The sequence below is a fragment of the Perissodus microlepis genome, chromosome 3 (assembly GCF_051167445.1).
Source record: "Perissodus microlepis isolate ML-2025 ecotype Zambia chromosome 3, ASM5116744v1, whole genome shotgun sequence".
NCBI lineage: Eukaryota > Metazoa > Chordata > Actinopteri > Cichliformes > Cichlidae > Perissodus > Perissodus microlepis.
Window position 1 is genome coordinate 22778466 of NC_140463.1, and position 71605 is coordinate 22850070.

Genomic DNA, 71605 nt, shown 5'->3' on the forward strand with positions numbered 1-71605 from the left:
GTTGGACCATGAAGGATACGCCGACCCATCCTTAGAATTCAGGGAAATGAAGGAGGCATTTGAGGGCCGCATTTCAAGCACTCTTTGAATTGGGACAGCCTTTGTTGCGTCGCTGTGACGTAATCGGCCTTAAAATGCGACCTTTAAGGCTGCAGACCCTGAACTGGGATGCAGCCATTGTATAATGAAGGGCAAGTGTGCTTAAAACACCATGTAGTAGATGCGATGAATAGGGAATGTGAAGTTTTGCAGTGTGTGAACTGTTCAGTTTTTTTCTACAATAATTGACAATAAACAACAGATGTTGGTCTTATTTGGGACACAGCACTCAATCAAGTTTTCCAGCATGTACTTAAACCACCTCTTAAAACTGGAAAACAGTCAAAGCCAACCAAACTTCTTTTGCCACAAAATAACTGTGAGTATGCCGTTTAACATGTTTGCGCATCAAACTGTTGACACACAAAAATGTTTGGACTGGACACTGAAAGTGAATGCTAAACGTTTCCAATAACTTTTACTGAAAACTGAAATCACTCAATCTTTTCGTCTCTGAATTTTTCGTGAAGTCTAACTGATGCTGAGCTGTGATGCTGAGTGATCTCAGTGAACAGTGAGTAGAGTGTTCTTGTGACTGGCTTTGTGGTGGGAGTGGAGCATTTAGTTGACATTACATCATAGGAGCTTAGACTGCAGTATTTCTAAAGGTAATGAAAGGCTGATTCCTTCCAAGTTGTGTGCCAAGAGAGAAGAGGGCAGGAAGAGGTTGAGGAGACAGGAAAAAAAGGAGGCTTTTCAGTAAGACCAGTCTGTCTGTGTATGTGAAGCCGAGTGGCTGGCTGATGTTACTCTTGGCCAGTCTGAGTGTTAGTAATTGCACAGTGAGGGTGCTACAGGGTTTTCCTGTGTAAACAACAGCTGAAAGGTGTGACCTTTGGTATTCAAGCTAACTGTGATGTCACAGTCACTGATTTAATTTATTAACATTATGATTCTCTGCAGTATTACTCAATAAAAATCCAAAAACCTCTAACAAAACATAGTACATGCAAACACATTGCATGTAATGTCAAAGGTCAGTCAAAGGTCAAATTCCATAAAATAATAAATTTAAAAAAATCTATAATAAGCCATAAAAAATGTAACCTTTAACTTGAGTTTATTGGCCCACATTTCTATTGGGTTGTTAAAAAAGTCTTTTTATATTTTGAAATACTAACTGGGTTTAATTAATACAGTATTTTATATGATTTAATATTCAATCAGCCGTTATTTTACATATACAGCAAGCTGTATAATTTAAATATATTGTAAAACCAAAGTAACAGTTATTCTTCTTATTTTAATCCAACTCCTGGAAGTGCAGATTTCCTGCTGTATATAAATGAAAGAGCAGCTACAAAGTTGGGTTTCCACAGGTTGCTGACTCTACGTTAAACTGTGAAAGTGTCACGACCGCTGCTGCTGTTGTGTTATCAGTGTGTGTGGGCTTAATGTTGTCAAAAGAAAGTGACAAGCCACAATTTCTTTCAATATACATTTAATGGATTTTGGAAGCAAAAAAAGAGTAAATAAATTCTATTATTAGTGTTTGATGCATATTCATTTCATATTAATTAAATAAAACATAAGATTGAAAGAAATCATCAGTTGGTTTTGTTTAATTAATTCAAATCAATTTTATCTATGAAGTGCTAAATCACAGCAACAGTCACTTCAAGGTACTTTTTATAAGGTATTATAAGAAAGAGACCATACAATATTGCAGAGAAAATCTTCCCAAACCAAACAACGTCCTTTGAACAAGCACTTGGTGACAGTGGGAAGGAAAGTCTTTAAGCCTAATCTTAAAAATTATAGACGGTGTCGGCCTTCAGAGTCCAAACTGGAAGCTGGTACCACAGAATAGGGGCCTAAAAACTAAAGGCTCTACCTCCCACTATACGTGTAAATACTCTAGGAACCACAATAAGCCACATCCTGAGATTGAAATGTTCTAATGAGGTGGTATGGTGCTAGAAAGTCATTAAGATCAGATGGGGTCTGATTATGCAAGACCTTGTGTGTGAGGAGAAGGATTTTAAATTAGATTCTAGATGTAACAGGGAGCCAATGAAAAAAAGTCAATATGGGAGAAATATGCTCTCTATTTCTACTCCCTGTAAGTAATCTTGCTGCAGCATTTTGGATCAACTGAAGTTTTTTTCTATGAGCTTTAAGAGCAGCTTGATAATAATGAATCAAAAAGTCCACTCTAGATTTAATGATGGTAGATTTTCAGTATTACTCCGAGATCGAATGTTTCTAATGTTAGCGATATTAAGCAAATAGAAGAGATTGGAGGACATATTCTGGTCAAAAACAACTTGAAGTTTCCTCAGTGTTACTGGAGGTCAAGATAATGCCATCCAGAGTCAGTATAATATTCCAGGACAAATCTAGCTGTTGTTGTATTGGTATAACAATTGGTTGGAGGCAAGGACCATCTGGTGAGTGACCTGTGTAATAGGAACACATGGGATAGGGGGATTTGGTTGTTGGTCTGAGGTTGGAGGTGGAGGTGAAGAGAAAGTAGACTGCAAATGAGAAACTCAGCTGAAGTGGAGTTTAAGTGATGAGCATTTGTTGTTGGATAAGAAGCATTTATGGTTTGAAAAGCAAGAGAAACAGATCTGCTGGAAGATGCAGACGCAGTATGATGCACTTACATCTTCACTTCCTAGTAATTCACTTCCATCTTCACTTCCTAATGATCCACTTCCATCTCCACTTCCTGGTAATTCATTGCCCTCTTCACTTCCTAATGATGCACTTCCATCTTCACTTCCTAATGATGCACTTCCATCTTCACTTCCTAATGATGCACTTCCATCTTCACTTCCTAATGATGCACTTCCATCTTCACTTCCTAATGATGCACTTCCATCTTCACCTTTGAAAGAGGCACTTCCATTTTCACTTCCTAATAATGTACATCCATCTTTGCTTCTTAGTAATTCACTTCCATATCCACTTTCTAATGATGCACTTCCAACTCCGCCTAGTGCTACCACACTTCCAGCTCCGCCTACTCCTAATGCAAATCCAGTTCCACCTACTCCTAAAGCACTTCCAGCACCCTGTACTGCTGATGCACTTCCAGCTTCACCTACTGCCCTCACACTTCCAGCTCTCCCTACTTCTGATGCAAATCCAGTTCCACCTACTGCTGATGCACTTCCAGCTTCACCTACTGCTGATGCACTTCCAGCTTCACCTACTGCTGATGCACTTCCAGCTTCACCTACTTCTGATGCAAATCCAGTTTCACCTACTCCTAAAGCACTTCCAGCACCCTGTACTGCTGATGCACTTCCAGCTTCACCTACAGCTCTCACACTTCCAGCTCTCCCACCTTCTGATGCAAATCCAGTTCCACCCACTGGTAATACACTTCCAGCTCCACCTACTCCCAGTGCACTTCCAGCTCCGACTATTCCCAAAGCACTTCCAACTGCAGCTAATACCCCAATTCCAGTTGTAATCAGTGTTTTTCCTAAAACAGCTTGTTCAAACGCATTAACTGAATTGGGAACTGGACTTCCCTCATTTTGTCTATTAGTTTTTTCTTTTTTGCTTTCATAGTCTTGCTTCTTTTTAGTTGTGGTTGTAGTGGAAGGTTTTGTTGTAGCAGCAATAGTTTTGGCACTTGGGGGAAGTGTTGTTGGAATAGTAGAAGTCTGGGGTTTGATAGTTGGAAGTGGAGTGGTAGTAAGGAGAGTAGTAGTTAGCCGTAAAGCAGTTGTTAATGTGTCTTTAAGTGTAGGTCTGGATTTAGTACTAGGGTGGCCAGTGACAGAGGTGGAAGTGGCAGAAATGGTAGAAGGTGGACCAGATGTTGTAGTAAGAGGAAAAAATGTAGCTGTGAAATGGCCAGATGTGGCAGTGAAGGGGCCAGTTGTGGTTGAAGGTGGACCAGATGTTGTAGTAAGAGGAAGAGACGTAGATGTGAAAATTCTAGATGTGGCAGTGAAGGGGCCAGTTGTGGTTGAAGGTGGACCAGATGTTGTAGTTAGAGGAAGAGACATAGATGTGAAAATTCTAGATGTGGCAGTGAAGGGGCCAGTTGTGGTTGAAGGTGGACCAGATGTTGTAGTAAGAGGAACAGACGTAGATGTGAAAATTCTAGATGTGGCAGATGTGGTAGAAGGTGGGGCAGATGTTGTAGTAAGAGGAGCAGAAGTAGATGTGAAAAGGCCAGAAGTGGTAGTTAAGGGGCCAGATGTGGTAGAAGGTGGGACAGATGTTGTAGTAAGAGGAGCAGATGTAGATGTGAAAAGGCCAGATGAGGTGGAAGGGACAGATGTGGTAATGAAAGGCCCAGATGTAGTACTAAATGATGAAATTGTGGTAGAAGAAGAGACAGATACCATAGGAATAGAGCTAGATGTAGACTTATCAGTGGTGATAGGAACAAATGTTGCAGTAGAATAAAAGGATGCGGTACTGCTAGGGCGTGGTGAATTAGATGTTGTAGTAGAAAAAGAAACTGAAGGGGTACCTGTGGAAGTAGGAGGGGCAGATGTACTCAACATGGTTGGTAGGCAGTTGCAGGTAGGGTTAAGATCTGAATAAAAGGGAGTGACAGTTGTGTCAAGAGGACATTGTGTTCCAGGAAAAGCTTCAGTTCCCAGGGTTCTGTGGAGTTCTGTTAATTTCTGTGTCTGCAGGTATTCAGGGCCTTCTGCCACATTCTCCCCCCAGTGTGCACTTGCCAGCCAGCTGTTCTGACTTTTACTGAAGCAGCAGAATGCTGACCAGAGCACTGAAGGAATACTGATCCTGTTGTTGAGACTACTGTTGCTGGGCAGTGCTCCTATTACTATAAAGCCTTCTATTTCCTCATTGTTATTAATGCAGAATTTATTCAGAACACATTTGACACAGTTTTCCATTCTGTTCCATCTTCCATTGTTGAATTCGTCTTGTTGTGGAACAATGTTAGTCAGAGTAAAAGTCGACATTTTTTCAATCTGATCAGATCCATAAGAGCTTGGAAATAAATGTCCTCTGTCAAAACTTTGGTTGTTTCTGTAGTCTTGGTTGCGAGCCTGGTTGTTGCAGATGATGTTCTCGTTCTTGTTTTTCTCCTTGTTTGCCCTTTTAGGCTTTTTTTGGCTTTTCATATTGTCATTGTGTCCTGATTGTTCAAGCTGTCAAAATAAAAAGGGTAGATTAGTGATGTATGCATTGTTGCTCCAAAGTAGAATAAATATATTCTGCAAATCTCTGTCACTTAACCCTCATATCATCCTTGGGGTCAATTTGACCCCATTCAATGTTAATCATTCAAATAATAATACTTAAATGTTTATTTTTTTTTAGTTCACGTCTTTTCCTATTTTGATGAGGACAAATGATAAAGCATAAATTTTTCATTATGATATTTTTTTTCAATGAGTTGTACACATTTTGCATACATTGGTGGTTCTCTTGGGTCAATTTGACTCCAAGTTTTTTTTTTTAGCTATGTAAAGCACGTCTGTCTATGTGTGTTACCTAAAATCCTTACACCTGCAGTTGCAGAGTTTGTCCTTTGAAGTTGATACATGAAAGAGGGGTGGGGAGTACATTCCCATGAGAACTTTGATACTTCTCGCAGTGTGGCTTGCAAATTGTTCAAATCCAAGTATTGTGTGTGTATGTGTGTGTGTATGCGTGTGTGACTGATTTTACATATCTTTGTGGGGACTAAAAATTGGAAATTTACTATGCTTGTGGGGACCAACAGCCCCACAAGTTTCAAGGCATTTTTCCATCTCAAAAAGGTTTAGGTTTAGGGTAAGGGTTAGGATTAAGTATTCAGTTTTGATAGTTAGCAATCCGTATCTAAAAAAGAAATGTCCTCTGGAAAATGCTTTACTGTCATTGAGGCTTTGGTACAACTCAGTAATTGAAATGTGAAAAAATTTGAATGCAAACCTTTCAAGATATATTTATTCTAAATGAAAAGTTTGGACTGATGGTGGTGCTAGACTTTCTTTATCGAGGTACTATTTATGTATTCAATGCATAATACTGGAGGCCAAGGGTAAGTAATATTAGGGTTAGTAATATCTGAGGAGAATAATAGGGTTAAACACAACAGGTCACTTTAAGTTGTGAGTTGCAGTCATTTCTATGCAGTTATATAGAAATATACTGAACAATGCCCTGCATAGTAAAACATGACTTTGTAATGGAAAACATTATAGTAATTATAAATCGGATAACTGAATGTGAAAATTGTTTAGTGCTGTAGGTGGCAATGTGAGCAGATGATTTGATGTCCACATGGTGGGATATTTAGATTCACTGTAATAAATAAATGTTATTACAAGTACATAGCAGAACAATAGCATTATTTAGATGACTTTTTTGTAAAAAACAACCTGTGGTTCAATCTTCCAATCGGGGTTAGGTCTCTTTCCTCCACCTCCTCTGTACTTGACAGCAGAAAAAAGTGGAATCTTGTTCAAGGTGTCGTAGAGCGTCATAAATGTTCTTTTGTCATTCAAAGTCTGGCAAATTGGTTTGTATCTGTTCTGGTCCTGGATTTCCCCTTTCTCCAGAATTCCTGGGATGTTTGGTGGAGTTTGGTGAAGAAAAAAGTCAAGGCATTCTGCTATTGATCCCACGACTTCAGGTTCAGTGGGAACAATGTACAGGAGGACGACAGCAGCAAGGGGCAGGAGGTGCTGTACCTTCACTGATGGGCCCTATGCCAGGTAAAAGGAGAAAAAAGAAAAAGTAAAAAACTAATTGTAAAGCGTTTTACTAATAGACTGATATAGATAGATACTAGGGGTGCAACGATACACAAAATTCACGGTTCGGTTCGGTTCGATACTTTGGTGTCACGGTTCGATATTTTTTCGATACAAAAAAAAATGTTCATGCCTACTTAATTTGTTATTTATTACAATTATAAATATATATTTTAACTCAAAAGTACAGTTTTTAAATTTAATGTTGCTGAAACAACAAAGTAATAAAAAAAATAAATCTATCTAATCGAGAAATCACTCATCTTTGGAAAAGAGAGTTTATTACAGAGAAATGGCTCTTTCCAAAATAAAAGCTATACTATACGCTTCTTCTGGGCTATATTCTCAGCAGCATATTAAACATATCAGGTCCCCATAAGGAGAATCATGTGCTAACGGCTGTCTATATAACTCGGGTAAAGTTTGTAGCATGCGTGCTTGTTGTTTTTGTCTGCTTCCACTTGTCTTTGCACTAGGATGATGTCGGAGTAAATGTGCAGTCATATTCGTTGTGTTCCCACTAGTGCTGTCAGCGTTAATCTCGTTGAAATGACGTTAACGCCACAACACGGCAAATCTCCGTTAACGAGCTACCGCGGATCGCCCCTTGCGTGGGGCTGGACAGCGTCAACACATTAACGAGCTAACTGCGCTAACGCAGTAGTTCCCACCAATGTAATTGAGCATTGCGGGGCACATCCGACATACTGTTTTACTTTTGTCCATGACGTGCTTACCTTCAGGGTCATACTTCACATTAAGACCAAATTAGTTCCAAAGACCAGATCTGAATGAGGGTGGGGGAGGTTCAATTTGCCATGTTGCAACGAGCTTAGCTTCTGTCTTGCTAGCTTGCGCTGCGCTCAGTGGATCTGCGCTCGACAGTGCAGCCTAGGCAGAGTAGTCGAACGCAGATCCACTGAGCGCTCAACACAGACAGCATCGTCAGAAGAAAAGTTGATAAAATAAATTAAAAATTTTGTATTGTTCGATACATATGCGTACCGAACCGAAAGCACTGTATCGAACGGTTCAATATCAATACGAGTATCGTTGCACCCCTAATAGATACATATAGATATGGTGGATGTTCATATTTAATATTAACACATAATGAGATCAGTGTCTGTACAAGTAATCCCTGTTGAACACAGTGTGATGTGGCTGTGATTTACGAACAAAGTGACAGCCTATCAGAAGTAAAAAAGCGTCTGCAGCAAAGCCCAGTACAAGATACAATTTTGGGGAACTGTAAATTGTGCAGAGCTGATAGTAGAGTGTAAGAAGCAGAAAACTGAGCTGGGGACATGAAGCAGGAAGTCTGGAAGTTGTCCACCAGAAAATCATATTTATGCACCAGTTGCCCCTTTTCTGCATCAATTTATGGTAGAATTATCTTTATTTATCCAAAGAAAATGGTCAAAAACAACATAAACATTCAGTAAGGCCATTCTTTGTTGTTTGAATATAATTATTTAAAAATTCTACCCTTGACTGTCATCACTGCAGAGTCATCACACATAAATACATTTCTAGTAATTTAAGTGACCTTCTGTCCTCTGTATTTGCATATTTCACACATGAGAGTCAGACTGTAAAGAGATGGCTGTTTTGATTTTGCCTGAAAATTGTGTATATGCAGAGTGCATGTAGCACCTATTCACATGAGTAAAAAAAAAAAAAAGAAAATTGAAACGCTAAAACCAGTGGACTTCTTTGAACAGATTTCTGCATGTGTGCAAAACCTACACTTTGAAAACATGTCACATATACATGCAGTCTGGTATGAATTTTAGGACAATTAGGTTTAACACAAAAGATTCAGTGCTGGGTTTCAGAGGGTTAATAAACTGATCCATATTCACAGAGAGTGAAAAAGATCGACTCAAAGATTGTTGCCTTTCCACTGAGACTGGGGGACTTGTCATAACATGCTTTATCCCTGAAATTTACACCACAACAACTGCATGAGTCATTTAAGTCCAGATCATAAAAATTATTTCTCTCCAAATAAACCAATTGAAAACCTCTTCTATTCTTTTATTTAACCAAATAAAAGCAATCTCTTTCTTATGCTAAAAAAATCTATTACAAGCAGAAGTGTTGCTTCTATTGTATTCATATTTATTTTAGAATTTACTATAAAGTTTAATTTATTATAACATATTTTATAAATATCAGTTATAAAATGTTGTAAAACCCTTTTTTAAACAAGTTAAACAGCCATTGTAAATGTAAAAGTGAAATGGAAAGCTGTGAAACTTGTAAACTTGCATCACTTAAATTACTATAACAAAGTTCTTACCATCTCTTCTCTCATGAAAACTGGATGAACTAGTGTCCATACAGAAGGAGTAATGGTCAGTGAGGAACAAGATGGTCTTCCATGAATATAAACTTAACCTAAACAGGAAGTTTTGTAGCCAGTGTGTCAAAGTGGATTTGTGCACTACAATTTCTCAGAACCCAACTGCAGTTTTACAGGCAGCATTACTCACATCCAGTTAAACTGCAGCCTTTATTTGATATTATTTTAAAATAAATTAGTTGTTAATGTGTCTTTTGGTGTAGGTTTGGATGTGGTACTAGGGTGGCCAGTGACAGAGCTGGAAGTGGCAAAAGTGGTAGAAGATGGACCAGATGTTGTAGTAAGAGGAAATAATGTAGCTTTGAAATGGTCAGATGTGGTAGAAGGTGGGCCAGATGCAGTGTTGGGGAGTAATGGAATACATGTACTGGCATAACGTATTTAAAATGCAAAATACGAGTAACTATATTCCGTTACAGTTACTGTTTAAAAAGATGGTATTTAGAATACAGTTACTTTGTTGAAATAAAGGGATTCCATGGCAGTCTTTTCCTGTTTCATATGCGGGCTATGCCCTCTCTATTTTTTGTAATTCCATGCTGGTGCAAACCCAAACAAAACACACATTAAGAGGCTCTAATGCCTGTGACTCAATCTCGTGGCCCATGTCACCTCTACTTGCAGCCCACATAATTATGAGAAGAAATATTCTTAAAAATTATTATTCAAAATATTATTTAATATGAAGGCAATAGGCAGAGTGTTACAGGCATAGCCCTAAGGAATGTAGCCTCATGGGCAGTGTAGTCCAGTTGTAATTATTAAGACTCGACTGTACGCTGTGTTCGTGTTTTCCTCTGAAACAATAAGTTCCGTTGAAGCAGCCTTTCAACGCCTCTCTCTGTCTCTCGCTAGCAAAGTTGACCCAGACAACAAAGTAAAGCTAGTTTTTGGCTACGAGCCCGACACGGAGCCCGACGTATTAGCCAGAGGTCCCTTTACTACTGTTCGGAGCCGCAGACCTGTTTTATATACATGTGGAATAGTTTTCTATACGAGGTCGCTGCAAAAAGTGCAGCCTTACCTAATGTTAACCTACTGTTACTCATTTATATTAAGATTTAAAGATCTAGTGGTATTGGTATGGCGAGTAACCTTCAGTAATAGTAATAAATCACACAGCAATATTACATTTATGTAGTTGTAAAAAGCATGATAATATATTAAATAATCCAAAGTATTCAGAATACGTTACTCTCATTGAGTAACGTAACGGAATACATTACAAATACATTTTGTATTCTGTATTCTGTGGTTGTGAAAAGGCCAGGAGTGGTAGTTAAGGGGTCAGATGTGGTAGAAGGTGGGGAGATGTTGTAGTAAGAGGAGCAGATGTAGATGTGAAATGCCCAGATGAGGTGGAAGGGACAGATGCAGTAATGAAAGGCACAGATGAAGTACTAAATGATGAAATTGTGCTAAAATTATGCTAAAAATCCATTACAAGCAGAAGTATTGCTTCTATTATATTGATATTGTTTTAAAAATTTACTATAAAAGTGTTATTTGTTATAAAGTATTTTATAAATATCAGTTATAAAATGTTGTAAACCCCCTTTTTAAACAAGTTAAACAGCCATTGTAAAAGTAAACATGAAAGGTGTGCAATTTATGATTTTTGTAAACTTGCATCACTTAAATTACTATTACAAAGTTCTTACCATCTCTTCTCTCTTGAAAACTCTCTTGATTTTTTTCTTTGTCAGCTTACGTTAAGCTTTACAAAGTGCTTAATGATAGAGTTAAGGCATGCTATGTGTGTTAGAAGTCTTTTGTAATTGCAAAAACAAACATGAACATTGCTCTATTTTGTAATTTCTACAAATTTATCACCACTCAAATTCCAAATAAAAAAATAAAAACAAAAGAAATTCTTACTTACTTCCTCCGTCTCCTGAAAACCAGCTACATTGGTGTCCTCATAGGTCCATAGAATAGTACAAACAAGACAGTCAGTAAGGTACAAGACTGTTGTCTTCAAATATAAACTGATCCCAGTGAGGAGGTTTAATTTTTGCATCCAATAGACCATCAATCTTGACTTGCGCAACACATTTCTCAATAGCCAACTCAAAATGATACATGGTTTCACATGCATCATTTCCATTTTCCATTTCATTTGACCTCTTTTTACAATACAAAATTTATTTAATAAAATGCAATAATGTTATTTTATGAATGAAAGTATAATTTCATGATAACCATAACATATTGATAAGGTATCAATTAATGAAACTTCAGCTAAAAGTTGTTACTTAAAAAATTATTTTTTTAATAAACATCAAACTATACAAAAGAAAGAGAAAGAGAGAGAGGGAGGGGACTGGAGTACAGTTAGCAAAGTAAAATTTATGGGCTCCTGATGTGATGACCTTCATACCTAGTGAAAATGTATATAATGCAGCTCAAGGTTGTAGTATATTAATTATGGGCTTGAGCTGCAGACTTCAGGATGCACTTAAACTTTGACTGTGGGATCTGAAGGATCGAAATGATCCTTAAGCATTCAGTGTTTATGAGCAGCATTTAAAATGTGAAGAAACTGTGGATAGAAATTTAAAAATGAAACCTCAGTAGTTCTAACTGTGAATACAGTAAATATTTTAATGAAGTTAGCAAATTCTCTGTTAGATGTGATCTTTTGAAACTTAAACTGTCATTGTCACTGTGTTCCTCAGCGGGATTTATGTATTAAACACTTGTCTAAAATTGATGTGTCTGTTGGATCCACTGCATTGTGGAGTTTTTAAATCAATTGAACCATAAGCTTTTATGTAAAAATACTTCATAGATATTTGCTTTATCTGACTTCCAATCACCACAGACAATATATATGGTTAATATATATTGTACGAACAACATCCGAGATCTCTTTCCATAAAATTATGTATATTTATACTATATAGTATATATATGCACTCTGTGTTTTTCTGTTCATATTGGACACATACATTGCAGCTCTTTGTGTTGCTACTGGTTCTAGAACAGAATTTAAATCAGGGAACATCTCATACTGAAGGTTAGAGTCTTTACTTGAGTCTGCCCCAGAACAGTTGCTGTGTGTCATTCTTCTTCACTCTCTCCTTGCCATCCTGTCTGTACTACAGTATCCGATGAAGGCAAAATAGTTCTAAAAACATCCTCTCTATCATTTTTCAAATCATCTTTCTTCTGAAATCAGAGGTTCTCTGGCAGATTTATTTATTTATTTTTTTCTATCTTGACTGATAAGGAGCCACACAAAGAAAGCTACTGATTGTTGCACCCCACCCTCAGTTTGCAGCTGGGAGTGTGACAAACTGTAGAGCAGTTTCTGTAAGACAAAGGGTGAAATGTGCAGGAATGTGGGAGCAAAGAGATGAAAGCATTTGAAGTGAAACAATATTGCGTGAGAAAAGTAGCAGCAGGAGTCATTGAAAATGTATTGATTTAGTTTTTCAAAGAAATTTGAGGTTTAAATAGTGATGAATTGTACAATTTTTCTTCTAATTAACATTTTAAACAGGTTCAGCAGACCTGAGGACTACACAAGGGTTAATGTCTGAATTTCTGAAAAGCAGATTTCAAAGAAACCTCTTATTCCTCTTTCACACTGACAGTTTTCAAGTTACAGTTGCATTCTAACAGGAATGGGTGTGGATAGAGATGAGTGAGAATGAGTTTGGCTCAGTGAGATGAGTAGCCACCTTGAGACCAGGAGGGCCAGGTTCAAACCTCACATTTATGATATGATTAAAATGGCTATAATAAATAAAGAAAAATAAAGTTTCCTTTTATACATGATAGTCATATAGTCTGGTTTAGAGACTGTGTGCCAGACTGTTCTGCTTTTATCTCGTTTGTTTCTGAGAAGTAAGGTTGTTCCCCTCAAATATAAGCTGACCCTAAGGAGGAAGTTTTATTTTTGTGGATAACAGTGTGTCGAAATAGATTTCCTCGATGCATTTTCTGCAGTTTTAAATGCTTTGTTCCCCAAATTAAGGCTGACTGCTGCTTTTATTTTGAAACCTCCTGTAATAAAAAGTATTTAGGTAATAATGAAACAAAGTGTAACATCTCAAGGAGTCCTTGAGATAGTGAAACTAAAACATGAATTTCTGAAAAGGAGCTTTCATAGAAATTGTCACGGCCCGAGGCCAGTAGGAAAACGGACTCTAAGGCAGACAACACTCTGAGGCGCAGGGACTGAGGGTGACAAAGCTTTATTTACAGTGATGCAATTAATGTAAACAGCAAATGACAGTGAGAGGTGCTCAAAGTGCTTACCATAACTCAGAATTGCTCAACGTAAACAAGGAATAACTCAAAAACACTCACAAGAAACCGAGGACTAGCGGCAACCAAAACAAACTTAACACACGCTAGAAACTCCACTCTGGGACATGAATTTAAATATAACGTTAACTTAGAGGCACACTATGTTTCATAATACTCCGCTTGGAGACAAACAGTTTTAACTCAGAAATTCACAATCCTTTACTTTGAAACTCATGGCTGACTTGGCATTTCTATGAAACAAAACTAGAAGGTGCACTAGAAGTGTCTGTGGGGCTGTCGTGGATTGAATGGAGAACCCGACACTGGAAATCTGTCAGTGCAGGAACTCCCGAGGAGAGGGGGGGCAGAGGTAAGGGTTTAGTCACTGAAAAGTAGGAAGAACAGGTGTTAGACGCAGGGCATGACAAGCTGGTCCAAACACACTCGCAGTGGCAGTAAATAGTCTTACTCATGCACAGGCAGAGGCAAAGCTTAGAGGGGAGGTGGTCCGGGTGAGGGGAGATGATTGTCCTGAGCGCTGGGCAGGGAGGCAGGCAGGCATGGAGAAACTGTGAACAGACCAGCGCTGAAATCCTAACAGGTGACGGCAGCGGCTTGACAACGTCCAGAGGTCCTCTGAGAGTGGCGAAAGCACAAACGTCAGAAAACACATGAAACTACTATGAACTGACAAAACTGTGGAAACCCTGACTGACAAAGGTTTGCAGATGATCTGGCGAGGTGTGAGTCTGAGCGCTGGTCTTAAGAAGCCGGCAATTCCAATTACGCTCAGGTGTAGCCTGTCAGCATGATGTGGCGGCTCCGCCCAGGGGTGGAAATGCCGGCCCTGTGGGAAGGCCCAGCACTTACCATGGCAGAAATCTCTTTTTCCTCTTTTATACAGTCAGTTTTTAAGGTCAGAGTTCTTCAAAAAGGCAACACGTTTGGTACTGTGATGTGGTCTGTGTAATGTTCAGAGAGACTCTGATAAGAAAACATCTGCCTGAAATATTTAAAGTATCCAGGAGAAGAACTGATAAATAAAGCTGGCTCAGTTTACCCTTTGGATCCTAATCCTGCCTGCCACACAGCCCTACCTGACAGATAATGCTTCTGATGCAATAACCAAAAAAACAAAACCCCAAAAAAGCTACATGAAAAATAATTTGCTGTATTTTTATTTAAAATACATTAAAACCATAAGGACCTTGCAGTGTACATCCCCTCGAATGATGTATAAACAATGTGTATAAATTGCACATATTTTGTATAATGCTCCGATCCCACATCAAATGTACAAAACATAAATCAATGCTACAGTATATATATATGCATGAAAAGCATGTTCCTCATCTGTAAAAACCAAGCTTAAATACTAAATGTAGCTGTAACAAGCTCCAACATGAAGTAAAGAGAACTTTGTAATGTAGAAATAAAGAAAAAAGAAAGGGAAAGCTACAGAAACTATGAAATATGATCATTAGAAGATCAAGAAAGATAAACATTGGCAAACACAATAACAACCAGGAGACAGAACTTAGCAAAAAAAAAAACTTATATGAACCCCTAAACAAATAAATTATCATTTAATAAATCATATCTGTAACTTGCACCTCATTATCACCTCAGGTATACATCGTAGATAATTATTTATGCTTTAAAAATGTGCATTTATTATTACAGAATAACAAAGAATTTTAGCATCATGCTTATTTTTTTATGCATGATTAGCAATTTATGAAAATGTTGGCTTCCCCTCCAAGAGTGTGTTACTCAGCAGTTTGTCAAAGGGTGTATCTTATGATTATCAGCTTGACACAGTATAGGCTTCGACTTTTTTAATTGAAATTCAAGCGGGTCTTGTCCAATGAATATCTTGAAATGGTACAAAGGTAAGTGCTGAAATTCGAGAGGTTAAGAAAAAAAGGTAGGGTTACCCAAAACTGAAATATAACCTAATTTTCAAGATTACACAAAAAGGCCTTTTTCCGGGAACAGGAAGTGGGTTAACAATTTAAAGTTGTTCTTCAGAGATGGATGTTGATCAACACTTAAAAGTTGGTATGTCACACAGTGGAAATTTGTATTTATCTTGTATATTGTTTTTATTCTGATTTTTAGTGTTTATTTATGAGTGTCGTTTTATTTGCATGGTTATATTCTGTTTCTATTGCATGGTTTTTAGTGTTTTATGTAACATGGTTTTTATCCACTGTGGACTGGCTGCACATGGGACAAATTAGCTGATAGGGACCACCTGCTGAGGCAGGGGTGTGTCCAGAGGTGGCCTCTCAGCTGTGTAAAGACCTTTTAAAAACAGGCTAGCTGAGCACTGAAGGAGAGAGGCCCCAGACTGGAAGGTTAATGCGAGATGGCCAGCGTGACGCGGTGGCCCAGTCCTGACCTCATGGAACGGCAACAGTAAGAGACAACGCGTGTGATTGGCAGCAGGGCAGAGGTTTACCTCTGCCTGCATTTGTGAGTAGGGTCTCTACTGTTGTTTACTGGATGCAGCTGGATTGGGAGAGGGTCGCCATGGCCATGAGCCAGGGCCGCTTCTGGGACCATTGTTCTGGCTCCTATTTGTTATTTTACAGGACACCGACGCAAGGGGAGCTGTGGCGGTGGTCACATGATGGATTCGGGTGCAGAACGCAAGCCGGGCTGGGAAGTGATGGGCCAGCGGAAGGACAAGAAGATGGGAGGCTCTTTCTTGTCTGCCGAAGACGAGGCTGGCGTGGACTCTGCTCTAAAGAAGGAATTCCTGGCCTGCTGATGGACCCATAACTGGAACATGTGGCATAATTATTGCAGGGTTTTTAGTGAATGTAGAAAATGGTAGTTTCACGGGTTTTAGAATTGTTTTATTTAGTTTTAGTAGATTGACAACATTTTATTACGTACATTTTAAGGGTATTTTTATTTGTGCTCCCTGGCCTAGTAATAAACTGTTTCTGACCAGACCTTCTTCCTCTCTGTGCCCGTGGTATCTGACTCGCTTGCTCCCCCTTGTATTTTAAAGAATCTTTCTTTTTAGCAGGACATTCTGGCGTGACTACTTTAATGTCTGTTTGTTACAGGTACAATTGCTATAGTTGTCCCAAACCTTCTTAAATACTACAACTACAAATACTACAATATACTACAACCCCCCCCGCAACCTTGTGAGTATTATTTAAACAGTACTGTGCTGCAGAAAGTAGAGTGTTTTTAAAAATAACAGAAAAGAAATTAGCAATGGAAGAGAGACATCAAAACCGATAAGAGTGTACGTCCTTCCACAGAGAAATTGAGAAGAAAGTCAGCGTGTCAGTGAGTCTCCTTCACTATAAAAAGGCTCTGAGAAAATTCAGAAAACTCTAACTTGGAGGGCATCCTTCTTCTTCATGTTAACACTTTGAGATGTACTGTCACACTAATGTGGTTTGTTTGACGATGGTGATGCAGCAGTCTGTTTTCACAGTAAGTTACTTTATTTTAGTCTGAATGTTCTCCTTTTCGTGGTTGTTCTCAGAAACATGACTGTGAAATGTGAAGCCGTCATTCAGTTTCTGTTCCTGTCGTCTTGTTGTTTCATTTTGTTTTTGTGTCTCTTTGTATGTTGATCTCAAACAGACAAGAAACGGAATTAGAAATAATTAGGACTTCAACAACTGACTGAGTAATGCGAATATTTTTAAAAATCCTTGACCCATTTTTTTTACTTCAATTCTTCATTTAATGCATGACTTTCTAGAGTCACTATGGAGACAGTATCATCTACAGCAGCAGCACTTGTAGCTGTAATCACAAGTGTCGATCTGCAGGACCTATGACCTCTATACAGAAGTCTGACTGATAGGTGAAATCTTATCAGTCCCACCTGATAATCATAGATCCCCTGTCGGTCATGGCACTTCTTATTTTTGGGCTTAACTTTAGGGCCTGCTGTTCAGGCCTCTAAGGGAAGGTTATAATTAAAAATGTTAGAGTAACCTCTAAGAGCTATTTGCACTAATAAAGACGAATAAACTTCACTGTTCCTTTACTGTGCATGATGTCTGTATTCACTTTTGTCTACATAAAAGTAACTTATACAATTTCTGGTGATTTATTCTTTTAACTTTTTCATGATTTTCAGCTTTTCCAATCACTTACAATTTAACTTTTACTTCTCACATGATGCTTCCAGGTAGTTTAACTGAAAAAAAAAAATGTATTTGTGAACCATAATTTTCCTCTTTTTAGCTCCAAGAAAATGTTTCTCTTCCAAGAGCCTGATGAGGAATCTCATCATTCTCATTTACTAACCTTTCTGACACGGGTGAATGTACTAGAAGTTTGGACAGATGCACCAGTAGCAATGCTAGTTGTAGTACTCAGAGGACCAGATGTTGATTTGCCAGATGTGGTGAAAAGTGGAGCAGATGAAGGGAAAGATGTAGCGTTGGTAGGGATCAGTGAATTAGATGTGGAAGAAGAAGACAAAGGTGTTGAATCTGAAGGAATAGCGGTGGTTGTAGGAGGATGAAATATATTCTTCTTACTGTTCTCAGACTCTCTGCATTCAGATTTACAGGCAGCTTCTGAGTCAAGGTGAGTGACATTTGTATTTGTAGGACATTCTGTTCCAGAAAATGCTTCAGTTCCCAGCTCTGTGTGGAGTTCTCCCAAGGTCTTTGTATCCAGATATTCATCTGTGGTGTTGCCCCAGTTTGCACTTGCCAGCCATTTGTTCTGACTGTCACTGTCACAGCCGACCAGAGCACTGAAGGAATATTGATCTTGTTGCCGGGCCTGTTGTTGCTGGGCTGTGCTCCAATAACTACAAAGCCTTCTTTATTGTTTTTCTTTTTTGTTTTGTTTATGCAAAACAATTCAGAACACATCTGATGCATTCCTCCATTCAGTTCCAGCTTTGTTGAACTGGCCTTGTTGGGGAACAATGTTAGTCAATGTAAAAGTAGATATTTTTTTCTAAATCAGTAGAGCTATAAGAGCTTGGAAACAAGTGTCTTCTGTCAAATCATTTTATGGTTTTGTAGTCTTCATTCATAGCCTGGTGGTTGTAGTCGATACTGTCATTTGATGTTCTCATATTCGGATTGTCAGTTATGTTTTCAAGCGGTCAAAATCAAAAGGATAGATTAGTGATGCATGCATGGTTGTTGCTAAATAGATTAACAGATTAAAAGAGTTAAGTTATCACCGTAGGATAATTTATTTCAGCTGGTTTAGCTTTTTTTATTTACAGAGCAAACTGTGAAGTCCTGCACACTGTAACCAGCAAATTTCAAACACAGCACCCCCAGGCCCTTTTCCTGATCTCTGGGGACTTTAATCACTTTAATCAACTGTGTGGCATCCTAGGATATTTGTTCAATCTGAGCCTATCGCTGGGAAAAGTTCCACAGCTGTGGAAGACCTTGTAAGGAATTTCTTTCATTTATGTATTGATCACATTGTTTATTAGTAATGCTTTAAGGTCACTGTTTTTGCATGCCTACCTCACACCCTATTCAATCGCTTAGACAGATGGTGGGGGTCTGGTAAGAAAATGGGGACATTCACACGGGAAGCCTGGCAACACAGGCAGTGAAGCCTTTTGTCTTTTCTCCACTGTAAGAAGTAGCAAGTGAGTGGTAAACTTTGGGGGAAAGACCAAAGGTAAAGCTGTGTACTCCTTTGTGTCTTCCACAACAACCTTCTGTGTAGACCTCCTATCCCAAGGAACTCAGCAGCTACAGGCCAGTAGCCCTGACATCACATCTGATGAAGGCCCTCGAGAGGTTGGTTCTAAACCATCTGCGCCCCCTGGTGAGGTCTTCATTGGATCCGCTGCAGTTTGCTTACCAGCCTGGCATTGGGGTGGAGGACGCCATCATCTACCACCTGAACCGAGCTCTGACTCACCTGGAGAAGCCTGGAAGCACTGTGAGGATCATGTTCTTTGATTTCTCCAGTGCTTTTAACACCATCCAGCCACGACTACTGAGGGACAAGCTGGAGCTATTGGGAGTGGACCACCACATGTCCCAGTGGATACTGGACTACCTCACAGAACGCCCACAGTATGTGAGGACACAGGGCTGTGTCTCTGATACGCTGGTCTGCAGTACAGGGGCCCAATAGGGAACGGTGCTGGCACCGTCCCGTTTTACCCTCTACACTGCAGACTTCATCAACTCCCCACGCTGCCACCTACAGAAGTTCTCTCACGACTAAGCCATAGTCAGCCTCATCACAGGTGAGGACGCCTCAGAGTACAGACAGCTGAGAAAATGAGGTTGGATAAACTCATCAGGATGCACCCTGGACCCAGTGCAGGTGGTGGGAGACAGAAGGACTCTGGCCAAAATAACATCTCTGACGGACAGACTCTCCCACCCCATGCATGTATATGTTACTGAACTGCAGAGCTCCTTCAGTGACAGACTGCTGCATCCTGGATGCATGAAGGAGCGTTTCCACAGGTCCTTCCTCCCTGCAGCTGTCAGGCTGTACAATCAGAACTGCTCCCAACAATCATAGATGTTTACATCAGCGTTGTAACTTGTACTATTCTATCAACTGATTCACACTATAACCTGGGTTTGCCTCTTATCTGTATTTAATTTTATTTTATTAAATAACTATACAGTACTCTGTTTTCAGTAACCATTGTCCACGATGTAAATATGTCAAACATTGTGTATGCATCACAGCAGTTATTATGAAGTAACACATAACAGTTATTACACATAACTGATATATATTATACATAAATACTGATACTTGCGGTTCAATCATCTATGTGGGCCTGGGTCTTCCAGGTATGCCCCCACTGAGCAGCAGAAAAAACTGGAATCTTGTTCTGGGTGCCGTACAGCGTCACAATTGTTCTGGTGTTATTCAAAGTCTGGCAAATCAGCTTGTATCTGCTTTGGTTCAAGATATTCCCTCCCTCCAAAATTCCTGAGATGTGTGGTGGAGTGTTTTGAAGAAAAAATCCATTACAGTCTTCCACTGATGTCACCACTCGAGATTCTGTGGCAGGGGTCATGAATAGTGATGGGATTTCCGGCTCTTTATAGAGAACCGGCTCTTTCGGCTCGGCTCACTTCAGGTTGTTTTGTTGCTTTAATTAATTTATTATTAACAACAATATAAAATTATGCACAAAAGGAATTACTAATGTAAAAAACAGTGGTCTTATTTATATATGTTTATATATAAATATATGCGGTGGCCCCAAGACACAAAACACATACAAACTCCAAAACACATTTCTAGCTTTAACTGAACTTCCAAAACAGAGCTACCTAGATCACTTAAATTACACAACTGAAAGCATGTGTGTATTGTTTGTGTATTTATACACAAGCACTCATGTATATTCAAATAATTTTAAAAAAATGTTCATTTACCTGTTACTACCACACACCAAATCCAGTCGTTGGTACTTCCTGGCTTGTGTAGCCACTAGGTAACAAAAGCTCAACACTGCGCCCAGCATCCTGGAGCACTTCTGTTGAGTTTTGTACGTGCTTTGTCTGTAGGGGCCACCGTAAATATACTTTTATTTAATCACTTCACATAAAATGTAGTAAATAAATCATATAATACAAAAATCAACTATTCACATTTCAACTTTTAACTATTTAAATTTTCAGCTTTTTCCTTTTATAAATTTAAAGTGAAACAACACAAAACACTGCAAACCACAACACAATTAAATATAAATTAAAATACAAAAACAAAAAGAAGATGCATATTCTCTGTCATATGGACCTGCATGAATAAACTTTCTGAATCCTTTATCATCTGCAACTGAAAATAGTTGTGGATAATTACTATACCTTTCTATTGTGACGTTGTTGTCCCTGGCTCTCTTTCCCTCTCTCTCTCTCCTGCTCTGTTCCTGTGCTACTGAGTGTAACTACCGCCCCTCCCCCTCTTCCCAGCGTAAAGCACAAGGCTGGCATGCTGAGTGAAGCAAAAGTGCGAGAGAGAGGGTGAGAGAAAGAAAAAACAAACAAACCATGGCTTGCGATAAGGAGCCGGCTCGCGTCGTTCACATCAAAGATCTGGCTCTAAGAGCCATTTCGTTCGTGACCGACACATCACTAGTCACCAACTCCACTCCTCGAGGGCTACCGTCCTGCATCTTTTAGATGCATCCTTGTTCCGACACACCTGAATCAAATGAATGGCTTGTTAACAGACCTTTACCAAACTTCATGGCATGTTGAAGAGGTAATCCAATCATTTGATTCAGCTGTGTTGGAGTAGGGATGCATCTAAAAGCTGCAGGACGGTAGCCCTAGAGGACAGGAGTTGGTGACCCCTGGTCAACTTCCTCTTTTCTCCTTTCGTCTTTCATTCTTTATCTCTCTCTACACACACACGCACACGCACACGCACACACACACACACACACACAGGTGTGTGACCACAGCTTTAAATACAGTTTAATAGTGTTTGTAGTCAGCAGGTCTGTTTCTACTGTGAAGGGTAGAAACAGAAGTTGCAGGTTTGACAGGTCGAGTTGCAGCAAGCAAGGCATTGTTGTGTGTGTGAGACTCTTATTGGAGAAAAGACTTCAGGATTTTACATTAATTTGTTTTTCTTCTTCATGTTAACACTTTGAGATGTACTGTCACACTAATGTGGTTTGTTTGACGATGGTGACACAGCAGTCTGTTTTCACAGTAAGTTACTTTATTTTAGTCTGAATGTTCTGCTTTTCGTGGTTGTTCTCAGAAACATTATGACTGTGAAATGCAAGGCCTTCATTCAGTTTCTGTTCCTGTCATCTTGTTTTTTCGTGTTGTTTTTGTGTCTCTTTGTATGTTGATCTCAAACGGACAAGAAACAAAATTAGAAATTAGCTTGAATTAGGGCTGCAACGGTTCATTGAGTAACAGGGGTGTGAATAAAAAGTATAACAACACTAAGCAAACTTGGGTTACAACGGCAGCAGTGAAGATGATGCTGTCATAGTTTAACATAGAGTCTGTCGACAGGCACACAGTGAAGATCAAAGAGGTGGAGCCGGGACTGGACTGGGTCAAAACATAGGTCCTGACATTTTAGGAACATATTATGTATATATTTCATTTAGTTTGACAACTGATATTGAAATAGATTGTAATCAGGTCGGTAAAGCTGTTGTTCGATTAGTTACACTGCAGCATGTACTAATTAAAAAGCCAAACTTCAGCTATCAGCAGTGGTCAGATCTTAGAATTATACCTATATCATAACAAATGATCAGAGCAAATATTCATTATATCATTTCACGGGCAAAATTAAATTCCTTGCATGTAAATTCAACAATACAACTCAACAGCGGGCGCACAAATAAGCCATTGCACACACAAAAGTGTCTTCTTTGCAAGCGATGCTACAGTTTTACACCCCTGTGGGTAGCCCCACAGAGAAAAATCCTGTTCACACTCACAAACTTATTGTTGACTTTTTGCAGGTGGAACCCAAAACAGTAATGTGATTCGTTCCTTTGATGGCCTTTTGATGGTGAAGGAAACTGTACTGACTGACACCTTTCTTTGAAATTTCTCTTTTTGTATAAATCTGAAATGTACATTATTATTTCGTTTTGTGTAACCTTGCCTTTTTTTAATCTGTGGCACTTCACCACTTAAGTTTGTACCATTTCATTGGACTTGAATTGCAATAAATAAGAAAGAAGAATTGGGGTGCTGTAAAATTTTTGACTGGCAGTGTATGTACTATATGTATATATATATATATATATTTACAGGGAGTGCAGAATTATTAGGCAAATGAGTATTTTGTCCACATCATCCTCTTCATGCATGTTGTCTTACTCCAAGCTGTATAGGCTCGAAAGCCTACTACCAATTAAGCATATTAGGTGATGTGCATCTCTGTAATGAGAAGGGGTGTGGTCTAATGACATCAACACCCTATATCAGGTGTGCATAATTATTAGGCAACGTCCTTTCCTTTGGCAAAATGGGTCAAAAGAAGGACTTGACAGGTTCAGAAAAGTCAAAAATAGTGAGATATCTTGCAGAGGGATGCAGCAGTCTCAAAATTGCAAAGCTTCTGAAGCGTGATCATCGACCAATCAAGCGTTTCATTCAAAATAGTCAACAGGGTCGCAAGAAGCGTGTGGAAAAACCAAGGCGCAAAATAACTGCCCATGAACTGAGAAAAGTCAAGCGTGCAGCTGCCAAGATGCCACTTGCCACCAGTTTGGCCATATTTCAGAGCTGCAACATCACTGGAGTGCCCAAAAGCACAAGGTGTGCAATACTCAGAGACATGGCCAAGGTAAGAAAGGCTGAAAGACGACCACCACTGAACAAGACACACAAGCTGAAACGTCAAGACTGGGCCAAGAAATATCTCAAGACTGATTTTTCTAAGGTTTTATGGATTGATGAAATGAGAGTGAGTCTTGATGGGCCAGATGGATGGGCCCATGGCTGGATTGGTAAAGGGCAGAGAGCTCCAGTCCGACTCAGACGCCAGCAAGGTGGAGGTGGAGTACTGGTTTGGGCTGGTATCATCAAAGATGAGCTTGTGGGGCCTTTTCGGGTTGAGGATGGAGTCAAGCTCAACTCCCAGTCCTACTGCCAGTTTCTGGAAGACACCTTCTTCAAGCAGTGGTACAGGAAGAAGTCTGCATCCTTCAAGAAAAACCTGATTTTCATGCAGGACAATGCTCCATCACACGCGTCCAAGTACTCCACAGCGTGGCTGGCAAGAAAGGGTATAAAAGAAGAAAAACTAATGACATGGCCACCTTGTTCACCTTATCTGAACCCCATTGAGAACCTGTGGTCCATCATCAAATGTGAGATTTACAAGGAGGGAAAACAGTACACCTCTCTGAACAGTGTCTGGGAGGCTGTGGTTGCTGCTGCACGCAATGTTGATGGTGAACAGATCAAAACACTGACAGAATCCATGGATGGCAGGCTTTTGAGTGTCCTTGCAAAGAAAGGTGGCTATATTGGTCGCTGATTTGTTTTTGTTTTGTTTTTGAATGTCAGAAATGTATATTTGTGAATGTGGAGATGTTATATTGGTTTCATTGGTAAAAATAAATAATTGAAATGGGTATATATTTGTTTTTTGTTAAGTTGCCTAATAATTATGCACAGTAATAGTCACCTGCACACACAGATATCCCCCTAAAATAGCTAAAACTAAAAACAAACTAAAAACTACTTCCAAAAACATTCAGCTTTGATATTAATGAGTTTTTTGGGTTCATTGAGAACATGGTTGTTGTTCAATAATAAAATTATTCCTCAAAAATACAACTTACCTAATAATTCTGCACTCCCTGTATACACACAAAAATACATATATATATATGTATGGATATGTAGAGAAAGAGCACGAGATCTATGTATATTGTGTGTGTATATGTGTTTATATATTTAGAAAAGTGATAAATTTTTATCTAGAAAGAAATATAACCTTTTAAATTTTAATTTCTACAGATGTTTTAGTGGAATAATAGTGTTGGTGTTGTTTATTCAGCACTGAGTTTTGTCTGTAAGTTTCCAACACGTTTTGTACTGTGATGTAGTCTGTGATAGTTGTGTGTTAGGGAATAATCTTCAGAGAGACACTGATAAGAAAACATCAGCCTGAAATATTTAAAGTATCCAGAAGAACTGATAAATAAAGCTGGCTCAGTTTACCCTTTCTGACTTAGAGTCCTGCATTTGGGTCCTAATCCTGCCTGCCACACAGCCCTACCTGACAGATAATGCCTTTACAATTCATAATAACATGACATAAAAAATAATTTGCGTTACTTTTATTTAAAAGTAATGAAACCATAGTAGCATGACAGTTGTACAGAAGCTCCCTTCTTCTGCTGTATAAACTGCACATATTTTGCATAATTCTCTACTCCCACATCAAATCTACAAAACATAAATCAGTGCTACAGTATATATGTATGAAAGGCATGTTGGTCATCTGAGAAAACCAAGCAGCAAAGCTTATATACTTACTAAACTAAAGTAGCTGCAGCACACGAAAAACAGTAATCCCTTTCAATTTAACCCTTTATTCTCACACGATGCTTCCTGGTAGTTTTTTCTTTCTTTTTTTTGAAATGAAATGTTTTATGATTGGAATTTCTCTTTTTAGCCCCACAATATCTTTTTTTTCCAACACACTTACGGGAAACCTTATAACTCTTTTTGGATTTAAAGGGACATTTTGAGTAGAGCTGAGGAACAGTTAAGTTTTTAGGACATCGTGTTCCAGGAAATGCGTCAATTCCCTCGGCTGTGTGAAGTTCTCCCAAAGTCTTGGTCTCCAGATAGTTAAGGTCATCATCTCTGTTGTTACCCCAGTGTGCACCTGCCAGCCACGTGTTCTGACTACGACTGTAACAGCAGAAGGCTGACCAGAGCACTGAAGGAATATTTATCTTGTTGTTTTTCAGTAAGCTACTGTCAGTACTCACACTGTCACTAGGTTTTGCTCCAATTACTACAAAGCCTTCTTTTCTGTTATTGTTGTTAATGCAGTTTTCATCCAGAAATTTTTTGAGACAGAGCTCCATTTTTTTCCATTTTCCACGATTGAACCTTTTGTTTTGCGGAACAACGTTAGTCAGGGTAAAGGTAGATTTTTTCTCAGATAAATCACACGCATAAGAGTTTGGAAATAAATGTCCTCTGTCAAACCCTTGCTGGTTGTAGGGGTTGTAATCAGTGTCTCCAGCCTGGTGTTCATAGTTGATGTTCTTGTCTGCTTGTCTCATATTGTCAACATCAGTTGGGTCTTCAAGCTTTAAAAACAGAAAAAAAAAGAGTTGTTTAGTCAGCCATGCATGGCTGCTGGATAAGGACTAAATAAACATTTTATAACAGGTTGTATAAAATTGTATAATCTAAACACAATATAGGTCAACTTAGGGTGTAAGCTGTACAAATTTTAATTGATTTTACAGTCCTATTTTCAAAGCAAACCTTAGTCTACAAGACTGCTGTTACATAGGAAATATACTAAACAATGCTCTGTCAGCGGTTGCAGTGTGGGTGAGGAAAGGAGGACCCAAACGCTGGACTCACAGGTAGGTGAAAGCTGGTGTTGATTGCAGATGAAATGAAATGAAAAAAACTGGAAATGGCTGGTTGACAGACTGATTGAATGACCAAAGCATAAGGTGTTAACCTAACATCAACAATGACACGACCAAGAACCGATGTGAACTGAGGGTTTAAATACAGGGACTGATGAGGATGATAATGAGAGATATAATGAAACCGGAACATGAGGAAAAACAAACAGTGAGCACCAACTGAAAATACTGGGTGAACACCCAGGAACCCTGACATGCTCAGTTACATTGTCATGGGAAATTTATGTAGAGATCTCAGTAAATCATAAACAGGATCACTGAATAAGTGAAAGTTATTGTTAGCAAAAGCAGCTGATGCTACAGTGTACTGCTGTAGTTAGCACTACAGCAGTACACTGCTGTAGTTAGCACTGTGGAGCCTCAGCTATGATTTAAGTGGTTAACTAAGATTCACAGTAATAAATATATTTTATCTCATGTAGCACTACAGTGTCAACATGTTTTGTTACAGCTAAAAAAGATGTATTAAAACTGACACCAGTGGTTCAATCATCCATGGGTGGCTGGGTCTTCCAGCTGCGCTCCCTCTGAACTTTGCAGCAGAAAAAACTGGAATCTTGTTGTGGGTGTCGTACAGCGTCACAAATGTTCTGGTGTCGTCAAAAGTCTGGCAAATCAGTTTGTATCTGTTCTGGTCCAGGATATTCCCTCCCACCAAAATTCCCATGATTTCTGGCGGAGTTTGATCAAGAAAAAACTCCTCGCAGTCTTTCACTGATGTCACCACTTTAGTTTCAGTGGGAATGGTGGACAGAAGGAGGAGAGCAGCGAGAGGCAGGAGGTGATGCATTATCAGCGAGCCTTGTGAAATCAGGTAACAGGAGAACAAATCTTAAGACATTAAGTATTACACATACTTCCTTTACGTCTTTTATCATACACACAAAGTGTCAGATTATGAAGTTGGCGTATAAAATGTAATTCTACTAAAGTTTTATTCTGTATTTCATGTTAGAAATTTTTAAATACTGTGGCAACAAAATGTATTTTGGCTTAAGAGAAAGTTCAGAAAAAGTACTACAGTAACAATGTCCAGAAACACTAACTGGTATAACTGTTTATCTATGTTAATTCTTTAATGCTGTTAATTTGGGTGTTCTTTATTTTCTTTATTTTAACTTTGAGTTGTTTTACATCAGTGATGGTATGCTTTTCGTTTGCTTGTCATGTTGTAAAAAGGCATGTTAATTTGTCATGTTATTAAACGGCTTATTTGGATTTCTGTAACTCAACACCTAAAACAATGACTGATATGGAGATATATAAGAGAAACAAAGCAGTTCTTACCGTTTCAGGTTTACTTCATAGGTTCACAGAGCAGTGGAAATACGATAGTCTGTGCAGTACAGAGTCACCCTCCTTTAATATAAATTAAGCTCAAAGAGGAAGTCAATATTTACTCAGCAGTTTGTCAAAGGCTGTTAATCATGATTGTTATCAGTTTTACACTGTATTCAAAACATCTATGGTCACCAGTGACCTGCCATAGCTTCCTTTTTCTCTTTCTTTGAACAAACAACACAGGTGGAGCTGTTACAGAGACAGTAGCATCCAAAACAGCAGCGCTTGTTCCTGTAATCAGCATCAAAACCTTTACTTAGAAAAGAAAACAGGAATCCTTCGTCAAACAACCTACTTAACGAGTTCCAACATGAAGTAAAGAGAACTTTGTTAAAAGCAATTATTAAGATATGATCATGAATAAATGTGTAGTAAACAAGATGCAGATGAATAACGCTGGAATCACACGGGGACAGGTTCTTCTCCACAGCTGACTTGTACCGAATTCTTCTCTTCCAGAGAAACACGTCAGATTTCTGTGCAGAGGATGAGGCAGAGAAGAAATCATCAGGGAAATAAAAGGTAGGCAGACTGGCTGATCGGAGGAGTGATCTGTATTGCAGCTGGTTCAATGCTCAGGTGAAGAATTAGGGGGAGATCTCAGTATAAGAAGGAGCCAGCTGATCACCAGATGACAAACAGGTGGACTTGATTGCTTCAGGTGAGCACGGAAGGAGGGGCAGAGTAAGGCGTGGTTGGAACACACACACACTGAGAGGAAGACAGAGCGAAAATAGCAGTTACGCACAGGAGGACTGGGGGACCATAACAACACGACAATGACAAAACAGGAACTAAAACTTAACAAATACTGTAGGTGAACTCCTGACCAGAAACATTATTTTAAAAGATCATATCTGCAGATTCTGCGTCATTATTGGAATGAAAGAAAGAAGGTTCTGAGTTCGAGCCGCCCATCAGGCCTGGGTCTTCCCATGTTTCTGTGAGTTTCCATGCTCTCTCTGAGTACTCCAGCTTCCTCGCACAATCTAAAGACATGCAGTTGGCAGGGTTAGGTCAACCAGACCATAATTCTAGTCTATATACCTGAGGTTGACTGGTTGTTAGCTCTGTGACAGACTGGTGACATATCCAGCCCTAAGACAGCTGAGATAGGCTGCAGCTCACCCGTGACCCATAATAAGCGGAAGAGAATGCATGGATGGAAATATACTTTCATAAAAAAAGATCTTTAAAGGCGTGCTTAGTTTGCTTTAATGATATGTAACGCAATGATATAACAAAACTTGGGGGGGGGACCCTTAATCAACTCAACACAAAGTTATTCAGAGCGATCACCTTACTCAGATGCACACATGCTCCCTTCTCACATAAACAATCTAAAAAGACCATATTGTTGTATAATGCTCTGTTAACACATGTTTAAAAAAAGGATGAATCAATGATACAGTATCTAGGCATGAAACATTCAGTACTAAGACAGCTGGTGTATATGTGTGTGTTCATCATATGAGAAATGCCAAGCAGGAAAGTGTACACAGTAAATAAACTACTGCTGCAGCACTCTATAACAGCGTTAGTCAGGGTAAAGGTAGATCTTTTGTTAACTACAGCAGATCTATAAGAGTTTGGAAATAAATGCCCTCTGTCAAACTCTGTCTGGTTGAAGTAATCAGTGTTTCCAGCCTGGTGGTTGTAGATGACGTTGTTGTGTGCTGGTATTATATTTTCATCGTCAGTTATTTTTTCAAGCTGTAAAAATCAAAAGAGTTCATTAGTCAGTCATGCATGGCTACTGCAAAGTAGATTACAGTGGAACCCCGACTTACAAATACCCCATTTAACAAAAAATTCAAGTTACGAAGGCACTTAACAAGAATATTTGTGCCCATGTTACAGCAAAATGCCCGCGTAACGAAATCCGCTGGCTCTGATTGGCTGAGTCCAGAATGCCCACAATGCCTTCCGAATCATGTGACAACCCCTTGACTTTCGTACTTGCGCTTCGCTGTTCCACTTGAACGACGTATTGTTGTTGCAGTTAGCTATTAGTCTATAGCCTATCGTTTACTCAAAAGGCGCGATGGGTGCTTCGACTTACGAAAATTTTCAACTTATGAAAGACCCTCGGGAACAAATTAATTTCGTAAGTCAGGGTTCCACTGTACATGTAAATTTATTAATTGGTTTAATAAAGTTGAATAATTTAAACATTATATTAGATCTTCTTATGCCGTAAGCTGTACATATTTTAATAGGTTTTATATTTGCATTTTGCAAAGCAAACTTGAATTTGGAGAACTGGTCTTACATAGTAAATCTACTGAGCGCTGCCCAATATCCCAGAGTAATATAAAAAAAAATGTAGAGCCTTCAATAACTCATAAACAGGATCACTGAATAATAAGTAAATGATATTGTAGAAACATTATCTGTGACTGACAGACCAGTGACAGACCAGCGCATGGCTGCTGTTCCAGTAGTGCAGTATAATAGCACTGTGGTCTGATAATTACAGTTTTAGTTATGAAGTTCTGTCAGTAGCACTGGCTGAGAATCTTATTATACTAAGATTCACATTAATAGATAAATTTTATGTCATGTAGCACAGCAGCAGCAACATCTTGTAATACAGCTTAAAAAGATGTATTAAAACGAAAGAAAGTTACTGATAATGATACCTGTGGTTCAATCTTCCACAGACTTTCACATCCCTCACCTCCACCTCTGCACTCTGCAGCAGAAAAAACTGGAATCCTGTTTTGCATGTCGTACAGCATCACAAACCTGCTAATGTTTCTTAAGGTCTGGCAAATTACTTTGTATCTGTTCTGGTCCAGGATGGTAAAATGGCCTGTATTTATGATATATGATGTTCCCTTTCACTAAAATTCTCGTGATTTTTGGCGGAGTTTGATCAAGTAAAAACTCCTTGCAGTCTTCCACTGATGTCACCACTTTATTTTCAGTGGGAATGACGGACAGCAGGAGGAGAGCAGCGAGAGGCAGCAGGTGATACATCATGAGCCAGCCCTGTGTCATCAGGTAACAGGAGAGAAAACAACTTTAGAACTAAATTTTTCATAGATATACACTGTTATACGGTGAATGTTCGAATTAAATATGGCCATAGTGTCAAATTATGAAGTCAGTGTCTATTATAGACATCCAACAATATAAATTAGGGGAATTATTTTAATCCTGTAGAGAGAGTCTCTTATGTTACAGCCACACAACTTTAGCCCAAATGGCCTAAAATAGAGTATAATTCAGTTTCAGTCTGCCCCAATCAACTCAATGAAGCTTTAGAAAATGTGTTTCTACTAAACTTTTATTCTGCATTTCATGTTCAATCCTTTTTGGAATAAGGTAAACATCTTTAACTTTGTGCTGCTTGAACTGAATTAATTTATGCTTTATATTTGTTTGTGCAGCTTCTTGTGACTGTTATGGTAACTAAAGAAATTAAGCTTTATTTTGTGTGAGTGTCCACATCCACTAAGATGACCAGTGTGGTGATGAATAAAATAAAGAAAGTAGTTTTTACCACTTCAGGTTTCCTTCATAGGTTAAAAGAGCAGTGGAAACGAGATACAGGTGCACTCTAAAAAGTAATTCAGAGGCTTAGTAAATATCACTATAAATATAAGTTAGATGAGCCTGATAAAATCTATGAATATCCTTTTAGTAATTAATTGATAAATTGAAATAAATGTCTAAAATTTTAACTTATGTGTTTGTGTTAAATTAAGGTATTTATTTACATTTATTTCAGACAAAAAATTCAGTATTTGGTTCACAGAATACCTTTTTTGCATGTACTTAATATTTTTGTTTGAAATTGAATCAAAATATTTGAGAAATAGGTATCTATACTTATCAGTATCTTGGACTAAAATCATTAATTATTCAAATCAATATTATTTATTGTCAGAAACTACAACTTAAAAGTGTAAGTAAAACACAATAACGTAGAGTAATTGATTATTAGTGCGCGGCAAGAACGCATAACCTCACGGGAAATCTTTCATTTCATCACAACGGCAGACACAAACTCACGGGGGAGCCACCTGGAAAATTTGCTTGAGCGCAAACTGTTAATGTAACGTTAAGGCTGTTTTACTGTAACTTTCTCAAAGACTGACGTTAGTTCTTAAGCCGTCTTCCCGTTGTCAGTATCTCTCAGATTGCCTTTTTTGTGTCCATGTCTTAAAATATGTGGAATAAAAGTAAGCTTGCTTTAGTTCTTTATGTCTACAGGAGGATGCTGATGATGTCTGTGTTGAAGAGGCTTTGGCTGAGGAGGTGATGAAGATTTACGTGCTGGAGAACCAAGATGGGTCACTCAAACCGCGTGATGTAGGGATCGTTATTGAGGGCATAACTGTTCTCAGTAATCTTGGGGATCTCAGTAGAGCCTGTTGCTATCTGTTGGGACTAGCCTATGCTTTGGATCTGAAATACCCCAAGAATCTCAAATATTGCTTCGAGGTATTTCAAAAAGTGTTCCTGGAGCTGGATCCTGCAAACCTTTCAGCCAAGGTTCAGAGACTGAAAAATCACCTTGTAGATGACTACATTTCACAAAATGGGACTTTTTGAATGGATATCCATCAAAAGCTTAATGCATTGCCTTGATGTCATGTCATTTCCATTGTAAAGAAAACATTTTTGGACTAACAAAATCTCAAATATGTAAAAAAAAAACAAAGGGAATTGTTCTAAAAAATAACCATAACCTGAAAGATGTTTTTCATACAGACCAGTAGCCTGAGGGAGGGTCTCAGCTTGTTCTTGTGTTATCACAGTTCTTGTGTAATTTACTAGGGGATGGAACATGAGCCTTTTTAATTGTTTTGTTTATTTTTTTAAAAGAAATAATAAGCTTTTGTGTTTGCTCTGCTGGTTTGCCATTTATCCTTCAAGTATGAAAAGCTTTGAGCTAAAAGGGAAAAAGGCTATTTTTTTCTTTTTAGTGCTTGTTTATTTTCGAGTTATTGCCATGTTTACGTAAAATAAATTTTTCATTTGGAAAAATGTTAACATGTGGTCATTTTTTATACATATATTATAAAACACACATTGATTAAGTTCAGTTTGCAAAATTAAGTAATTTGAACAAAATTTGGATTAAATTACCATCTAAATTTCAGTTACATTGACCAAGCATGTCAGTGTTATTTACTCAATTTTTTTGTGTGGTTTTCACTTAACCTTACATTTTTTTTAACTCATGATTTCTGTTATATTTACTCAATTTTTTTCATGTTTGTGTAACAACTACAAATATTCATTCCAACTTAATTTGTTTAAACTTTAGTTATTCAATTGATCAAGTATATTGAACAGATTTGACTGGTTTCCAATTTACTCGGTATTTTTAAGTGTAAATGTGTTGCATTAAAAATTTTAAGTACATGTCAGTTTTAGTTTTAAATATAAGTTAGGCTCAAAGAGGAAGTCAGTGCCTACTTAGAATTTTGTTAAAGTGTGTATATTATGATTATTGTCAGTTTTACACAGTGTATATTCTAGCACCACAACTTCCTCTTTTCTCCTTTCATTTCACATTCTCTATCTATCTATATATGCATACAAACACACACACCAACATGTGTGTGTGTTTCTGAGAGTCAGCGGCCTGTGTGATAGGCAGACCACAGCTTCAAACACAGTTTAATAGTGGTTGTAGTCAGCAGGTCTGTTTCCAATGTGAAGGGAAGACTTGGAGTTTTAGTCTTGACAAGTCGAGTTGCAGCAAACAAGACATTGCTTGCTGCTACACTTTGAGATGTACTGTCACACTAATGTGGTTTGTTTGACGCTGGTGACACAGCAGTCTGTTTTCACAGTAAGTTACTTTATTTGAGTCTGAATGTTCTGCTTTTCGTGGTTGTTCTCAGAAACATTATGACTGTGAAATGCAAGGCCTTCATTCAGTTTCTGTTCCTGTCACCTTGTTTTTCGTGTCGCTTTTGTGTCTCTTTGCATGTTGATCTCAAATAGGCAAGAAACAAAATTAGAAATTAGCTCGAATTAGGACAGCAACTATTCGTTGAGTAACTCGAATATGTATAAAAATCTTTGAAGCAATTTTTTACTTCTGTGCTTCGTTTAATGCACGATTGTAGAGTCACTGTGGAAGCTCGAGCGTTTCACCCACATTTGCATCTAAAGAAAGACCTGCAGTAGAAACACAAGCAGGAACAGGGGTGTGAATGAAAGATATGGCAACACTAAGCAAACTGAGGCTACAACAGAAGCAGTGAAGATGATGCTGCCATAGTTTAACATGGAGTCTGTCTGCAGGCACACAGCAAAGAGCAAAAAGGTGGAGCCTGGACTGGACTGGAGCAGAAAATAGGCCCTGACAGTTTAGGTACAGGCATCCAACCATGACCGCGCTACTGTTTATATCATGCATACACATATAATGCATATATATCTCAGTTTGTTTGTTAATTGATATTTAAACAGGTTGTAATCAGGTCGGTAAAGCTGTTGTTGGATTACTTACACTGCAACATGTACTAATTAAAAAGCCAGACTTCAGCTATCAGCAGTGTTCAGTTCTTAGAGTTATACTCATAATAAATGTGCAAGTAAAAAATCATCAGAGCAAATATATTCATTTCAAGGGCCCAATTAAATTCCTCGCATGTAAAATCAACAACCCGCGCATGTACAACTCAACAGCGGGCGCACAAATAAACCATTGCATACACAAGAGTGTCTGCTTTGCACATGCTGCTACAGTTTTACACCCCCGTGGGTAGCCCCACAGAGAAATCTTGTTCACACTGACAAACTTATTGTTGACTGTTTGGAAAAACAGTAAAGTGATTCATCCCTTTGGCGGCCTCCCTCATGGTGAAGGAAACTGTACTGACTGACACCTTTCTTTGAAATTTCTCTTTTTGTATAATTCTGAAATGTACATCATTGTTCAGGTTTGTGTAACCTTGCCTTTTTTTTTCATCTCTGGCACTTTACCACTTAAGTTTGTACTATTTCAAGCTTTTCATTAGACTTGAAAAAAAATTGGGGTGCTCGAAAACTTTTGACTAGTAGTGTATGTACAGGATATATATGTATGTAAAAGGGTGAGCTAATGATCTAAGTGCTCCTTGTCTTTTGTGCCGAGCGTTACCAAACAAAGTTTTGTTTGTGAATGCATAATGACAATGAAAAGATCCTTCCTCTTAATTTTTTATCTTTTCAGTTAATGAGAATTTCTCTTTACTCATTTAATGGTGAAGGTTTTAGGACTCAGAGGATCAAAGGGAGGGTATAAAAGAGGAAGTAGCAGCAGGCGCTCTTCTTCTCTCCTTTGTGCTGATGAGTGGGAAGTGTTACCACTCATCAGCACAAAGTCACTTACTAGTTACCACAGTAAGTGACTGAACGAACTGGCGATGAGTAGTAGGCAGCCCTGGCTTAAATAGGCCTCCTGTAATTGGTAGCGGATGGGGCTCAAGTGCGACACAGGCGGCTACGAGGGTAGCCAGGGTACCATCCTGATGACAACCTGGCTACGAGGGTAGCCAGGGTACCATCCTGATGACAAAATTGAAAACCCCTCAGCTGCTCCCACGAACCATGACATAAAAATTAATAAAAAAAAAATACAAAGCTTCAAAAATCTGTGAATCGAGATAAACTGACATGACTCAGTGCCACTGAGGACACAAAGGTTACATGAGCAATAACCTTACTTGGATATTAGCAATTTATTGATTATAAATAGGCAATCTTACCTTGAAGTTCAAATCTGACTGACTCAAATTCTAAATTGAATACATCTCACTGTAGTGAAAACTTTTTTATAACACATAGTTGAATGTGTGACATGGTTAGGTTTACATCTTGGGATCATTATTATTATTATTAATGTCATTATTATTGTTATCCTGAGTTACAGGGTAACAATAATGTTGATTACCTAAAAGAAAAACTTCTTTTTGTCACCTGTCAGCAGTGTAAACATGCTGTGATACCCTTAGTTACAGACAGAGGGCTTCATCGCACACTGAAAGTTATTTTAAATTATTCCTGAAAAGTTAGTTTTGAACAGACATTGGGCTGCAAATAAAGGCAGCATCTATGTCACTTAATAGTCATTCACACATTTATTCTCTGTAAGAGTTCGATCCTTTGTGATTTCCTATAAAAATACTTCACCCAGATTTAAAATGATGCCTTTTTGAAATACTGAAGTGTATTTTCCAACAGAAAACACAAAATGCACTCTTTGATGCTCCAGTTGTCATTTATTAGAACCACAATAACATGTTAAATGTTTTACAAAGCACTATAGAGGGTAGTTACTGTCATATAGTTTAACATGGGCTGCATGATGATACGGTGATTAGCACCACGGCCTCACAGGAAGACGGTCCTGGGTGTGAATCCATCAGTTTCCTGGTCTTCGGTGTGGAGATTGTATCTTCTCACAGTGCTGGTGTGGGTTCTCTCCAGGTACTCCAGCTTCCACCCACAGTTCAATGATGTGCTGGATTGGTGCTTCCTTCATGAAGCACCAACAATATTTGCATTGTGATGTGGTCTATGGTATCTGTCTGTTAGAGAACAATGTTTAGAGAGACTCTAGTAAGAAAACATCAGAATGAACGATGATCAATAAATCTGAGAAAAACTGATGATGCCCTTCCATTTCACAATAATGCTTCTGATGTTCTCCAAGACACTACCCTTATGAGGAATCTCATCACTCTCATTTACTCGAAACTTTTTGAGAAATGTCCTAGAAATCTGGGCAGTTGCAGCAGTAGACACTGGTTGTAGTACCCAGAGGGACAGTTGTTGGACTGCCAGATGTGGTACTGTAATTTGGAACTGTGCGGGAAAGTGGGACAGATGTTCCAGGTGATGAGAAAGATGTGGTGCTGGGAGGGATTGGTGAATTAGATGTGGAAGAAGAAGACTGAAGGGGTGGGGGTGGTTGTAGGACGAGTAGATGTACTCTTCTTTCTGTTCCATTATTGTCGGCATTGGGATTTACACGCAGGTTCAGAGTAAAGCTGAGTGACACTTTTGTCGTTAGGACATTGTTTTCCAGGAAATGCTTCAATTCCCATCTCTGTGTGGAGTTCTCCCAAGGTCTTGGTCTGCAGATATTTCGGGCCATCATCTTTGTTCTCACCCCAGTGTGCACTTGCCAGCCATTTGTTCTGACTGTGACTGTAACAGCAGAACGCCGACCACAGCACTGAAGGAATATTTATCCTTTGGTTGAGTGGTTTTTCGTTGCTGGGCTGTGCTCCAATCACTACAAAGCCTTCTCTTTGGTTATTGTTGTTAATGCAGTATTTATCCAGAATGCATTTAACACATATCTCCATGCTGTTCCACCTACCATTGTTAAATAGTTTTCTTTGTGGAACAGCATTAGTCAGGGTAAAGGTAGATCTTTTGTCAATTTTATCAGATCTATAAGAGCTTGGAAATAAATGCCCTTTCTCAAACTCTGTCTGTTTGGCGTAATCATTAGTTCCAGCCTGGTGGGTGTAGATGATGTTCTTTTCTGGTGGTATCATATTGGCATCACCAGTTGGGTTTTCAAGCTATAAAAGTGAAAGTGATATATTAGTGATCCATGCATAGCTGCTGCAAAGTGGACTAAATGTACATTTACTAATTGGTTGATCAAAGTTGTATAATTTAAACATAATAACAGCCGCTTAAGGTGTGAGCTTTACATATTTTAATGCTACCATTTAAAAAGGCAAACTTTAATTGACAAGACTGCTGTTGCATAGGAAATATACAGACGTGTCCTATATGAGGAAAAAAATGGAAAATCTGTATAGCGTCATCAACATATAAGTGGGATCACTGAATGTTAAGCAATAAGTTAAATCAGTAAAACTTTATAATAATCTCGGACTATTAAGCATTAGTGAGGTATTAGTACATACTACTGAGGATTACGCCTCAGTAGTATGTAATTTGTAAATGCAGACTTGAAATACTTTCATTTTCTTATATAAATGCTTTATGTGACAAAAATACTCACTCACTTTAAAAGCAGTCAAACAAAGTACTAAACTAACAATTAATAACTGATTGAATTAACCATGAATTACAGTATGAAATAAGTATTAATACAATCTTTATTAGAACACTCACAAACAATGAGCTCATATCTTAATTGCTATGTATATAAATCTACATTTAAATACTTTGTTAATCACTTTTTCAGCCTCTCTAAGTGTTACCATGAACATGTTATACATGAGCTTTTTAATTAAGAGGAAATGTTTTACGTACTAATGCCTCAATAATGCTTAATAGAATTACATTATTATGAAGTGTTACCATAAAAGTTTTGTAGTTCACTGCAGTGCTTTAGTCCCAACAGCAGTAGCATAGCACTGTGGGTAGTTGGTTTAATTTTAGTGGTATACTAAGATTCACAGTAATAAATGTGGTCTGTATTATCATCACGTAGCACTGCATTATGAACATATTTTATTAAAGCTTAAAAAGATGTATTAAAATTGATGACTGTTACTTATAATGATACCTGTGGTTCAATCTTCCACAGAGGTTCGCGTCCCTCGTCTCCACCTCTGTATTTTGCAGCAGAAAAAACTGGAATCCTGTTCTTGGTGTCATACAGCGTCACAAACCTCCTGATGTCTCTCAAAGTCTGGCAAATCACTTTGTATCTGTTCTGGTCCTTGATGTTCCCTCCCTCCAAAATTCCTGGGATGTTTGGTGGAGTTTTCGCAAGAAAATACTCATTACATTGTTGCACTGATGCCACCACTTCAGTTTCAGTGGGAACGATGGACAGAAGGAGCAGAGCAGCGAGAGGAAGGAGGTGCTGCATCATCAATGATATCATCAGTGAGCCCTGTGTCATCGGGTTAGAGAAAAAAAAAGACAGATATTACATTAAACATACTTCCTCATTCCCTGATATATACATATACATGCATAATAACCCATAAGAGTCCAGACCTATTTTTACAGTCAGGAAAACTGTGGGAGAGTCAGTATTCAAACTTTAATAGAAACTTCCCTCAATGTGTAAAGTAGCGGTGTCACCTGTGTGACTGTGGATTCTTAGGATGAAGGTTTTAAATTATGAGCTAAGTTTATGTCCAAGTGTCTATTCTAGGATTCCAGTGTCATTGAGGTGAATTCATTTTATCACAGAGAGAGAGAATCTGATAGCTTTTGTTTTTAAGATATTAATAAAAGCTTTTAGAGTTCATCCAAGGTCAACCAGCTCCTCTCTTTACTGTGAAAAGGTTGTAAAACATAAACCAGTATAGGATATTATTTTTTATCATGGCCACATTCTTAAAAGTAACAAAAATAGGTTAATATATAATATTTAAAATAAACTATGCATTCTGTGAACACTGAACCCCACCCACTCTTCACACTTTCTGTTTACAAAGGAAGCACAGTCAGAAGTCAGTTGGATTAAACTGACAGAAACTAAAGCAGTTTTTCATCATCTACAGGAAAACACAAAGTGAGACAGACAATAACTAAAACATAATTCAATAAGACTTTTAGATATTCTGAGTTGCTTCAAAACAGTCGTTCTCAGCTTTTCTCATTTAAATATCACCACTGCACAAACAGCACACTCTTAGACAGAATTTCCTGTTTCATTTTATGTTTGTTTTTGTTTGTTTTTTGCTGACAAGAGATAGGAGTAGGACTGTAGGTAACATACTGAAACATACATCTGCCACCTGTTCTCAGAGGTGATGAATACATTTACTTTACAAAACACAGGTGAAGACATTCACAGAGAAGAAAGAAAGCTAACCTTCAAAGTAAAACAGGAAAGCTGAATCAGGAATCCAGAACTTTGAAACTTGAAACACCAGAACAAGAAAACCGAACAGAGACTGAAGCTTGACTATATTCAGTTAGAATCCTTTCAATCACACAAATTACAAATTAAAAGATAAATGAAGTAGGGATAAGTGGAGAAGTTCTTACCTCCGATGATCTGTGAAAACCAGCAAAATGACCTTGTAACAGGTTCATACAGCAGAGGAAACAAGACAGCTAGTGAGGACCTGGACTGCCTTCCTCACATCTAAACTGAGTGTTACGTGCCTGTGTTGGTGGGTTATTTGTTTCGTAATGTGTGTATGCAAATTCACCTGTGCAGGGGCTCGGCTGTGATTGGTGGACCTAAGGAACGGCCTGATGTAACTGGTTCCTGCTGTGGACGTGAACTATAAAAGGGCGACTGAAGAGCTACGGGAGGGGAGGTGTGGCAGACTTCCCGTGCACTTGCCTCAGGTCCAGACGGAGCGGCTGTAGCCATAGCTATTTAGTTAAAAGGTCGGGCATGGGTGTGAAGTGCGGAGCAAGAAGGGGTGAGCTGCCGATTATTTTGGGAAGCCTTCTTTTCTCCTGTGTTTTTAGACCAGGGAGGTCAGACTGTGTTATTTCTTTCTTTTCTTTTCCTTGAACAGGTCAGAGGGGAACCGAAGCCTAGGTTGAGTTTTGTTTGTTGTGTTGGCCTTAGCTCACCCCGAAATTATACACTCCCACTACCTTGAGTGCCATTGTTGTGAATAAACTATTGTTAAAAGTCCGATGCTGTGTCTGTTTGGGCGTGGGAAGTCACGGGACACCCCGCTCTTGTTACGGTCATTTCGAGCCGGGTCGTAACACTGAGCTAAAGGGGAACTTTTGGTGTTCTTCAGTGCGGAAACGCTTCGTACATTTTCTCAGAACCCAACCAAACATGTTTTACATGCATCATTTTCCACATTAAAGTGACTTCACCTTTTATTTGAGTTCTTTCTAAGAAGCAAAGTGTATTTCATGAAAAAGCAATGTTACTGCAATAAATAACACATTTTATATTAAAAAAACCCATTAAATAATAAATAAGTATTTTCATAATATAATATAACACAGCTCATGAAAGGTATTACATTCATATAGATGCTAATCTGAAAGTGCTGCTGAGTCTGCAAGTGCTCGTCTTACATGTTTTTTGTGTTTGGTTTTTTTTTTTTCGTTTTTTGTGTATTAGGTTGTTAATGCTGTTAGTACATTAGCAAGTAAAGCAAAGGATCTGTTGTTAACTTCAACTTTAATAGTGTTTATTAATAAACATATTCACTGTTTTCTGAAGTAAAACTTTCGAAAAGGAAAAAAAAGACAACTTTCTCACTTCAGCAGGTCTAACATCATTTGGTGCTCGTCTTTTCGAGAACAGTCTTCAGATGGACTTTGTTATCACAAAAACAACATGAAACAACAAAACAACAGGGACAAAAACTGAATCATCACCTCACATTTCACAATAAGAGTTCTGTTTTTTTTCTGACGAAACTATTCAAAGAGGAAGATGCTGAGGCTAAGATAAAGTTACATGAAACCTAAATTACTGTGTCATTCTTCACAAGAAATTAAACCAAATTAAACTAAACGTATATCTCAAACTGTTGATTGTAACATAAAGAGGAAGGACAAATTAATGGAAAACCTGAAGCCTTCTCTTCGACAATGATGAGTCAGATCTGTCTGCAGTTTTATTTTGCGTTGTGTTTTTGGTGAAATAAATAAATAAATAGCCTAAACTCAAATACAACACAACATAATACAACAAATACAAGATAGAGTAACTATAACTGTACAAAGGCATACAAAAAGAGCAGTTAAACAATAACTTTATGTGAGAAAACTTGACTTGCCATGACTTATAACAACTAAGGATACAAAGGTTACATGAGCAATAATCTTACTTGGAATTTGAGCAGTTTAATGATTAGAAATGAATGTTTTTAACCTTGAAGATCAAATCTGACTGACTCAAGTTATAATTTGAATGCATCTCACTATAGTGAAAGCTTTTATGCAACACATAGTTGAATGTGTGACATGGGTAAGTTTACATCTTGGGATTTTTATTATTATCATTGTTGTTGTTGTTGTTACGATCCCCTCTCCTAGGGAGGCGTAACATACACGAGCCCTCACACAAGAAACTGAGTAAAACAGAAAACCGACAGGGCTTTTTCAACAGACCACTTTACATGAAGGCATTAACACAGACAATAGTAAAAGCTAAGAGTTAACTGAGGCAAGCTAGCATCACAAAACTCTAATCAAGTTAAGTTCAACCAGGCACCGAGGTTAACAAATAAAATCCAATGCTATGAACAGAGTTGAGCGATCAAAGTTCAAAGAGGGAGGCAAGGAGGAAGCATGTTCAGTCCTAAGCAGCAGACACAGAGTGAAAGATCTCCAACCTTCTGTAGCCACAGGTGCATACAATCAACCACTCATTGCTTCCTGGAGCACCACAGGATCCCAGGCAGTCAAGTGTCTATTAGCAGGGGTGCACATAAGTGGTCCGCAGGTGCGCATGCGCTGTCAAAATAAAAGACGCACACCAGATAAGAAGTTGCAATGTGTGTTTGCGTACATATAAAAGGCACTGTTTTTGTCCGCTAGAGTGGGATTTTCACGGCATATTCTGCACCACATCTCTGTGCGTTCATCATTTGTTTGAAGCCAGCTCACCTCCTGCAACCACTTTTCCAAGAATACGTGCTTCTTTTGTGGTTCGGACTCCTTCTGACATTTCTTTGGAGGTGGAGGAAAACCAAAGTAACTGCTTAAAGGAGCTTCTTCGACATCTTTAAGAGGTCTAAACAAATGTCTGTCCTCCTCCAGAAAATCTTACGTACGCAAATGTGCGTTGCAACTTCTTATTTGTTGCGCGTCTTTTATTTTGACAGCACATGCGCACCTGCGGACCACTTATGTGCACCCCTGTCTATGAGGGTTGACACACTGCAATCTGCATACAGGAGGGCTGGCACAGATCTCCAGCTAGCCAATCGTGAAGAGAAAAGCGGTCTCACTCCCTCCGAGGCCCAGGGCCATAACAATTATTATTATTATTATTATTATTATTATTATTATTATTATTATTAATAATAATAATATCATCACCCAAGTTTGAATGGTGATTACCTAAAAAATGAGGCAGAGTGAGCACTGAGAAACATTTATTTTTGTCACCTGTCAACAATGTAAACATGCTGATACCCTGAGTTAAAGGCAGAGGGCTTCATCGTACAATGAACGTTATTTTTAATTATTCCTGAAAAGTTAGTTTTGAACAGACATTGGGCTGCAAATCAAGGCAGCATCTATGTCACTTAATAGTCATTCACACATTTATCCTCAATATGAGTTTGATCCTTTTTGATTTCTTATAAAAAATACTTCACTCAGATTTAAAATGATGCCTTTTTAAAACCTAAAGTGTATTTTCCTACAGAAAACACAAAATGCACTATTTGATGCTCCAGTTGTCATTTATTAGAACCACATTAACATATTAAATGGCTTACAAAACACTATAGAGGGTAGTTACTGTCATATAGTTTAACATGGGCTGCATGATGATACGGTGATTAGCACCACGGCCTCACAGGAAGACGGTCCTGGGTGTGAATCCATCAGTTTCCTGGTCTTCGGTGTGGAGATTGTATCTTCTCCCAGTGCTGGTGTGGGTTCTCTCCAGGCACTCCAGTTGTCATTTATTAGAACCATATTAATGTGTTAAATGGTTTACAAAACACTATAGAGGGTAGTTACAGTCATATAGTAACAAGGACGGCATAATGATATGGTTTTCTCACCACGGCCCCACAGGAAGACAGCCCTGGGTGTGAATCTATCAGTTGCCTGGTGTTCTAAGTGGAGTTTGCATCTTCTCCCAGTGGGTTTTCCAGCTTCCACCCACAATTCAAAGATATGCTAGGTTACATGGTTATTCTCAGATCTGTCTCTCACCAGTTCTGGCAATTTGTCCATAGCTCCTCTCGCCCTATGACAGCTGGGATAGGCTCCAGCTCTAGCTCAGCTGCAAAAACTGATGGCTGGATGGTTAAATACTTGTCTTATGAGGACATGTTTAACACCATTACATACACAGACTCCATAGCTGTTGGTGAACGCATCATTAAACATTTTCAAATAAAAAGCGAAACATCATGGCTGTACAAATATAAAGATATATTTCAATATATGAGGGCAATGATATCAAAGAGGTCACATCACACTCATTTTCTCAGGTTTTCTACCATTAGCTCAGCGTATGAGTACATTTGCACCCAGTGTAATAATCACAGTGTAGAAGAGTTTCACCAGAATAGCACCAATCAGTCCAGGCACAGATACTGATGGCTGAGCTCTGACTGCAAGGAAGACAGAACAAAATAACAGAGTTGGCATAGAAAGTACCAAAAATACAGGCAGAATAAATGGCTGAAAGGCAACAATAAAGGAAGGAAATCAAACAATACACAGTAGAATCAATTAGGTAACCGAGAGGGAAAGCCAAGGCAGAAATACAGGGCACAGGAGCTTAAAAGCTCTTGGACTTTATATATGTATTTCTCATATTTACCTTCTAATTAAGTATGTGTGGATGAGATGTGTGAATCAGAGCAGTACTGCACAGGCAGTATAAAAGATGGATACAGCCTCAAGGTCTAATATGCAAGTATGTTAAACCTTCATTCTTTTAATGGCCAGCAGGTGGAGACTCCTGTGACTGGAAAGAGACTTCCAATGCTATAGAAGTCTAGGGGAAGTTCCCTCACTCTGTGACCTCTTTAAACCTTTTTCTGTTGACTTGCTTGGCTCAGCCACGAATTTCTAGTCATAATGAATAAAATATGAAGTTCATTTAGTAAATTATGGCCTTTATTGAAATCAGAACGAAGGATTATCCAAGTAATGCTCACTCATGAATTAATTACCAGTCATAAGTTCTTGAACAATGAATGTGCATTGGACACCTCTTCCCTTATCATGTCCATTTCAAAGTGGTAAAGCACTCAACTTGAGGTTTCATAAGAGTACTTCACTAAGTAATGAGTGGTGCAAGAATGGCTACATCCACTTTTTATACTGTTTATATTTTTTTTGACCATGCAATGTGCATGTGGATATACTGAAAATGTGTGACTGCATTTTAAATAGTTCCAATTCAGCATTCAATACAGTGCACAACAACAGCTACCTAAAGGCATTTTATATTGTAAGGCAAAGACCCTACAATAATACAAAGAAAACAGCAAAAACCCCAACAATCATATGACCCCCTATGAGCAAGCACTTTGGTGACAGAGGGAGAGAAAAACTTTCTTTTAACAGGAAGAAACATCCAGCAGAACCATGCTCAGGGAGGGGCGGCCATCTGCTGTCTGTTGCGACCATTTGGGGTGAGGGGAGGAAGACAGGACTGCCTCAATAAGGATTTTATGCTTCACCAGTTGGAAAATAACAAAATTTTTTGAATATATGTCAATCAATCCTCAGTGACTAGTTTAAATAGGTGAAATTAGTCAATGCAATGCTTTTGGAGCACAATGAATATGTCGAAGGACAGACTGGGTGTATTTTATTGATTATGTATCACGTCTACCACATTTCTCCTCAAAACAGATGTCTTGTTGCCTGAACCCACCTTTGCTTTTGACAGCCATCCAACTTTGTGCTGACTGTCCTTTTGTTGGGTGTTCACACTTGTAGAAACCTTCATCAGATAAGGACACAGCTGAGAAAGTGAGGCTTCCTGCAGGCTGAGTACTGATTAAATGTCCGTCTTTGTAGAAGTTAGCAGAGAAATTAGAAGTCGCCTTGCTCTCTTCATCGTACTTGTAATAGCAGAAAAGTGTCACTGTTTCATCTTCTGTCACAGGAAGCGCAGGGCTTTCCAGGATCACTCCATCTGAAAATCAAACCGTGCTATGACTCCTCAGCTGTATATCAGATAAAAAGTCTAAAACATCAAATAATAAAGAGCATTACATGTGACTGTGATGTTGATAGTCTCACTGCATTCCCCTCGATCAGACTCACACCAGTATATTCCAGTGTCTGATGCATAGGTGTCCACAATAGTGCACGACGTCTGATTTGACACTCCCCAACCCGAGATACATGACTCAGCAGTTTTAGAGGAGGTGTTTCTCTTTAGAGTCCAATTTCCAGAGTTGTCTGTCCCTTCACAGCTCAACGTGATCGTGTCATACCAAAAGAACTGAGATCTGTCAGGATGGATGCTCAGCATAGCCGCTGGGGTTCGAAACATGAAATAAAAAGAAGAGGAAAAAAGCATCAGGCTGAGATTTGGTCCTTTTAAAACATGCAAGTCGGCGCAGAGCCATTGCAGGGGGGGCGTGGTATGAAAAGGAAAAAAAAAAAAGAACACTTGGACACTGTTAGCATTACGGACAGGTTTTTGATGGGGCTCCCACACAAACACTTTTTTTTTCACCTGTCCCGTTTGGTTCTTTTGCCATCAGAATTATTGTCTAAAGGCAAAGAAAGATGCCCAACGGATTTACTTTACAAAATGGACCATCCCAGCTTTGCCGTATTTGTCTATTTGGTTCACCTTTGCTTTTATTCTTTATTTTATTTTCATTTGCTGAACACGGGAAAGACTTGACTGGGGAAAAAAAAAGGGGGAAAGAAAAAGAGCGGGGAAGAGGGACGGTGATAAAGGGCGAAAACCAAAAACCAACAAAACAAACAGACAAAAAATACATATATCAATCACCTGGATCACCTGTTGAGAAAGTAAAAAGAGAAAACAGGCAAAGAAAAAGAGAGCACTATAATAAACAACATCATCGCGATGATCTATGTGAATATAACAGTAAATACTAAATATTAAACATTATTGTGCAGCACGTAAGATCGACAGCGCACAGTGTGCTTTGAGGTAGGAGCCAAAAAGGGTGTAGTTTGTGTGTGTGAGCACCCGTGTGTACACCTGTGAGCATGGACGCGCTTGTATTTAAAAGGTTCCTTCATGTAATGATCTGCTAGAGGGTGTGGGGAGCCACAGCCCCGTCCTCCAGGGCATGAAGCAGCATGGAGGAGATCAAGACTCCAGACATCCAGAGGCCCCCAGAGCAAAGGAGACCAAGGAAGACCAACAGAGGGGCAGCTGCGCCACTATCCCGGAAAGAGCTGAGGAGAGCCGTACCGCAAAAGAAGCGCGTATTCTCGGAAAAGTGTTGCAGGAGGTGAGCTGGCTTCAAACAAATGATGAACGCACAAAGATGTGGTGCAGAATATGCCGTGAAAATCCCTCTCTAGCGGACAAAAACAGTGCCTTTTATATGTACGCAAATGCTCGTTGCAATTTCTTATCTGGTGCGCGTCTTTTATTTTGATAGTGAATGCGCACCTGCGGACCACTTTTGTGCACCCCTTAATATAATATAGCATACAAGCAAGAAGTCGGAAGCAATGTGTGTAAAACGAAGTGTACTATTACTGCTTCCAGTATGAATTAAGAGTTTAAGTATCAGCCAGATGCTGTTAATTAATAGAAACTGATATAAGAAAATGAACATGTAAGCACTAGCTTTCTACAGTTGCATTTGAACAAATCACTTCTGGAACATAGTCCTTTGGACAGACGTGGCTAGTGGAGATAGTTGATCATAATGCACAGCACCATCTTTTGAGAAATTATGCACAGCACATCAGCACAAACACTCTTTTAAGCTCGGTTGTGGAGGTGTGATGATTTGGGCTTGTTTTGAACCATCAGAAACTGATATATCAGAAACTGGGAATTCTGCTGTCACTGAGTCAACCATGAACTCCTCTGTATACCACATTATTCTACACAAGATGTTGTGATGGCCAAGAGTGCATAATCAGCTAAAAGTTTGATTTCCAAGCAATTTTACTCCGACTTGTACATTTGATAATATATTTCCTAACAGTGCATTAAACTGTACCCTTCCTTTCTTTTTCAGTTTAATTTCAGCTCTATTGAAACTGGCTTGCAGCTGTTTTTACCATGAGACATGAAGACAGGACAAAACTGCCCACAACTGCCAAGCCTGGAGGCCCTCTGGTGACCTCAAATAGGAAATAGAAAACCAGGTTTTTGAAAATGCCAGAGCACACAACCCAGAGAGGTGCTCATCTAACAAGGCAACCTGAAAACTGAAAACAATCTTCAGTGCGTATATAATATGTTCATGGCATGCCTGATGCACTGGGATCCAGATACACTTGAGTCCTAATTATAGTCAATTCAGTTAAGTCAAGACAAAATCTTCAAGATTACTCCATCAAAGTAACAATTGATATTGATGTCTCTAATAATAAGAAAAATTCATGATCTCTGGAAGATGACTGTACTTCAACAGAGTGCAACAAAGGTGCCTCTCTATGCTGAGACCGTTGAAGTCCTGTGTAGATGAGCAGACATTTCCTCTCCAGTTTCCTTCATCTAACAATTTTACTGTTTGTGAACAAAACAATAACCAGAAATCCACATGAAAGTGAACACCACATCTCCACCTAACATCATTCTGTTGTCGAGCTAGTGGCAGAAAATAAAAAAAAATAAATAAATGAATAAACCGCTATTTGGAAAAAGGTTTTGTATTTAATCCAAATCATCTAAAAATTTAAAATCTTCCAAAAAACAAACACACAAAAAAATGTCCAGAACTTTATTTTTCTTGGTCTCAGAAGGATTTTCACAACAACACCCTTGTGATACTTGATAATATAGAGACCCTACGATATTAGTAAGTGAATTCCAAATACCTTAAAATCTCCTTTGAGCAAGTACTTTAAGGATAAAGTGGGAAGAAAGAAGTCCCTTTTACAAGAGACAATATAACTCAAAGGGTGTTAAAATATATAATTATGTCGTTTTCACGATATACATAATGAATAGTGATTTTATCTTGGCATTGGTACCATTGTTGGCAGATCACAGAGAGTCCCTGCAGGTTGCAAAAAGGAACTAACTAGACTTTTTCCACTGCTGATATGTTGACATGTTGCAGTAGGAAAACCATTTGTGTACTTTGCCAACTTGGGTTTGTAGTGCGACGCTTCTGTTTAACAATTTAAGCTCACAGCACAGTAAAATTATCATGCAAAACATCATTCTGTCCATGCAATATATCACGAGTACGTCTGAAAACAGCAACGTGAAAGTGAGTAAATGAAAGTGAAATTAAAAAACAGCAAATCACATTTTTAGTTTGTGAAGAGCCGAACATAAATCAAAACCTAATAACTCTGGAAAAAATGGGAGACATTTAAAGCAGAATGTGTGAGGAAGCAGCCTCTCATCAAGTTGTACTTTGTAGGACAAAGAAGTAATCGTATTTTCTTTGAGCTCTTTGGAGAAACATACACCTAATAAAACCTTCAAATGTCCTGCGAGCTCAGGAATTCTTTCAATTACAGCTGAATTAAAAACAACTAAAAAAGTAAAATTTACTCACAGATAATCAGACACGTTGAAGAGATCCCCATTGTGCTTTGGTGCTCTTTTCTTTCTTAGAAACTTTTCAGCAGCTCTCTGACTTGCAGGAAGTTATTAGGGTCGCACAGATGATTAGGTGTTGGTGGGCTCTGCAAAAAAAACCCTCATATTCCAAATGTCAGCTCAACATTGTGAGCACATGCAGGGGGCTTCTATTTTCCACCCCCTGCGGTCTCTGTCTGCAGAATGCAGTGCTGGTTGGTTTCCCCCTCCAAACACTTATCCTTCTCATGAATTTACACCCCCACCATTTCACACCTACCCCTCTGAAGCGGCTTCATGCCGTGCACTTGAGCATGACAGGAAATGAGACACCCTTCAGTAAGTGAAAAAAGTGTAAAGTCTCTTTTTTACACTCTTTTAGAAGTTAAAGCAAGCCTATGAAATCTTCTTTAATTGAATCCCGTTTTTGTTTTCGTCAGAAGACCAAACTAATTCAATAATAATAATTTAATAATTCACAAAGACAGGGGCGCCTCCAGAATTTTTTCATACGGGGGCCACTAAAAATATTGTGGTCGTGCCTCAAAAACAGAATTTAAATTTTTATTATGTTGTTGTCAAATATAGGTTGCTTGAAAAGTATGGCAAAAAGGAGAAAGAATTATAGGTTTATATGCCTAGTTAATATCCTATTAGAGCTGATATCACTGAAAATAGGCACGTATGAAAACCAAATAATATTTTGAAAGTCATAATAATCTGTTTTAACAATAACAAGTTCATGTTTCAGCTCATTGTACGGTGTCTTCATCTCTCTTGTGCTCTTGTGTGTGTGTGTGTGTGTGTGTGTGGGGGGGGGGGGGGGGGGGGCAATGATTCTGAGGAAGATTCACTGGGAAATCACTACGCAAAGTATCATTCTGACTCACCGCTATGAATCACAGCTGTGTTAAGAAAAATTCACAATGCTTCAGCAAGTGAAGCTGAAGCGAAAAACTTCAAATCACAGCACACTCAACGATAGCTGTCAACTTATCAGGTACATAAAGAAGCAGTGATGCAGAGTCTCATGTATTTAATTAATCCACCAAAGACTCTTTTAAGATCCACGTGTTTGACTTCATCTGTATCGACAACAGGCAACCAGTAATGATCCTACAATTCCTGAAAGCTGTGCACTGCTGCCCTCTGTTGGTGTTAACTGATCCTACCAAAACCTATGCCAGATCAGCCAATCCCTCCGTCTGCTCAGTGTGTAGGGTTGCTCTGGGCCATATCTCTCTCTCTCTTTCCTAAACCTAACCAAGTTGGAAATAAAAGAACGTACCAAGTGGGGAGGTAGTGGGGAACAGGTGCAAAGCAGCACATACTCCCCCCCAATTTTTTGGTTATTTGTCCGTCCTCCTAACCCTGTGGCCTCTGTGGTCTGAAAACAGAATACATGTGAAGAAGTCTGGTTCCCTCCAGATCAAAGGAATTAACAATGTCGTGATTGGAGGCAATAAGACGCATGGTTCTCCTGCACGAACAGCTTTTGTTGAACTGTAGCAGCAGTGTACGTGGCTATCATCAATTTTCTCAAAACATATACACATACAGTATTCTAGCGACCTCTAGTGGTCGCCCCCATGGTAGCCTTACTAGGACAACATAAACAGATTTCACAACAAACAATAGGATTTCTTTTATTCTGTTTCTGGTGTTTCCTCAAGGTCGGTTTACAAGGACTCAGAGGAAAATGGTTTAGAAGGGAATCCAGAGAAGACCACTAAACACAGTAAACAGTGCTTAATGTAACAGGTTAAAATGTGTGTTGAAGACATAAATAGGGATTAAACTAATAGTTAAAAGGTTAAGAGATAAAAAAAAAAAAAAAAAAAGACAATTCGTAAGTTATGGAATCACAGTTAGTTCATGTTTTTAAACAAGGTAAAAAAAATGGCCACCCAAGTAATTTCTGTGTGTGTTTATCCATCCATTCGCTTATCCTCCTCAGGGTCGCTGGAGCCTATCCCAGCTGTCATACGGCAAGATAGGCAGGGTACACCCTGGACAGGTCACCAGGGATAGACAACCATTCGCACTCACATTCACACCTATGGACAATTTAGATTAATCAATTAACCTATCCCCACTAAGTGCACGTCTTTGGACAGTGGGAGGAAGCCGGTGTACCCAGAGACAACATGCGAACTCCACACAGAAAGACCCCGGCCTGATGGTGGAATTGAACTCAGGACCTCCTTGCTGTGTGGCAACAGTGCTAACCACCGTGCCACCATGCTGCCCGTGTGTGTTTATTATGTCTTTAATTACTGGTTCAGTGGTTTTCTCACTACACTTTGCGGCATTACTTTATGATACAACTAGGTGGTGCAAAGCGCACAGGAGAAACATAAACTCTCTTTGAGGCAAACTGTAAACAAGCTCATGATCTGTGCCTCTTTATTTTAATACACAGGTGGGTTATTAGTCCTTAAATGACTTATAGGTAACACAGTAGAAACAATAAGCCTGTTGTGAACATGTCAAAGGAAAGTATAACTTATAAACTCAGTAATGTCGAAGTATTGTGAGTAGAATGAAACCATAACGTCAACGTGGTCGTGCTAGGCTAATGGACTTGATGCTAGCAGGTAAAGCTTCAAGTACAGTAGCGATGCTAATGAAGTACAAAAAGTATTTGTGACAGTAAAGTTAATCAGGCTCATGAATGTTTTCAGTTGTGTTTTCTATATGTTTTGTTGAGGTAAGAGGAGATGCAAATGCTGTAACCAATATACAAATGCTTCACTAATGAATGGTTATTTGTTAGTCGCTTGCTATGAGTTATAGTATATTGTATTTAGTGATGCAAGTGATATGTATGTGTGTAACCTGAATAAAGGCGGAGGTGACATGGCCAATGTGGCCCAATGTCAGGATATTGTTATGATGGTCACTGTCTATACTCACTAAGATTATTCATGTACTTCCTGACAGTGTATTGACATCTGTCATTATTAAGAAGTGCGGGCAGACAAGCTACAGTGTGTAGTTTTGGATCCTCATTCTAATCCTTAAGCTGCAGATTTCCAGTTATTTTCATTTTGTTCTGTAGTTCATTTCTTTTTTTGTAATTTGAGAGGGTTAGACATCTATAAATATTGTAACATGACACTGCTGTGAAGAAAAGGAGAAGGAAGAAAAAAAATACAAAAAACTGGACTCTTGTTTTAAATACATTAACTGTTTAACATCCTTTTGATTTTCTTCCTCCAGCTGTGAAAATATGGGTCAGAAACAAGGTCTGTTTTATTAAATGCAGACAAAAACAGTTTTAAAAAGCCAAAATAGTTTATTCTTAAGGCTCATTTTACACACCCAGAAAATAAAAAGAACTATATAATAAACCTGTAAAAACTTCATAACAAATATTATTGAAAATCACAAAATCACAATCTTAAGGTAGTTCAAAATGAAATAAAGTTAGCTTTAAAGCTTCCAAGTTTCAAGGATCTGATAAATGGTAAAGCTGATGTTGATATGTAGGATTAGCAGTAAGAAAACCTTACACAGCCCTCCCTGTAAAATCACAGAAACAACTGTGCAAAAAAGAACAACATGAGAAAAGTGCAAAATAACAAAACAAGAAAGTACTTGTTGTTGTTTTTTAGGGAGTTAAACAAACAAAAAATAAGGAAAAAGCTTATTTCAAAAGTCCCGTTAGCTTGATTATTAAAGAATCATAAAATAATACATCTACCTCTAATCTACCATCTGTGTTGGAGGTTTATCTTGACGAGCGCTCAGGCAGCGTCATACTGACACACCAAGATAACCATGTGAAGATAATAGTTATTCAGTGCTACTAGTGAGTCAGAAAATGATACCATATATTAACATGAAAGCATTTACTTACTTACTACTACTTTTTAGACTATATGTTATGGAATATATTAAAAATGGACTGTATCCAGCCGTCTCTGCTGAATGATTAAACATGACTGAAAAATCAGTCGACAGAAAGTAAAACTCGAACTGCATGACCGACTCTCCTTTGACTGTCAGCTGACATCAGCAATTTACTTTCTTTTTGTCCAATTGTAAAAGTTGCCACATCCTCGTATTTCAGTTCCACTCTAGATGGAGATGAGCGGCTCTGCTTCTGGAGAGTGCGTATGTCTGCGCTGAGGCCGTGCAGTGCTTCCACGACGCACGTTTGAGACAAAAGGAAGCTCTTTTGAGTGTGAAGGAGAAGTGGAAAACACATCGTCACTGTTTGTTGAAAGAGCAGAATTGCTGTCTTGACTGCTTCTCTGCGTCTGGGAGCTGGCTGCTGCATATTGTGTTGAACCAGCAGGTTCTGAATCTCCTCCTGTGGTCTTTGATAATCTGTCAGAGTTTGGACGGCTGCTGCTGGTTGAAGTCTCTGGTTTGAGGTTGTTGTTGCTTTGAGGAGACTTTTGTCTTGATGGATTACTGGGATTTAAGATACCTGGTGAGGATGTGGAGTCATTTGATGACTCGCTGGGGGGGGGTGTCTGGACTGGGTGTGCTTTCATTCATCTCATTCGGTAGCTGGTGGATGCTCCCTCCATTAACACTTGGTTTCTGTCCTCCAACTGTAGAAATACACACACAACAGAAGAAAAAACACACAGTTAGCATTTTGTTTTCCTGACATTTCCCTGTTTCTATTACAAAGTGGAAAAGAAAACATACTATACCTGATATACATGAATGCACTAACCTTAAGCATTAGGTAAGGCAGTTGCTAATATCCTTCAGTGGCTAATCTCATTTATAGCATGTTATTTAAGCTTATTTACTCTATCTGCAGTTGCTGCTTCTTCTGCAAGCTATCTTGCAGCTAAATAAATAAATAAATAATAAATAAATGCCCCCAAATGAAAATAACTTTCCTTTAATTAAAGCAGTCACAGTTGAACTACCACTGCTGTATTCCTCTGTTGTCCACATTAAAACCTGCACATTACTGCATCTTTTTACCATAATTTCAGTGTTAATTCCCTGAATTTCATAGCAAATCCAGGTTCTACTTCACTTGAGTGACCCCATATTTTGGGATTTGCTCTGATTAACAAGGTTATTTTAATGAACGAAAGCTGCTTTGAGCTGTTTCTTTATTAGTGAGGGCCAGTGATGGGAAATAACGGCGTTACTAATGGCGTTACTTTTTTCAGTAACGAGTAATTTAACTAATTACTATTCCTATTGTTACAACGCTGTTACCGTTACTAACAAGAAAATGCGGTCCGTTACTATTTTTCAACAAACAGACGGTTGAAGCTGTGTTCAGCTTACCGCATCATATATCAGTTGCACGGAAGTAACAGACTACATAAGTAATCTGGGCGCTACAGCTTTAAGCAGCTGCGCGCTCCCGCGGACGGTAATCACGATCACTGTCTAGCACAACACCTGGAGCTAAGGGGGCAAAACAATCGCATGAGTGCTGCTGTTTGACTGAGGAAGAATAAAGTAGTCGTGGTAAGCCGATCACATGACCACTTAAAGACAAAGCAACAAGGTGATATTTACCAGTTTTTAAATTGTGTTGATAGGCCAAACAAGGCAAAGTAAATAGTTTTTAAAGGTGAAATGTGGGGAAAATCAAAAGTAGTTAAAAATGGCCAATTATACCCTGGACCCCAGAGGGTTAAACATTTTTTAGTAGTAACGCAATAGTTACTTTTCAAGTAATTAATTACTTTTAGAATATTGTAACTCAGTTACTAACTCAGTTACCTTTTTGAAGAAGTAACTAGTAACTATAACACTGGTGAGGGCACAGTTCCATTTTCTTTTGTGTGTGTAAAATTTGGAAAACTCCAACTGTAAGATATAAGCATTTTAGTTACAATAGCATTCATCTTTATTTGAACCCAACAAAAATGCTTTGGGGGCAATTATGAGACAATTTGCTATTGTGTCAGCAATTTGACATTAAAATTACTTATTTACAAATAACTATTTCAATATTTTAGACAGTATCAAGGTTCTTATTTATAATGGTACGAAAATGCTGCTTCTCCTTGACTCATTTGATGTTTAACTTATAAATTTCTGGACTCTTCAAGCAAAACAAAAGCTCTGATGCCACCACAGTGGGCTTTGAAAACTGCTTTTTGAAGCTGCTGATAGCCAGCATTTTTTCCTTGTGTCCTCTCACCAGTAGTGATGGTAAATTTGATTCTTTTTACTGAATCGAGTGTTAATGAGTCACTCACCAAAGTGAATCAGGTTTTTTGAGTCATTTGATTCACTGAGTCAGTTGACCAGAGAGTGCAAAAATTTTACATTTTCACTCAAACTTAATTTGTTTCCCTTTTCATGTAAATCCCACTGCTAAGATGAATGATTCAAAAAAAAAAAAAAAACTATTTTATAGAGAAAAAAAAGAGCAAAAACATTTCTAAAATTAAGCAATTTCCTATCAAAATTGCTTAATAAATATTTATTTTGTTTATTTGTATTTTATTAGTATTTTCCTTAAGTGTGTCAAATATATATTTTCTCATCTAAATGTCCACTGCGCGGTGAGCCAGGGGGCGGTAATGCGCCTTAACATTGGTTGCCAACCAAGAAGAAGAAGAAGCTGTGAGTCAGGAGGGAGGGGGTGAGTGAGTGATTCGTTCGCTCGCTCTATGATTCAGCACAGGAGGGAGGGGGTGAGTGAGTGAGTGATTCGTTCGCTCGCTCTATGATTCAGCACAGGAGGGAGGGGGTGAGCGAGTCCTGAGTGATTCGCTTACGATTCAGCACAGGAGGGAGGGGGTTAGTGAGTGAGTGAGTGATTCGTTCGCTCTATGATTCAGCTCAGGAGGGAGGGGGTGAGCGAGTCCTGAGTGATTCGCTTATGCTTACGATTCAGCACAGGAAGGGAGGGGGTGAGTAGCTCAAATGTGTTGTTAGCATGTTAGCAGCGCGATGCTACTCTGAACCGAGGAGCTATTTTCTTGATGTGAGCTTCTACTCAGGGTTTTTTTCTTCCAGTTCAGAGCAGAAATGCTTTTGTTACAAAACTGGCTGTTGTTTTTTCCCCCCACAATTTTAATTATAAGCTAGATATATTTCTACTAATGGAATTAGTTTGCTAACAGCAACAGGGATGAGTCAGTGAGTCAGTTGGGCTTGTGAATCATGATTCACGAGTCAGTAAAGTGATTCTCGAGTATTGAACGATTCGTTCACGAATCGAACATCACTACTCACCAGCAACTTGTGGGTTCTTGTTTTATTGCTGTGTCTGAATGCCAGAAGGTGGGTCCTGTTTACATGATTTTGTGTAAGTCAAATGCTTTTGTGTGTATTTGTTCCCTCGTGACTATGCTAATGCTATCTTACGCTAATACGCTATGTAAGCTACTAAGCTAGTTAATGCTAATTATAAACCTTGTGTAATTGTTAAAGTTGTTATACATGTGAGTGTTGAATACAGTTTCCATCTGGAATCTCTGTGCTAGAATTATGTTTGGACGTGTTGAATGTTTGACGCACACAGTACTGATAGTTGCTTCATGTGCCATTACTACAGACCACAGCTGAATATATCTGCTAAACTTGGAAGCTCCGTGTTCTCCCACCATACCTTGCCACGCAAAAGCAGCTAAACTTCTGGAGACAACATTCTGTCCATTTTATAAATTGTCAAATTAATTAGCAAATAATTAGAAGTAGTTAAAAACAAAGGCACAAAATTACTTACCAGAGGAGCAACAGCGCTTGACAATAAAGTATACGAGTGCACAGGTGATTGTGACTAAAAGGATCGTCACTGCAAAGCTGATTACAGTGTTTACAGTGCAGGATCGCAGGTATTCATCTGAAATGATTAAAAAAAGAGATTCAATGAAAAAATCAAGATCATTTTACACAAAGAGACAATGGCATAATTTATTTTTTGAAGGTGCTTTTTGATGCACTTTTATTCTGCAAAATGTAACATTTAGAATCATTACAAAAGAATAATGAAATCTAAGTTTTATGCAGTCCAGCTGATTCAGGTGTTAAGCTTACCCGGTATGTAAATCTCTGAGTCCCTAATCTGGTTTATCTCAGGCTGCTGGACTCTGCAGATGACCCTGTGATTAAAAAGACACACCTTTAGGTTTCATTCACAGTTTTGTCCTGGAAAAAGAAAACTGATGTGCACTTTTTGTCATAGCTTATGCATGACTGCACTGATGTAATGACTTGATATCACATTCCCATTTGGATGAAGTAAATGACACAAATAAAATGAGATCTGAGGTCTTGAACTTTAGGCATTAAAATTATATTAAACCTGTTGGTAGCAGTATGCAGAGTGACTCTTCTTCTGACTGTCAGACACCCTGGGGAGTTTCGATCTCTCTTTGGGTCTTCAGCACTGATCTCATTTCCCTGATTGTCAAGAAATGTAATCCTAGGCTCAGGGAACCAGCACTTAGCCTCACACTGCAGAGTCAGTCCTCCTCCAACACCAGGAACAACATAGAGTTTTGGCTCAGAAAAAGCACCTGTAAAAACAAGAATTATTCAGGTTGTGGCCTTTGAACTTTCCAGCAAACATTATTACAAAAATTTTCACTGTGGAAAATACTTTAATGTCAAATATTATCTGAGGTTTGTGGATCATAGAAATCATTAAAGAATCTGCATGTTCTCCTAAGAACATTTGGCAAAGACGATTGGGGAAAATCTGCAGATAATTGGTTACCTTTGCTTAGAATAAAGAATAGAAAGGAGAAAACCTCAGACTATTTCATTAAATAATAAATCATTTAATCTGACATTCACAGTAAAATCTGTGCACTCCTCACGCCCTCCTCGGAGTCTTTAGTGAAACCTAAACCAAAATGTGAGGCTTGTGCTGATCTCCAAAGTGGAGGAAAGGATAAATACAGTACTGCACTTTGAGTTAACATACCTACAAACAGCTCCAGTCTTGTGATGACTTTCTTTTTCCTGTTCCTCCGAATTGCACACTGGTAGTTTCACTGTCATTTAGCTGCACGTTGGACATCACCATTGACAGGTTTCCGTCGTGAAGTTTGTGCATGATGAGGTTTGTTCTGTACTGAAACACTGGATTCTTCATCTCGAAGGTCTCACATCCATCCCGGTACAGGAAGGCAGTGTTTGGAAACAGACCCTCTTTAGTCCACTCCACTGTTGGCACCTCACTGTTGATGGTGGTGATGCAGGGCAGGAGGATAGTTTCACCGACAAAGGCGACGATCTTTGGTCCAGTATCCACTAACATTATTCCTGTGAATAAGAAAAAAAAAAAAAAACAGAATATGTGTGGCAACTAATTACTGTGTTTTTCCTACAGTCAAAGAACTGGATCTACTAATATAGTTTACATGTGCAACAACAGTATTTCTCAATACTATAGAACTCAAAATGCCCAAGTTAACAACATTAAAACAAGTTAAAACATTTGTGTACAGCTTGGTAGACAAACCAGCTTTAGCCTCTGTGGATAGTTCATCTCTACATGACAACAGCAGGAGTGATTTTTAAAAAAAAATGTATTTATTATTACCACTCATTGAAATTTTGTTGAGGTTTAACTTTTGCAGTTGAGCCTACTTTGATGGGTCTGCCGACACTGGCAGCTATTTCCAATAGCTGTTTGCTAGGACTCAGTTGAAGTAATTGTATAAAGAAGACCTCTTGGCTTCTTTTAGGGCATTTATCCCTCAAATACCTATTGTGTAATACAGTTTATTGATGCAGTTTGCTAAACAGAATGCTAGGATTTAGCATTTATTTAGCAATTAAATTTGGTTACATGAGCTGGGCTGTAGTTACATCGTAAGGTTGTAAAAACTGAGCTTTAAAATGAACAGTGGTAATAAAAACATAGGGTGACAGTGATCACTGACTGTTTCAGATTAAATAAAACAAGATACAAAGAATTAACCATTCAACATTAACCATGTAGTCCACTGTACATGGGCATATAAACGGACAACGGGCAGAGGCAGCTACTACACTGATATCCTCTCCATTTCAGCAGATTTTATAACAAATATATTCTTGTGTTATCTGCACAGTAATTCGTGGGAAAGTCACGCGACACAAAACACTCCCACGGGACTGTAGAAATCCTACCTCTACAAGAAGATAGGACCGTGGTGAGTAAGAACACAAGGACGTGCGTGGCCGAAGCACAGAAAAACGACCTGCCGGATCCACGGGTATGAAATATTGACTGAAAAAGGAGCCAAACTCTGTTAACCTGCTCCATGCTTCCTCTCTAGAGGGCAGCCTGAGGCATAATGATGTGCAACAGTTCCAACTGTAGTATCTCATTCACAAAACGGGAAGTGGGTGGGTTCATGACGGTGTGAATGTCATCATACACTCTTGTTTTGTTTTTTAACGTATTTGTAGTTTAGGAGATCATAGTCATTGTGCTCTCTTAAACTACACCCAGATAAGATTCAAATGCAGTACAAGATAAATCTGGCTGAATGAAAACAAACTCACAAAAGACAATAAGGTCTGCTGCTTCAAGTCAAACAGTGAGTGAGTGAACTGAAAGTGCTTCCTTTCATCATGCCAAACAATACAAACAGCTACAAAAGTAGCTTTGTAATGCTGAATGTGCTGAAACTGACAACTTGTTATCATAGATTGTAATTTTCTAATTCACATCACATTTCATATGAAACCCTTTGGGAAATCGTCCAGTGTCTCAAAAAAAAAAAAAAAAAAAGCTAAAAGGAATATCTTAAAGACACAAACCCCCAAATTTAAGACACAAAAAGGTCGCCCAGCAGATGATGTAGACAGGATTAACACAGTCAGATGTAAAATGTCAACCGGACTACAAATCTTTGCTCTTTGTTGCTCTTTGTCATGCTGAATAGTGGTACTGACACGTACTAGTCCTCGGCTTCCTTCCTTCCCCTTAGCATAAAGTCTGCAAACAAATATAACTCAAAGCAACAACAAAAGGATGTACAACACAGCCACAAACCACATCCACATTGTAAGTAGTCATCTAATGTCTTTGATATTAGACAAAGATGACATTAGATGACTTTGAGGTCTGGTCTCCTATATAAAATTAACAGGGTACATGACTGGAGTCCCTCAAAGAAACTAGTAACCAGAACAACTAGAACCAATTATTGAGCTGCTGATTAAAAAGTATAATATTTGTAGATGTAACCAGAAAACCTTAAAAAATCTCAAGATTAAATCAGGAGGCAGATGAGAACATAACGTTATCATATTATTTAACACAACATTAACAGCACTTAAGGAAATCCTGTGTGGTCATGTGAGGCAGATTTCTCAAACTTGTCACACAGCATGAGTCACATGCATGCAGAACACAAACACTTCTTGCAAACCTTTTTAACTTTTTCAAGAGGACTGAGTGACAGTTATGGGAACATCAGTTAAAAGAAAAGAAGGAGAAGAAGAAACACAACCACAATTTATTTTTAGTACACAAAAAGGGATACAAAGGAATCATCACCTGATAGCTTGTGCTTTTAAAATAACCTTACTGTTAATCTTTACCACAATTTTTACAGTAAATGCCATGAAACTTTTGGTAAACCTACAAAAAAACAAAAGCCAAGAAACATGCTTTGTTACTGTGCATTGCATGAAGTCATGCTAAGTTACTGTAATTTTGAAGCTCTGGTCATTTCCTGTTTACACTCAAACAACAGCAGTACAGTCATTTGACAGCTCATATCAGTCAGTGCATTTCAAGATGAAGTCTACAGAAAATTTGTGTGTGAGAAGTAACTCATGTAGTAGCACTTTATGTTATTTGCTGACAATATAGCCCGTGTGATTATGTTCACATCTGAATATGTTAATAAAAGAAATATGACTGAATACAACAACTTTAACATTCATATTGTTGTATTTTATGCTATGGATACAAACCAAATGATTCATCCAGATAAGATATCAGTGATCTCAATAAAATGTGGCTACTGATTCTATTAAAGTGAAAGTGCTCATTACACGGACACACTTCTTTACGTCTCTAGTAGGGATGGGTATTGATAAGATTTTCACGATTCCGATTCCATTTTCGATTCTGTTTAACGATTCGATTCTTTATCGATTCTCTTATCGATTCTTTTTAAAAAAGGAGAACACTAAGGTCGAATAGCTTAGAACTTTGTTTTATATCTTCTCTTCGAACAAGATAGAAATTTAGGAGTAACATGGCCTTACAAACCCAACAGTGAGATCTTAAGAGATCCACAGCCTACGGCTCTTCAATGGGGTGTCACAGGGTCCCCAGGAAAAAAAATTCTAAATGTAAAATAATAAAATAAATATTCTTCTGTAGCAATAACAAAGTATAGCATAAATTATTCAGTAGCAATTACACAAGAATATCCAGTAATGTCCCTGCCTACAATTAAACACATTCACTTACCGAAAATCGGGGGCATCTGCTGTGGCAAATGGGTGCAAGCCTTTTACCACAAACTTAGTCACTGCTCGGTGACATTCGTCTATGCTGGCCTGAAAGGAGACGCTACCGGTAGACTGCAGCGACAACTGCCAGCATCTGAGCCAGCCAGACTCTGTCTGTCTCTCTCATCATGGTCACCTAAATGCACAGTAATGGCAGGTTTTGTGATAAGGCAGATCGCGCAAACATAATATGCACTGTTGTTGATTATTTACCTGTCGCATTAACGGGAGAGGACGTGCAAACGTTACCGCTGCTGCTGGGTTGAGATTCACGAGTCCGGAGCGGAATTAAAAACACGACATTCATTTAAGGTTATCGCGTGTTTTTTGCATATTCGTAGTGTTTCCTCCCTTAAATGAAATATCTACTTTGCAAGTACTGCAAGTTGCCCCGTTGTCATCCGTTCTCGTAAAGTATAACCAAACTTTTGAGTGTTTGAGACGCTTAGGTACCATGTTTCCTGCCAGGTAAATGACGCTCCACAACGTGGTGACGTCATTCGGGGCGACTGGAATCGATAAGGGAATCGTTTGCAAAAATGGCAAACAATTCCAAGGAATTGAAACAGTGGGAACCGGTTCTCAACAAGAACTGGGTTTCGATACCCATCACTAGTCCCTAGCCTGTTATACCTTTGCTGTGCATTTTCATTTTTCATTATTTTCCTTTGCAATGCTGAATATGGTAAAAGCGGCAACTTTATGTGTTAACAGAGACTGTGTTTTGTTTTGTTTTTTAGAGCACATTATAAGAAGAGACTCCTGTGTCTTCTCAACTTTACAAAAGGTCACAAAAGGTCCACCCAACAGATGATGTAGACAGCATTAACACAGTCAGATGCAAAATGTCAAAGCAACAACAACAGACCTTTGCTCTTTGTTGTTTCATTCTGGACTGTGGTGCTGACACTCACCAGCCCTCGGCCTCCTTCCTTCTGCTTAGCGTACACTCTCAGGGCGCTGGAATTGGGGTGAAACCCTCCATGCACGGTCAGGAGTTTTCTTGTCTTGATGTTTGTGGCATTTATCTCCTTATTTGGCCAACTTATTATCCCGGTGAGGTATCTGATCACCGTCATGGCGTAGGTGTTGATTGCCCAGATTTTGTTCTTCCCATTTAGCTTACTCCTCAGGACTTGCTTTACTCTCTGCACATACTTGGTGGTTGCAGCTTTCCTAGAGGCCTATTCATGGTTTCAGTTTACCTGTAGGATTCTCAGGTACTTGTAGTTGTCCTCGATGTCTGCAATGTTGCCTTATGGTAGTGCAGTCCTCCCCAATTCTGACTACCGTCTTCATTACCATCTGACTACACTTCTCAAGTTCAAATGACAGTGTCTCTTTCACTCCTGGCATACAGCTTCCTGTCATCCATGTAGAGGACGTGGGTGGAGATTGCTCCATTCTGGAGTCGGTATCCGTAGCCAGTCTTACGACCAGTCTGGTCTTGCAACTCCAAGCAACAGCTGTATCAAGAGCTGGTGTTTTGCCCCTTTGGTGTTCCTTCCAATTTCTTTCTGTGTTGAACGTATTGAGTCATGTACCTGTTCTTAAAGCCCTGTATCACACACACATACATGTATATCCATCCATCCTTTTCTAATTATCCAACTCAGGGTCACATCTGCCACACCTGCACTGCATGTAGTTATCTAATGTTTCACTTTGGGGATCTGGTCTTATATAGAGCGTATATCATGGAAGTCCTTCAAAGAGGAAGAAAAAAACAGAAAAAAGGAAGAAAATAAACAATTACCAGAACAATCAGAATAAATTTTTGATCTGCTGAAAAATGTAGGATATTTAGATATAAAGACGAATTTTAAAAAGCTGAATATTAAATCAAGAGGTCGATAATAAAATGCAGTTATCATATCCTACCACACGGTTGCGCTGTTTTTCAGTATATGAGTGAGTAAATAAGCCAAGCTTTAATTTCATGGAGCTTGAAATCTTAACAGCAATGCGTTATTATTTCTAACTTTTTTATTATTTCAATTATAGTCACATCTACAGTGCTTATTAAAACTTAAACAAACATAAACCATTGTGCAGCTTCACTGACCAAAAGGCCATAGACCTGCTGTAGATGCAGTGATGAGTGAGTTAACCTCTGTCAGTCATTCAAAGGTGCTGTCGATGGTTTCGAGAAAATACGATGGCTGTTTCCTGTTAATCACATACAGTGAATCATTTTCAGCATGAACAGTTACTCATAGGTTGGAACAAAACAGAGGGACACTGGATGAGGTAAAACATGTTGTATGTTTAAAACAGCCTAATATCGTTTCAAAATAATGCCATTTAAACATAAAACCATAATAATTTTCTCCTAAATCCTCTTCCTCTGAACAAAAACAGATTGATTGCAAATGTGAAACTGTTTAAAAATCCTAGTAATCAGCGGTGCCACCTTTGTCGTTCACTGGTTTCTGAGTTTTTACTTCACTCTGTCTCTCTCCCAATAACAATAAAATAATTTTTTTCTAATGGATGTGAAAATGTTTATGCAGTTTTTTTACAGTTCATGAACTCCGAGTAACTGCTGTCTGCGAAGTTACTCGTCTGTCTGACGCAATCAAATGCTGACATAAGTCTCTGTAAAACTTACTGTCACCTAACATTACAGTTCCTTCTCCTTTGTCAGTGACTGAAGTGTAATCGTATGCCTACATTTATATCTTTATAAGCATTGCCAGGCACTGACCCCATTTTTCAAAGACAAGGCTCATCTTTGGTTGAATAAGAGTCCATGCGTACTGAACTAAACAGAGCAGAGAAGAAATTTCTCCCTCTTATATTTTTTGTCTATGCCTATGGAAGCTTGTGATAAAGAAATGTCATCTATGAAACAAAATTTCCTCTTTTTGCTGTTGTTGTTTTTGATCAGTGGTGGAAACAAGCTTGTTATGTTGGCTCTGCGTCCTATGAAACATGTACAGTCTTGTAAGTTGAGCCCAGGCAAGACAGAGGCTATGAAAGCTTCTGTCAGCTCCCTTATTTTTGGATCAGCATTAAGAGGAAGATGAAGTTTCACTATTGGACACCTTTATAGAAGGAATGGACATTAAACTAGCAGTTGCCACTAGTCTGGCATCCTCGCTGAACAGGGATTAAAAACTGGGACACGAGTCAAAGATAAAATGTTTACTCGTTTAAATATGCTGAAAAAAAAACTGTTTCAACAGGATTTATTCATTCATTTATTTATTAAACAGCTTTGTCTTTTCATGACCAGTTAAGTCTCCAAGAAGTTATAGACATAGACAGAAAGTCCAGCAGCAGAGATATTATAAGAGACAAACATGGACCTAAAACAAGCCTTAATAGAAAAGTTGACCTCTATAGGAGAACACAGCAGCAGCAAAGGTGGAAGTATAATGTGCTTTCTTTATTTCACATGATGTTAATGTGATGGATCGGTGTTCTTATTTGCATATGCTTAGATCGACAGATGCTTAAATATTTCCACAAAACTTTCATTTCAAAACCTCTGGGTTACAGATGAATGAAATCAATTTAGCACTGAAGCTTCCTTCAAACCACCATCGCTCCTGTGAGGAAAGGAATGGTTTCATTTTGTCTCTTTTCCATTTATTTGTGCCAACCCCTGGAAAATTCTGGGGTAGGTAAGGGCTGTGACTCTGTAATGGGATTTTTAAATTAAGTTTGGAAGAAGAAAAAAGTTGATTCATTTTTTTATACAAATGGAAAAGTCAACATACACTCAGTTTAAAGTGGCTGAAGGATAGGACATACAATATACGTACAACTAAAAGAAGCTTAAAATGAAAGGTGTTTTTGTCTTTTTATGATAATTTCATATTTTTGCTTTTATTCCAATATCAGAATAATCAAAAGCAATAAAATATCAATTGAGACACAACTTTTAAGTATGTTACTTTACACATTAAACACATACAAATGAAAGATAAATTATTTGTAAAAGTGTAAGGTTTCCCATGAAACTGACTGATGTAGTATCCAAAAGTGCACATGAAATTAAAAAATAACCTTTTCATGTGGGGAAAAAGCACATTTTCATCTTTAGCTGCTCTTCCCAATTTTTTTAATAATCTGTCATTTTGCATGAGATTTGTTATGACTGGGAAACTCTTGAAATAATTCGACAAGCAAAAAAAAACCAAACAAAAAAAAATCATAAGATGAATCCATAAAGAAAATAAAGCATGTCACAGACCTTTTTCTTGCACTGAATCATTTCACATTTTGGGATTATAATTTTTCTTAGAAGTATTTTTATGTAGTGGCATTAATAATTTTATTAACTTTTGATACTACAATTACTATCATTATTATAACTACTACTGCTACTAAATCTAATACTATTATATTGATTTGTTATTGATGTCCCCAGACATCAGATGAATCTATCAGGGTACTGTAGTGCAGTTTAGACCTGTCAGCGAAGGTGTTGCTGCGCTGAGGCGCATGTGCACCACCTGCACCAGACCAGGACACACGCATGCTTTTTGAACAGGGAACATGTTTTCTTTCTTTTGAATCTGAAGGACTTCTGAATGACACAGCACGATTCTTAGCTGAAAAAGCAGAAGTGTCACAGCTGTTTCTTTACATCTGCGTACCAGATGTTGGATTTTGTCCTGAAACGGCAGGTGTGGAATACCTGGTCTGTGTTAAGCTGATTGGATGGTTTCTGTTGGTTGAAGCCTCCGGTTTCAGGTGGCTGATGGTGTGGGGAGACTTTGTTGGGGGTGGGATAACAGGGTTTGGGGTGCTTTGTGATGATCCCGAGGGCTGGCTAGACTGTTGAACACATCTCATCTTATCTTTCTTAAGGCCTGATTTTTGTCTTCCCACTGTATGAACACAAAAAGTGAATAAAAAATCACTTGGTTGGCAATTTTTTTAAATCTTGACCATTCTATCGATCAGTGCAGACATACACACACACACACAAATATAATTTAAATTAATATATTAAGACTGAGCATTAGGTTAGGCAGGCCACAAATTCAGGCCAAATTAACTCAAAATCCAGGACCATCACCTGATGTCACTGCCAGGCTACAACAAATGATCACTTATCTAATCAAATTGGTCAATCTTGTTTACAGCACATTTTTAAGCTCTTTTACCCTGCCTGCTTCTTCTGCAAGCCACTTTGCAACACACCACATCCCATTTCCTTATTCTAATACCTAAATTAATGTCAAATATGTTTGTGATAGTCCTGGCTAAACTACCACTACTGCTCTTAGTGTATGAATTTTATATTTTCTCTGTTTGCTGCATTTGTTTATTGAAGTGAAGTGAAGAGATTTTGATTGAGAACTTACTGTAGCTATACAGTCCTTGTAAAAATAAGAAAGTTAAATGTAAAAAGAGGTTTGATTTTGTGTCAAATTAGTCAGTACAAACTGCCTCACAACGATCTGGTGTATCCTGAGATGTCCACATTATTGCTACACTTAACATTCTTATACAGTGAAAACACAAACCCAGTCCAGCAAATAACTAAAAGAATCTCTGCAAACCTCCACCAGGTCAGCTCACAATGTCAGCAGTATTCACTTTAAGGTTGTAAGAAGGGCAGACATTATGTAGTAGTAGATGTTTGACAATATGTACTGATTTGTAACTAACTCGAGCTCATTATATAATATTACATGTCAGTATATTTGTCACTTAATGGGCAGTTCATTGTCTTTCTCTTGACAATATGTTCTTTAAAGATATAACATATATCTTTGTGTCCTTACAGTTTGAAAGAAAAGCCGATGTGAAATGTAAAAGTGAGGTCAGAGGTCAATGTGATGTTTTCAATATCCTAATATCATTTCCTACATGTTGCCAATGCAAACTAAGGCAGTAGAAATTCAGGCAAATCAATTTTATGAAAGTTTACGTTTTTTGACCTATATCAGTCTCTATATGTCCAAGGAATATTATTTTAAATCGCTTTCTGTACATTGGTAATAGACACCACACTCGTAAGAATTGTGGTTTCTAAATCACGCAGCTTTTTTGACCAATAAATCATTAAGTTGACCTTGAACACTTTGGTGGATGTTAGCTGAATTTGAATAGATTGTTAACATGATGCCTGCAAAGCTTAATCAGAATTCATTAGAAACTTTTCAAGCTACTACGTTTACAGACAGAAAGAAAAGCACACAAATGCTACCAGAAACACAACCTCCTTGACGGAGATAATTGCAACAGATCTGTTTTGTTTTTTGTTTTTTTAATATTTACACTCTGATGGCCAAATAATCAGTTAAATAATTAATTTTAAAACACATTATTAAAAAAGAGACTTACCACAATGCTGACATTTCTTGACTAAAAAGGCAATGACTGCTGTTACAAAGATCGTCACGACAACAGCGAAGGATGTCAGTGCAGGATCTGCGGCTTTCACCTAAAACTGAACATTTGAAGATTAGGATAATAAAGTTTTGCAAAAATGACACAAACAGGTGATGTAACTTCCATGTTGTAAAAATTTACATTAAAACAGAAGTGACATTAGAGAACACAATAATTAGCAAATCTTAAATTAAAATTAATTACATTTTAAACAGTTTTCATATACATGTACAGTTTGCAGTGTTTTTTTAGAAAAGCTAGATGGATGTAAACCATAGACAAAAATATGTGTTTTATGTAGTTCGGCTGATCCAGGTGTGTTAAAGCGCTGGTGTACCTGGTATGTACATTTCTGAGTTCCTGGTCTGGGTTATCTCCGGATGGTGGACTCTGCAGGTGACTCTGTGATCGAAAGAAGCACCTTTTAGTTTTATTCACATAGTTTTGTCCTGGAAAATTAAAGCTCTCTGTACACTGATGATAATTTAACAACACAATCCCACCCAACTGAGGTAAATGAACCACATAAAACCAGAACTAAGATCTGAAACTTTAAATATTAAAATAATATGAAACCTTTTTGTAGCAGTCTGCAGAGTCACTCTTCTTGTGATTGTGAGACACCCTGGAGATTCTTCACTTCTCCTTGGGTCTTCAGCACTAATTTCACTTCCTTGATTGTCAAGAAATGTAATCAGAGGCTCAGGGAACCAACACTTAGCCTCACACTGCAGAGTCAGTCCACCTCCCACATCTGGAACAACTGAGATTTTTGGCTCAGAAACAGCACCTGCAAAAGTAAGAATTTTTCAGGCTGTTGTCTGTGACCAACATCTCAGTTCAAATGTTCATAGAAAACTGTGGGAAACGATTAGGAAACCTCATCTGAGCTTTAAGAGAGAGATACATAACTATTAATTATTCACGTTGTGGTCTTTGAACTTTTCAACCAACATTTCAGGTCAAATGTTTATACAAAACATTACATTACACAAGCTTTACGAATGATGTGGGTGAAAATGTCCACAAAGAAACAATTTAGCATTTGTCTACAGACAGCTGGCTTTACTTATAACATTTACTTATTTATTTACTTATAACTTATAAGGACAGAAATCTGTTGCTTCATTTTTCTGTTCTGATTTTTTGTTACATTCTTACTGGTTGTGCGGTTGGAGGACCACTGATGATGGTTCATACTCTCTCATAACTTCTTTAATTATAAACTATTCAATTTGAGCACAAAGGTTACCAAAAGACTGGATTCTTCATCTCAATGGTCTCACATCTGAATGAGTCAGAAAAGATCATTTTTGATCAGTGACAGCGATAGTGAGGTGAACTGTCTGTAGTGTTGCTCTGCCATTGTTAGTCTCTGTTACCAGCTGTTAGCCTCTGTTACCAGCTGTTAGCCTCTGTTAGCTACTGTTCACCAGAGTTGATGACACTTTAAAGTGGGTTTCCATCTTCATCATGGCGTGCTACGTAGGCGGTTACTTCTTCTACAACAAACACACACACAAAAAACAAACTGCAATACGTTAACATCTGAATATACAGAATCCAAGAAGCAAACCATCTTTTATAAACAGTCTATCTTGGTGATTTTTTTTGGCGCACTCAGGATGATGTGCTCACCTGTGATTAACAGCATAAACAAATGTTAGTAGGTGTTAAACTAGATGTGGCAAATTTTGTCATGTTGGGCTTGTTCAATTCAATTCAGTTCAATTTTATTTATATAGCGCCAAATCACAACAAAAGTCGCCTCAAGGCGCTTCATAGATACAGAGAAAAACCCAACAATCATATGACCCCCTATGAGCAAGCACTTTGGCGACAGTGGGAAGGAAAAACTCCCTTTTAACAGGAAGAAACTTCCAGCAGAACCAGGCTCAGGGAGGGGCGGGGCCATCTGCTGCGACCGGTTGGGGTGAGAGAAGGAAGACAGGATAAAGACATGCTGTGGAAGAGACGCAGAGGTTAATAACAGATATGATTCAATGCAGAGAGGTCTATTAACACATAGTGAGTGAGAAAGGTGACTGGAAAGGAAAACTCAATGCATCATGGGAATCCCCGGCAGCCTACGTCTACTGCAGCATTACTAAGGGAGGATTCAGGGTCACCTGGTCCAGCCCTAACTATATGCTTTAGCAAAAAGGAAAGTTTTTAACCTAATCTTAAAAGTAGAGATAGTGTCTGTCTCCCGAATCCAAACTGAAAGCTGGTTCCCCAGAAGAGGGGCCTGAAAACTGAAGGCTCTCCCTCCCATTCTACTTTTAAATACTCTAGGAACAACAAGTAGGCCTGCAGTTAACTGCTAAAATTTAGATAATACAGACTCAAAGCAGCAAACGTGACAACACATTAATGTTTTATTAGGTGTGACTCAGTAGGAACAAAAGACATGTATTTAATATATTTTAATTTAAGTGTTTAGAAAACAAACAAACATCTGTTAGGAAATCTACGCTGGTTCAAAGTGAACATTTTTTTTAAGCTGCATTATTGTTACAGAGAAGACCCACTTATTTCTGTGCTTTCAAAATGTATTGAAATGAAAATAACTGCAAATCACTGTACCCCTTATTCTAACCTAAAACAACACAAAATGTAAGATTAATAATCTCTGTGATCCAAAAGTCTGCTGTAAACACTCAGTTCTCTTTGTATGACGTCAAAGAAAAGGGATCTTCCTAACATGGTCAGGCACACAGCTGTGGCTGTGAAGAAAAGCCCTACCAGCCTGCCAATCAGAAGAAAATTGGCTAAAATAGATCAAGAAAAGCTAAAAATTAAGGAATATTTTTGAAGTGGGCATCATGCAAAACTACTGTAGGAGACTCCAAGAATCGAAACATGGAGGCTGAAATGAGTATAGTAGGTCTGTTTTAATGTTTTAACTAAAAAATAAAGGACGAAATTCAGCAAAGGGCCCAAATTTAAGAAACCACTCTGCTATGGACACACTGCTGTGGAATTAATATCTTTCAAACGTTTTAATTGCACTGCTTTGTAAAATATAATAGTTAAAAAAAATAACTGTAAGTAGTTCAAGTGGTGTAGAAAGTCGTGGAGAAATGCTGTAAAATACTTTCATACACATACTAAGTAGATTTACTTCTATTTCATTACCATGAGCTTGTGCAATTTTGTAAATCCTTTTTGTCCTTGTGAAACAAATTTCCTGAACTCTGTGCACAGCACGCGTCACAAGCTGAGCAGAAAAAAACATTTACAGTTAATTTCAACTGTTTCAGCAGAAATGAGAGACGATTATGGGAAGACATCTGGAAAAAAACAAAAAAACAAAAAACAGTTGCATTCGCTTCCCTTAAATTCTCACATCACCTGACACTTCCTATAAAACCCACAAATTTAACCTTTCACAGTAAATACCACAAAATCCTCAGTAGACTACAGAAAAAAAACAAAAAAATGTACCATGTAAAAAATTAAAAGATATAAAAATGATATCTTGTTTCTTTAAAAACTCACTTTAAACCTTTGCCATGGTTTTTAACAGAAACTTTTTTCAGTAACTCACCATCACACTTTGCTACTCTGTGTGCTTTGCATATGACGTCAAAGCTACTTAAATTTTTTGTCATTGTTTACTATTAACAAACAGCAATTGTACTTTAATTTAACATCAGCATCAA

The 71605-nt window shown here is 38.4% G+C and overlaps 5 protein-coding genes and 1 pseudogene across 5 annotated transcripts; all 6 read right to left on the minus strand.

The window, feature by feature from the left end:
* Positions 1 to 16038: 16038 nt before the first annotated feature.
* On the minus strand, positions 16039 to 18487 carry LOC146390538 (uncharacterized; annotated as a pseudogene).
* A 6215-nt stretch (positions 18488 to 24702) lies between these two features.
* LOC146390539 (endonuclease domain-containing 1 protein-like) lies at positions 24703 to 27329 on the minus strand. Its single transcript, XM_084923605.1, has 2 exons — positions 27012 to 27329; positions 24703 to 26179 (listed from the first exon to the last, which is right to left on the minus strand). Exons 1-2 carry the CDS (start codon positions 27321 to 27323, stop codon positions 25439 to 25441), a joined length of 1053 nt encoding a protein of 350 aa, XP_084779731.1. The 5' UTR covers positions 27324 to 27329; the 3' UTR covers positions 24703 to 25438.
* A 1462-nt stretch (positions 27330 to 28791) lies between these two features.
* LOC146390540 (endonuclease domain-containing 1 protein-like) lies at positions 28792 to 30856 on the minus strand. The gene is made up of 4 exons (XM_084921859.1): positions 30711 to 30856; positions 30517 to 30679; positions 29408 to 29587; positions 28792 to 28863 (listed from the first exon to the last, which is right to left on the minus strand). Exons 1-4 carry the CDS (start codon positions 30854 to 30856, stop codon positions 28792 to 28794), a joined length of 561 nt encoding a protein of 186 aa, XP_084777985.1.
* A 5242-nt stretch (positions 30857 to 36098) lies between these two features.
* LOC146390541 (endonuclease domain-containing 1 protein-like) lies at positions 36099 to 39913 on the minus strand. The gene is made up of 3 exons (XM_084918211.1): positions 39824 to 39913; positions 38382 to 38714; positions 36099 to 37419 (listed from the first exon to the last, which is right to left on the minus strand). The coding sequence occupies exons 1-3, from the start codon at positions 39869 to 39871 to the stop codon at positions 36835 to 36837; spliced, it is 966 nt and encodes a 321-aa protein (XP_084774337.1). The 5' UTR covers positions 39872 to 39913; the 3' UTR covers positions 36099 to 36834.
* A 3257-nt stretch (positions 39914 to 43170) lies between these two features.
* Positions 43171 to 49195, minus strand: LOC146390542 (low affinity immunoglobulin gamma Fc region receptor II-like). Its single transcript, XM_084918221.1, has 4 exons — positions 49150 to 49195; positions 45683 to 45949; positions 45339 to 45602; positions 43171 to 44061 (listed from the first exon to the last, which is right to left on the minus strand). Exons 1-4 carry the CDS (start codon positions 49178 to 49180, stop codon positions 43955 to 43957), a joined length of 669 nt encoding a protein of 222 aa, XP_084774347.1. The 5' UTR covers positions 49181 to 49195; the 3' UTR covers positions 43171 to 43954.
* Positions 49196 to 57320: 8125 nt separating this feature from the next.
* On the minus strand, positions 57321 to 59383 carry LOC146390543 (butyrophilin-like protein 2). Its single transcript, XM_084923608.1, is given in 4 exon segments — positions 57321 to 57637; positions 58048 to 58116; positions 58119 to 58388; positions 59241 to 59383. Coding segments are annotated over 4 exon segments (774 nt in total). The 5' UTR covers positions 59377 to 59383; the 3' UTR covers positions 57321 to 57338.
* Between the last annotated feature and the right edge of the window lie 12222 nt (positions 59384 to 71605).

Bases quoted from the DNA above. Each gene is read 5' to 3' on its own strand.
- LOC146390542 (XM_084918221.1), bottom strand. From the start codon at position 49,180: ATGGGGATCTCTTCAACGTGTCTGATTATCT. The intron at 45,950-49,149 runs GTGAGTAAATTT...TTCGAACCCCAG, and splicing joins TTCAACGTGTCTGATTATCT to CGGCTATGCTGAGCATCCAT. The intron at 45,603-45,682 runs GTAATGCTCTTT...TTTGATTTTCAG, and splicing joins TATCAACATCACAGTCACAT to ATGGAGTGATCCTGGAAAGC.
- LOC146390539 (XM_084923605.1), bottom strand. From the start codon at position 27,323: ATGCATCACCTCCTGCCTCTCGCTGCTCTCCTCCTTCTGTCCACCATT. The intron at 26,180-27,011 runs GTGTCAGTTTTA...CTGTTTTTAAAG, and splicing joins CATGGATGATTGAACCACTG to CTTGAAGACCCAACTGATGT.
- LOC146390541 (XM_084918211.1), bottom strand. From the start codon at position 39,871: ATGAACCTGTTACAAGGTCATTTTGCTGGTTTTCACAGATCATCGGAG. The intron at 38,715-39,823 runs GTAAGAACTTCT...CCGATGACACAG, and splicing joins GTTTTCACAGATCATCGGAG to GGCTCACTGATGATATCATT. The intron at 37,420-38,381 runs GTATCATTATAA...TCACTTTTATAG, and splicing joins TGTGGAAGATTGAACCACAG to CTTGAAAACCCAACTGGTGA.
- LOC146390540 (XM_084921859.1), bottom strand. From the start codon at position 30,856: ATGTATCACCTGCTGCCTCTCGCTGCTCTCCTCCTGCTGTCCGTCATT. The intron at 29,588-30,516 runs GTATCATTATCA...TGATTTTTACAG, and splicing joins TGTGGAAGATTGAACCACAG to CTTGAAAAAATAACTGACGA. The intron at 28,864-29,407 runs GTTATAGAGTGC...GCATGTCTTTAG, and splicing joins CCTTTACCCTGACTAACGCT to ATTGTGCGAGGAAGCTGGAG.